The sequence below is a fragment of the Cyprinodon tularosa genome, unplaced genomic scaffold (genome assembly GCF_016077235.1).
Source record: "Cyprinodon tularosa strain WSP-4 unplaced genomic scaffold, ASM1607723v1 ctg684, whole genome shotgun sequence".
Lineage (NCBI taxonomy): Eukaryota > Metazoa > Chordata > Actinopteri > Cyprinodontiformes > Cyprinodontidae > Cyprinodon > Cyprinodon tularosa.
Window position 1 is genome coordinate 279445 of NW_024039434.1, and position 60948 is coordinate 340392.

General features: G+C 39.6%; 5 protein-coding genes and 1 pseudogene across 5 annotated transcripts; all 6 read left to right on the forward strand.

Annotated features, from left to right (window-relative positions):
* Positions 1-364: 364 nt before the first annotated feature.
* LOC119771660 (tripartite motif-containing protein 16-like) lies at positions 365-6840 on the forward strand. The gene is made up of 2 exons (XM_038267775.1): positions 365-414; positions 5143-6840. The coding sequence occupies exon 2, from the start codon at positions 5145-5147 to the stop codon at positions 6774-6776; it is 1632 nt and encodes a 543-aa protein (XP_038123703.1). The 5' UTR covers positions 365-414; positions 5143-5144; the 3' UTR covers positions 6777-6840.
* Positions 6841-14480: 7640 nt separating this feature from the next.
* On the forward strand, positions 14481-16145 carry LOC119771661 (annotated as a pseudogene).
* Positions 16146-25972: 9827 nt separating this feature from the next.
* Positions 25973-27707, forward strand: LOC119771671 (tripartite motif-containing protein 16-like). Its single transcript, XM_038267784.1, has one exon. It carries the CDS (start codon positions 26031-26033, stop codon positions 27690-27692), a length of 1662 nt encoding a protein of 553 aa, XP_038123712.1. The 5' UTR covers positions 25973-26030; the 3' UTR covers positions 27693-27707.
* A 7846-nt stretch (positions 27708-35553) lies between these two features.
* Positions 35554-37161, forward strand: LOC119771672 (tripartite motif-containing protein 16-like). The gene has a single exon (XM_038267785.1). The coding sequence runs from the start codon at positions 35554-35556 to the stop codon at positions 37159-37161; it is 1608 nt and encodes a 535-aa protein (XP_038123713.1).
* A 5396-nt stretch (positions 37162-42557) lies between these two features.
* LOC119771669 (tripartite motif-containing protein 16-like) lies at positions 42558-44273 on the forward strand. The gene has a single exon (XM_038267782.1). It carries the CDS (start codon positions 42558-42560, stop codon positions 44256-44258), a length of 1701 nt encoding a protein of 566 aa, XP_038123710.1. The 3' UTR covers positions 44259-44273.
* A 10330-nt stretch (positions 44274-54603) lies between these two features.
* On the forward strand, positions 54604-57183 carry LOC119771670 (tripartite motif-containing protein 16-like). Its single transcript, XM_038267783.1, has one exon. It carries the CDS (start codon positions 54648-54650, stop codon positions 56316-56318), a length of 1671 nt encoding a protein of 556 aa, XP_038123711.1. The 5' UTR covers positions 54604-54647; the 3' UTR covers positions 56319-57183.
* The last annotated feature ends 3765 nt before the right edge of the window (positions 57184-60948 follow it).

Here is a 60948-nt window from a genome sequence, read left to right on the forward strand (position 1 = left end):
GAACAATGCTATAACTACATATTCTTACTTTTATTGGAAAAATTTTTAACATGCTGATGACTTAACCCTGCAGGAGTAGGAAAAAAACCTTTTCCATCTCCTCCTCATTATTTACCTTCTGAAATGTTTCTGTTTCTTCTCTCAAAGTGAAATGAAATCACTTTGGCCCCTAAATCAGAGTAGTTTAATGAATTATTATGACTTTCTCTCTATAAAACCCAACCATGGTTCATAGCAGCAAGAAAGTCCTTAACATTTAACTGGTATTTTCATATCTTCTGATAAAAGCTTCAAACAACGTGTAAATATTTCTCCAAACAGGATCCTCACCACTTGGTGGCGCTAATCCATCTTGGTCGCCAATCAAAAGAGGAAGAAATTTAGGAAGTTCTGTTGGATAAGCGCTCACCGAGGGTAAATACGACAGTTTTATTGTCTAAAAACGTTTAAAATAGAAAATGTTGCTAGTGCTAAGACCTGGAACCTAAAATGTAGAGGGGGCACTACTTATTTTAAGCAGTTGAGGGTTTGTTCAATTGTTATCTTATAGAATAAAAAGGTTTTTACAACCCGAGGACAGAAATAAACAGACGTTTACCTCTGACTGGACATTCAGATTCCCCTTTTTTTAAACTTACACTTTTTTTTTAAACTCCCTAATTCAGCCTCTTTAATCAGTTGTAGTTTAAAAACAGAAACAGCAGAGAGAGCATAACGTTACAGATTGAACTAACAGATTCTGCAGAGTGGGAGAATAAAGATAGAATGGAGCAGAATGATGAAATGGGGGTCCCTATGTCCTCCAGCAGTCTAAGCCCATAGCAGCATAACTATAGAGATAGCTCAGGATAGTAGTTTAAAAACTAAAGCAGGTATATTTTTAACACCTGGATTATAGTATTTCATAAAAATGGTAGAAACGTTAACATTTGCTTTTGTATTTGTGAAACCTTAATTTGATTTGTAAAATTTTATTAGAAGCCTTTGTTTTTTTCTTTTGCATATGGACCACATTAGAACAGGTCCAGTTCAAAAACTTCCAACGCATTGAACCTTCAAACTTCTGGCTGCACTAAAAGATGAATGGTTTAAACCCATTTTAGTATAGACCTTTATTTATGAGAGTTTAATAAAGGATTATTTCAGAGCCTTTTTTTTTGCATCTGGGCAGCAGGCTTGGTCCAGTTAAAAAACAATAGTTTAATAATATGTTTTAGCACATTTCAACAATATACAACATATAATATTTTTAACACGGATTGTATTATTCCAACCTAGTAGAGTAAACTTACAAACGATATTGGAAGATTAAAAAAGTTACATAATTTTATGGCTGAATTTCTTCCTGGACTAGATCTGATATGTCGAACTTTGTAGTCTGGCTTTCTTTTCATCTTTGGCCCACAATTTCCCCATTATGGGACAAAAAAGGGATTTTCTATTCTATTTGCTAAACCAGAACTAATACCCTGTGTAGGAGACATAAAAACACACACACATTGAAAATATAATAATAAAAGGACAAACATTTAAAGAACACTGAGAAGAGAAAAAAAATACATATTTATGTCAGAAAATGGTAAAAAAAAAAAAGGTAACAAAATGATGGGACAAACTATACAATAAGCATGACTTAAAATATAAAATACACAATTTCCTGTCAGCCAATTGTCAAAAAAAAACAAGCCACTAGTGCTGTAAAAACTTAAAATAAATAAATAAATAAAAATGTGGCCTTTCTCCTCTGAGCTCTTCATGCAGGACATTGAAACCGGCAGCCTAAGGGCACCTACTCAAACTTTGGTAAAAGAGCATATGATAATTAATAAGATAAGATAAGATAATCCTTTATTTGTCCCACAGTGGGGAAATTGCAGCGTTGCATCACAGTGAACAGTACAGTAGGAAAAAAGAAAGAATACAAAATATTAAAAATATATGAAAAATATACATTAAGTATATACAGACAAGTCCATCACACTTGATGTGAACAGTTAAATGGCTAAGGCTAAGGTTACAAACACTGGTATAGAGTGACAACAGTAAAGTTCTGTGCAAATGATTGATTGTATAAATTATTGCAGAGTTAAATGAATATGAGTGAAGTAAACAATAGATGTGCAATAATAACAGCTAAAGTGACGGTGGACATATGGTTGATATGGAGCTAGCATTGTTGGTTGTACAGTCTGACAGCAGCAGGAAGAAAGGATCTGCGGAATCTCTCCTTTATACAGCGAGGGTGTATCAGTCTTTCACTGAAGCTGCTCTCCAGAGCAGAGAGAGTGTCCTTCAAGGAGTGGTCCTCATGGTCCAGCATAGACATGAGTTTGGACAGGGCCCTCCTGTCCCCCACCTGCTGTACAGAGTCCAGAGGACAGCCCAGGACTGTCCTCTGATGCAACCTGATGGACTGACAGATATAGAAACTCAGCAAGGATCTTGGAGCAGTTTCAGTTATTTTGGAGTAAACAGCCCTACAGGTGCTGGTCATAAAATTAGAATATCATGAAAAAGTAGATTGATTTCAGTAATTCCATTTAAAAAGTGAAACTTGTATATTATATTCATACATTACATACAAACTCATATATTTCAGATGTTTATTTTGTTTAATTTTGATGATTACAAATGACAACAAATGAAAATCTCAAATTCATCATATCAGAAAATTAGAATATTGTGAAAAGGTTCAAAATTGATGGCCCCTGGTGCCACACTCTAATCAGCTAATTAACTCAAACCACCTGCAAAAGCCTTTAAATGGTCTTTCAGTCTAGTTCTATAGGCTACACAATCATGGGGAAGACTGCTGACTTGACAGTTGTCCAAAAGACGACCATCGACACCTTGCACAAGGAGGGCAAGACACAAAAGGTCATCGCTAAAGAGGCTGGCTGTTCACAGAGCTCAGTGTCCAAGCACATTAATAGAGAGGCGAAGGGAAGGAAAAGATGTGGTCGAAAAAAGTGTACAAGCAAGAGAGATAACTGCACCCTGGAGAGGATTGTGAAACAAAACCCATTCAAAAATGTGGGGGAGATTCACAAAGAGTGGACTGCAGCTGGAGTGAGTGCTTCAAGAACCACCACACACAGACGTATGAAAGACATGGGTTTCTGCTGTCGCATTCCTTGTGTCAAGCCACTCTTGAACCACAGACAGCGTCAGAAGCGTCTAAAGAGAAACAGGACTGGACTGCTGATGAGTGGTCCAAAGTCATGTTCTCTGATGAAAGTAAATTTTGCATTTCCTTTGGAAATCAAGGTCCCAGAGTCTGGAGGAAAAGAAGAGAGGCACTTCATCCACGTTGCTTGAAGTCCAGTGTAAAGTTTCCACAGTCAGTGATGGTTTGGGGTGCCATGTCATCTGCTGGTGTTGGTCCATTGTGTTTTCTGAGGTCCAGGGTCAACGCAGCCACATACCAGGAAGTTTTAGAGCACTTCATGCTTCCTGCAGCTGACCAACTTTTTGGAGATGCAGATTTCATTTTCCAACAGGACTTGGCACCTGCACACAGTGCCAAAGCTACCAGTACCTGGTTAAAGGACCATGGTATCCCTGTTCTTAATTGGCCAGCAAACTCTCCTGACCTTAACCCCATAGAAAATCTATGGGGTATTTTGAAGAAGAAGATGCAATACACCAGACCCAACAATTCAGAAGAGCTAAAAGCCACTATTAGAGCAACCTGGGCTATCATAACACCTGAGCAGTGCCACAGACTGATCGACTCCATGCCACGCCGCATTGCTGCAGTAATACAGGCCAAAGGAGGCCCAACTAAATACTGAGTGCTGTACATGCTCATACTTTTCATGTTCATACTTTTCAGTTGGCCAACATTTCTATAAATCCTTTGTTTTTATTGGTCTTCAGTAATATTCTAATTTTCTGATATGATGAATTTGAGATTTTCATTTGTTGTCATTTGTAATCATCAAAATTAAACAAAATAAACATCTGAAATATATGTGTTTGTATGTAATGTATGAATATAATATACAAGTTTCACTTTTTAAATGGAATTACTGAAATCAATCTACTTTTTCATGATATTCTAATTTTATGACCAGCACCTGTAGTTTTCTGAAGGCGGTTTCTGTCCTGAAGGCTGATTGTGTGAAATAGCTGGTAATTGAGAAAGTGACAATGTTCTCAATGAAGGGACTTTCAAAGGGACTTCATTGTCTAAGGCAGTATGCAGGGAACTAGTAAACCCATCAACAAAATCATCAATTTGTGAAGGGGAACAAATTAAATGGTTGCCCTCAGCTCCATTGTTCAGTGAAACACTGGACATAAAAATTGGAACAAATTGTTTAAAGTTTATAACATTTATGCATCATCTGATTAAATTTACAGGTCACTAAAAAGTGGTCAGATAGGACAGAGTTGTGAGGAAATGCTGTCATTTTGTCACATTTAATGTTATATGTCAGCACAAGGTCTAAAGTATGAAGATGAGAATGTGTGGGACTATTCACATTTTGAAACAAACCAATATCGTCTAAGATAGCATTAAAGGCTGCATTAAAGGTATTGCCTCTAATGTCGATAAGAAATGCTCCGCTATATTAACTTGGTAATTATTTAATTAGATCCAGATAGGAACTCTGAAAATGTATCTAAACATTCACAATAAGGAAGTGGTGAAAAAGGTTTTGTCACTTTACAATTTTAAATGGTGGAAACTAAGGGTTAAATTTAAAAAAGAATTGTACATACTAACTGGCTTGGACTAATCAGGAAGTCAGACTGAAAGATTGTTGCTACTCCTCCTCCTCGCCCAGAATTTCTGGGTACGTGAAAATGTAAATAATTAGCGAGAGTTGCCTCATTTATGCTTACATAATCCTCTTTCTACAGCCAAGTTTCAGTAAGAGAACATACATTAGTTTGATCATTACAAATCAACTCATTAAAGGAACAGTGTGTCACAAATTTGGGTTTTTATTTACTATATTTTTTGCCTCTCTGCATGAAATTTTCAGTCAACATATCTATTTCATAATCTACTATACTAACATAGAGTAACGTTGTCTAAATTGACTTCAAATGCAGAAATTTTATCCAAAATGTAAATTTAACTGTAATTTTATCATGATACTTTTCATGTTCTTCTTCTTAGATATACAAGCAATATGGAAAAAGAAAAAGTCTCCTGTTCCATCTGTTTGGATCTACTGAAGAATCCAGTGACTATTCCCTGTGGACACAGCTACTGTATGAACTGCATTAAAGCCTCATGGGATACTAATAGTCAAAGGAGGATCTACAAATGCCCTCAGTGCAGGAAGATCTTCATACGAAAGCCTGTGCTGAAAAAAAATATCATGTTAGCAGAGTTAGTGGAGGATCTGAATAAGAGAAATCCCCAAGCTGCTGCAGCTGATCACTGCTATGCTGGACCTGAAGATGTGGCCTGTGATGTCTGCACTGGGAGGAAAAGGAAAGCTGTTAAGTCCTGTTTATACTGTCCTGCTTCCTACTGTGAGAATCACCTCCAACCTCATTATGATGCTCCACCATTGAAGAAGCACAAGCTGGTCAACCCCTCCAAGAATCTCCAGGAGAACTTCTGCTCTCACCATGATGAGGTGATGAAGATCTTCTGTCGTACTGATCAGCAGTGTATCTGTTATCTCTGCACTATGGATGAACATAAAGGCCATGAAACAGTCCCAGCTGCAGCAGAAAGGACTGAGAAGCAGAAGGAGCTCCAGGTGAGACAACAACAAATCCAGCAGAGAATCCAGGACCAGGAGAAAGATGTGAAGATGCTTCAACAGGAGGTGGAGGCCATCAATGGCTCTGCTGATAAAGCAGTGGAGGACAGTGAGAAGATCTACAATGAGCTGATCCGTCTCCTGCAGAAAAGAAGCTCTGATGTGAAGCAGCAGATCAGATCCCAGCAGGAAACTGAAGTGAGTCGAGTCAAAGAGCTTCAGGAGAAGCTGGAGCAGGAGATCACTGAGCTGAAGAGGAAAGATGCTGAGCTGGAGAAGCTCTCAATCACAGAGGATCACACCCAGTTTCTCCAGAACTACCCCTCACTGTCAGCACTCAGTGAGTCTACACACTCATCCAGCATCCATTTATGGCCAATTAAAGATGTTTCACAGCTGAGTGATGAACTACAGGACATGCTGAGAAATGCATGGACAGGTATCTCACTGTCAGCCACTGAAGTGGATGTTTTACTCTCGAAATCAGAACCAAAAACCAGGATGGAATTATTAACCTATTCAAAAAAAATCAAACTGGATCCAAACACAGCAAACAGGTATATCTTGCTATCTAAGAAGAACAGAAAAGTAACATTAATGGAGCAGCTACAGTTGTATCCTGATCATCCAGACAGATTTACTCGATGGTGGGAAATACTGAGCAGAAACAGTCTGACTGGACGTTGTTACTGGGAGGTGGAGTGGATCGGGGAAGCAGTTTATGTTGCAGTTGCATACAAGAACATCAGCAGAAAAGGAACGTCCCAGGATTGTGTTTTTGGATTCAACAACAACTCGTGGGCTTTACAATGTGAGGAAGGATCCTACACCTTTTGGCACAACAGTGTTAAAACTCCAGTATCAGGTCCAGTTTCCTCCAGAATAGGAGTGTATCTGGATGACAGAGCAGGTATTCTGTCTTTCTACAGCATCTCTGGAACCATGACTCTCCTCCATAGAGTCCAGACCACATTCACTCAGCCTCTATATGCTGGAGTTTGGCTTTCTGATGACGGAGACTCTGCTGAGTTTGTTAAACTAAAATAGATTGATCCGAAGTCCAGTTGTTTAAAATGTGGACTGGGTTTCCACTTGCTTTATTCTCCTTCGTTGCTGCAAAGAGATCATTGTTGTTCCAAACTGTTCAGAGATCTGCTGTGTACTTCATCTTTTTTATTGTGTTAAAGTAGTTAAATTTAAAGCATTATAGGAGGGATGTTTATGTCTATGAAGCTATTGTGAATTTTTTTTTTTTTGAATGCCTGTTCATGTTTATGGAAATTCTCTAAGGTTCTGCTTCTTTAGTGGTTATTGAGCTTTGGCCCATTACTAATCAATGATCAGTCATAATAGCATTCAAACTGGCTTACTGAATGAAGCCTTTCTCCACTTTAGTTAGATAGTCTGATCTTTTACGAAACAATAACGGTTTATTAGTCAGTGCATGGATTCTTCAGTATAGAAGGGTGTCTCTGTTTTTGTTTAAATTTAGGACTGGAAAAACACAAAACTGGCATTCAGTGGTTCACTAAGTTGTTAAAATTAGTTTTAGGGGTTTTAAACGTTTTCAGATATATTTTTGTTCACCATTCTGTCCAAAAGGTTTCAGCCAACTTTGTTTGAGCCGTTCAGCCCCTAGAGACCAAAGCTGAGTTCATCCAGGATGACTGCTTTCATTGAGATATTCACTACTGGATTCACACTGAGAGAATGAAAGGTTTTATCCAGTGGAGATCCTCGCCCAGTTTAAGGATGATCAGACCAGTCGGAGATCTGCTGTTTAGATTCACGTTTTGTTTCATTAAATAAACCATTTGAAGTCTGAAACCATGATTACTTATTGGTTAATAAGATTTCACGTGAGTCTTCAATTCCAAAAAACTACTTGACTTTAAGTAAGGTTTGATTTATAATTTGATTTAGGAACTAAACTCTTTGAAGTTTCTTTATCAAATGTTTTGCTGTTAAAATGAAGATGTTTAATCTATGTTAAATTTACCTGGTTTTTCTGAAAATGTTTTGCGTTATCTATAGTTTGTCGTAAGAAGAGCTACATTCTGTCCTTTTAGCATTCTTTTTTTTTCTTCTACTATATATGTCTTAAGATTTGAAGTCAGAAGATTTATAATCTAGATCTGCACCAATGTCGGCTAAGACAGATTGTTAGGATAAATAACCCGAACCAGAATGAGGCGGAGCTCTGGATTTCTGGAAGGCATCTCTCTTTTTTTGTTCCTCAAGTTATTTATAAATGTGTTTGCATTTATAAATAAGGGCTTTTTCCTTTCTAAAACCAAGTGCCTTCAAATCCTTTATGACAGAATAAATTTGCAAAGACAAATATTGATGTTTCTCTGTTTTACTGAGTGGTGTTCTCCCTTTAATAAATCCACAAAACCACATTAATTTTTACATTTAGTGATCCATTGTTTGTGGAACAAGGGTGAAAGGATCTAACTTCCTTTTAATCATATTTATGGAGCTGAACCTGCAAATAATGTGATTGTGAGCAATAATGTAACAGCTTAAGGTAATGAAGATGACCCTGATAATTAATCAGGATACTTTTTTATGTTTGGGGATAAGATTCCATCCATCCATCCTTTTCCTTCCGCTTATCCGCTTGCTTATCCACGGTGGCAGCTTAGACTGCTGCCTCTGCGACCCGGCCCTGGAAAAGTTAATATGTTAATGTACTTTTTCAGATAGAATCAGATCAAAATACTAAACTGTTAGATTTAGTTGATTTTATCTTTTAAACATGAAAAGGAAGAAATATTATGCTAAAAAAAAAACATAGGGAACACTAGATCTGAATGGAGGAAATATTCTCATTAAATGCTTTGTACATATTGGAATGTGCTGACAACAAATCGCACAAAAATCAATGGAAATCCAATTTCTTAACCAACAGAGGCCTGAATTTGGAGTCACACAAAAGTGGAAAAACACACTACAGGCATATCAAACTTTGATGTAATGTCCTTACAATAGGTCACATGAGGCTCAGTATTTTGTGTGGCCTCCACATGTGTATCACCTCCCTACAATGCCTGGACATACTCCTGATGAGGTGACTGATGTTCTCCTGAGGGATCTCCTCCCAGACCTGGACTAAATCCTCCACAAAATCCTGCACAGTCTGTGGTGTAATGTAATGTTGGTGAATGGATGTCCCAGATAGGCTCAATCGTATTCAGGTCTATAAAACGGATGGGTCAGTCCACAGCTTCATTGCCTTCATCTTGCAGGAACTGCTGACTCACTCCAGCCATATGAAGCCTAGCATTGTCCTGCATTAGGATGAATCCAGGGCAAGCTTCAACAGCATATGGTCTCATAAGGGGTCTGAGGACCTCATCTCGGTACCTAATGGTAACTATGTTACCTCTGATAAGCACATGGAGGGCTGTGCGACCCTCCAAAGAAATGCCACCCCCACACCATTACTGACCCACTGCCAAACTGGTCATGCTGAAAGATGTTGCAGGCAGCGGATCTCTCACTACAGTTTCTCCAGACTCTGTCATGTGCTCAGTGAGAACCTGCTGCATCTATGAAGAACACAGTGGCGAATTTACCGAACCTGGTATTCTCTGGCAAATACCAAATGTCGTGCATAGGATGACCATTTTTACAGCTCCATAAAGGAGGACATTATGTGGCATATCAATAAAATGCATCATGTTTTTTTTTCTCCCACACTGTTTATATTTGATCGCTGCTGCACTTTATGGATTGGAAATGTTCATTTACTGTCTGGAAAGCTGTACTAAACAAAATTTTGTTTTGTATATACTCCGTGTCTACAAAATGGCAATAAAAGTTGTCTTAGTCTAAATTAATAAGGTGCACATAAGAATCAATTTATAGAACAATTTTGAGGGGTTTAAAAGGATACTTGTGAGGCTGAGTAGGCAATATTAATGAAAAGACAAAAATAATTTGTATTTATTCAATACATTGTGGTGTGCAAAAAGTGACCACTGAAATTAATCATTTAACATGCAGGATGCCACATTTTTTTATTTTTTTATTTACCAGGTAACATAATAAAAAGAGCCAAACTTTATATGTGTACAACAAAACAGATTGTAAAACCTGTTAGAAATATTCTATTTACACTCTTACTCCGTTTGTGTTTCATGGGTTGTGTACTAATGAACTATCATGATGTATAATGTGTGATTCATCACTTATTAACTCTTGCTAAAGATCGTTCCAGATAAAGGTCATGCAACGGACGGGTTGTGAAAGAAGCTTGGACATCCTCTATCACATGTTGGGTTGTAAAAGAGGCCTGAACATCCTCTATTACATATTTCTTCTACACGTGTTATTGGAACGAATTTAATTGTAAAACAACCACATGCTTTGTTTTAACATATGTGTTGAGGTTTAAAGTAAGAGCATTTTGTTTCCCTTTCCCTTAGTAAAACCTCAGCTTGTGTAATTAGGGACATCCCCTGACTTCAATAAATAGCGAGGAGAAAGCTGAAGACCGGCAGAGTGGGGTGGAGACCTGTACTGTGCAGTCCCTTCCTACTCTCCTCGCGAGTAAAACTAAACTAATTGTCTCTGTGCCTTTTTCTTTCCCTGTATGTATGTATGATGTTTTAGGTGCTTAGACCTGACAAAAACATTCTACTGCTTAAAAGTACAACTTTTTTAAAGTGCTTCAGTATAGTACACATTGCACAGCTACGCAGAAGTTATTTTGACATCCAGGGACGACAAAACTAAATGAAATAAGTCCTCTTTGAAGAGTTACCTGCCACACGTTTATTACTTTTATGTAAATCAGTACTTGCATGCCGTTCATTTGCAATTTTCCCTTGACTGCTTACGTCCACATCACATTGACAGAAGCCATGGAATGCGATCTGACCACCATGCTCTTTTTTCCGTTCAGAGTTAAACGAGGCCTTGTGTCTTGGCATGATGCTTGTGACGATCTTGGCACTGGTGCTGGCTTAATCTCCAACTCTACACACCTGCTCACTCCACCCTGCCTGCGATTATCACTAGTTGGTCCCACCTCTATATATAGCTCATTTGGATCTGTTCCCAGTGCCAGATTGTCTCAAACCAACTATTGAGTACCTTCCAGCATTTTTATATTTTGCCTGCCTACCTGTTACCGGACCTGTTTTTGCCTTTTTTCACCGAGCCTGATCCCTTATCTGATCCTGTCTGCCTGCCCTGAATCCAAACCAGATCTGCCTCTGAACCCTTGCATCAGTTCTGCCTTGGATTGACTGCGTGTGAGCCTGAACCCCCACTCAGTCCATGAGTAACCGAGTCTGCCTAACTCCTCTGCTTCTCTCAACCTGCCAGTTAACGGACCCTCGATCGGACCTGGACCTCTCTTCTGGATTGCCCCTCTGTACCTTTTCTTGGACCCCATCTCTGGAATCTATAAACAAACTGTCACTGGAACTCATCGGCCTCAGTCCTCAGCTAACCATCCGCCGCTCAACGGCCACCACTTCCACAAGCCCCTTCATCGTACGGACTCCTGTCCCGGACCCAAAACGGTGCCAGTCGCCCACTCTGAGACCCAGTTACAGGTTAGTGATCCCGCCTCACTCCCTCTCTAGTTCTCCTATTGCTGATCACTAACCTGTTGTCTCCGCCACAGGGGATTTCCTGACTGAGAGCCGCCTGCATGCTCCCTGTGCCACTCATTATTAATAAAATCTGTTGCATTCCACTGACCTGTCTGAGCTGTTTCCTGGGTCCAATATCCTGTACGTTACATGCTAACTTTCTTTCAATGTACCTTGACGGCACTCTGATCCTTGTTTACTTTTTTAACCAATTACAAGCAGCTATTTGTTGGACACGGCACCGCTCTTAGCTAATTATCTCTTAGACCAGAAAGTCAATAATATTTTTTTACATTCTATGATTGAAAATTGTGTTGCAGCCCAGTAAACAAAAATCAGACACCTTTATTTCCCTGTCCTTTCCTGTAGTTTTTGGCCAAGCATCTCAAGATTCTGGCTCCCAAGTACATAAAAAAGGACATGCTTTCTCTATTTCACTATTAACTTTATTTCATGAGACTGCAATGTAGATTTGCATAAAAAATAATATATTTTGGTGAGGAAAGTGAAATCATCTATGCTCCTTTATTACAAATCAATGCTATTGTGTGACCTGGGGTCTAAATTTGTCATTCAAAGATGAGGATAATAATGACAAAGAGGGTAAAAGCACAGTTTGGATCTAAGTGCAAAAATGTTGGCAGCAGTGAGGGCAGCATCAGACATGGCAGCAGGACCCCCGCAACACCAGTCTGACATAAACCAAACCAGAGAAAGAGACAGGGCAAAAGTTTTATCAACAGCTCTACAAAAGAACCAATCCCATTACCAGCACTTTCCTTATGTGTATGTATGGATGTGTTACTTTAAAGCATAAAACATACTTTAAACTGTGGCTATATTCAGAGGTTGGGAGATTCCACTGCTTGGTGATAAATGAGTAACTGTGATCAAACCAAATATATCATAAATATAGTTTCAGTTTTCTGCATTGTTGGTACATTTTGGGTTGGAGGATGAAAATTAGATTATTTTGGATATATTTATGGGATTTATTTTATTAGTTAATGGTGATTGTTTACCAAGTGTTTCTGTGCTTTGCCAGCTGGGGTCAGTATCACCTGTAGCTTTCAGGGAAATATGTCATTATCTGATGGGATGATGAGGCCTGTCTCAAAGATAGGAGTCCATGAGTGCTCTGTAGAGAGTAATGTTGGATATCCTCTTACCTTTTTCAGTTCTATCAGTTATAGCTCTAAACTGGTTCAGAATGGATTACGCAATTTGTCTGATTCTTACTGCCCTTAAAGATGTGGATTAAAAACATGGATAAAACTTTGAAAGTGAAACAAAAAATTTGACAAATCTTTTCAGCTAAACAAAAGTAAAACACCTTATCTGGTTTAATTATCTCTGCTTGATAACCGCTCGTTTTATCCATACTTTCTTTTTCCTCCTGTAAACCAAAGAAAATGGGTGTGACAGCTGACTGCATTTATTGTAAACTATAGACTTCATATTAGTTTCTTTTCTGAGTAAACTAAACTAAACTCACAAGTACCATTAGTGAGAGGATAAATGCTTCAGAGAAGAGTTCAGCTTTAATGAAGAAAACAAATTTCCTATTCCATCTGTTTGGATTAACTTAAGTATCTGTGACTTTAGAATAGAATTAAACTTTATTGTCACTATATTGTCAAATATAAAGCAACAAAATTCACTCTCTGCATTTAACCCATCCCTTTGGGGAGCAGTGATCTGCTATTTGCGGCGCCCTGGGAGCAATGTGGGGTTAAGGGTCTTGCTCAGGAGCCCAGAGTGCTGGCTGTGGGGATCAAACTGGTGACTTGAACCTTCTTAGAACAAAAGTGCACTGCTCTAACCGCTAGGCCAACACTCCCCCCAATTCCATGTGGACACAGCTAATGAAATAACCTTTAAAGATTAATGCTTTATTCTCACCAATAAATCTCTAAATAACCCAGCTCCATCTTATATCACAGACCAGATTGTTCCCAGTAATATTAACAGAGCTTAGGTTGACTAGTGCACTCTAGAATTTCTTAAGTAGAATTGTAAGGACATTTTTTGGGTTATCAATCGCCCCTCGTGTGAAAGCAACAACCAGTTTTAGGCAGATTTTTCGTCAGACAACTTGTCTACTTTTAAGGCTAGGCTTAAAGCTTTCATTTTTAATAAAGCTTATTGTTACAGTAGAATGGCTCAGGTTTTTCTATGCCATATCTATAGTCATGCTGCTAGAGACTTAGACTGCTGGAGGACATAGGGATCACTTTACATCATTCTGATTTATTTTGTTTCTATTCTTCAACTTTTCATTAATTTTCCGCATCATATTAGCATAATCTGACCTCTAGCTCTGTTTGGCTGTGACACCATCCTGGAGGAAGGCCTCAGCTGGTCTGCTACGAGAAAAAACTTCCATTATAAATGATAGAGTTAGACTTGTTTTCCAATTTATTAGCCCTGTTTCTTTCCTAGATATGACAGCTTTGCAAAATAGAGATCAATAGAGAGTACATGTGTGGCAAAGTCCATTTTCATTTGCCTTTCCTTCTATGTATGCATTGTAACTACTTAGCTTATTTGAGTTTTCATAGGTTTAGTCCACAGTGTTGACTGAAATATGTTTGACTTGATGTTAAATAGTTTTAATTATCATATTTTGAGTGGAACATCTTGTGAATGTATTCCACGTGTGTGCAGAATGCACAGTTTGACCACGATTTGTGCCTGAAATACACATTAAATTGTTCTCCTAACACACAGCTAGCTGGGCATGTTTAGAGTTTTTGTGCCCCAAAACCCAGACTCCTTTCAAAATGACCTCTTGACCACCCTGCTGAACTCTATGGTGTCTGCCCAATTCCCTCCTTTTCTCTACCAAACATTGTTCAGGTTGTTATAATTTTTGTTTTTATCATTTTTTAAAAATCTGCTTAATCATCCTTCAAACCCACACCCTCTCATAAGCTACACAAGCTTTTCAAATCTTCTCAGTTGCGCAATCATGGCTAAGGGTTTACAGGCAGTGTTCAGTTTAAAGCGCTTCCTTGTTCCCGCCCCATCTAGTTTACAAGCATTATGATAGGTGGAACCATTGACACTCCCTGCACAAAATTGGTCAAATTCAGAATATATAATGCAGAGGGAAACACAGCAAGTTTCACCAAGAGCTAAAATGGAGCAGGGAGCAGTTCAATTAAATAAAGTTAACATTTCCTGTTCCATCTGTTTGGATCTACTGAAGAATCCAGTGACTATTCCCTGTGGACACAGCTACTGTATGAACTGCATTAAAGCCTCATGGGATACTAATAGTCAAAGGAGGATCTACAGCTGCCCTCAGTGCAGGAAGATCTTCACACGAAAGCCTGTGCTGAAAAAAAATATCATGTTAGCAGAGTTGGTGGAGGATCTGAAGAAGACAAGACTCCAAGCTGCTCCAGCTGATCACTGCTATGCTGGACCTGCAGATGTGGCCTGTGATGTCTGCACTGGGAGGAAAAGGAAAGCTGTTAAGTCCTGTTTATTCTGCCCTGCCTCATATTGTAGGGATCACCTCCAACCTCACTATGATGCTCCACCATTAAAGAAGCACAAGCTGGTCAGTCCCTCCAAGAATCTCCAGGAGAACTTCTGCTCTGGTCATGATGAGGTGATGAAGATCTTCTGTCGTACTGATCAGCAGTGTATCTGTTATCTCTGCACCATGGATGAACATAAAGGCCATGAAACAGTCCCAGCTGCAGCAGAAAGGACTGAGAAGCAGAAGGAGCTCCAGGAGAGACGACAACAAATCCAGCAGAGAATCCAGGAGCAAGAGGAAGATGTAAAGCTGCTTCAACAGGAGGTGGAGGCCATCAATGGCTCTGCTGATAAAGCAGAGGAGGACAATGAGAAGATCTACAATGAGCTGATCCGCCTCATCCAGAAAAGAAGATCTGATGTGAAGCAACAGATCAGATCGCAGCAGGAAACTGAAGTGAGTCGAGTCAAAGAGCTTCAGGAGAAGCTGGAGCAGGAGATCACTGAGCTGAAGAGGAAAGATGCTGAGCTGGAGAAGCTCTCAATCACAGAGGATCACACCCAGTTTCTCTAGAACTACCCCTCACTGTCAGCACTCAGTGAGTCTACACACTCATCCAGCATCAGTTCATTGCCAATTAAAGATGTATCACAGCTAAGTGATGAACTACGAGACATGCTGAGAAATGCATGGACAGGTATATTGCTGTCAGACACCAAAGTAGATGTTTTACTCTTGAAATCAGAACCAAAAACCGGGATGGAATTATTAACCTATTCAAAGAAAATCCAACTGGATCCAAACACAGCAAACAGGTATATCTTGCTATCTAAGAAGAACAGAAAAGTAACATTAATGGAGCAGCTACAGTTTTATCCTGATCATCCAGACAGATTTATTAGATGGTGGCAAGTACTGAGTAGAAACAGTCTGACTGGACGTTGTTACTGGGAGGTGGACTGGATCGGGGAAACTGTTTATGTTGCAGTTGCATACAAGAACATCAGCAGAAAAGGAACGTCCCAGGATTGTGTTTTTGGATTCAACAACAAGTCGTGGGCTTTACAATGTGAGGAAGGATCCTACACCTTTTGGCACAACAGTGTTAAAACTCCAGTATCAGGTCCAGTTTCCTCCAGAATAGGAGTGTATCTGGATGACAGAGCAGGTATTCTGTCTTTCTACAGCATCTCTGGAACCATGACTCTCCTCCATAGAGTCCAGACCACATTCACTCAGCCTCTATATGCTGGGATTTGGCTTTCTGATGATGGAGACTCTGCTGAGTTTGTTAAACTAAAATAGATTGATCCGAAGTCCAGTGGACTGGGTTCCAGTTCTGACAGACCAAAAACTGGCATTCAGCAATTTCACCAAATTGTTTAAAATTTGAATTCCTACTGAGGAATTGAAAGGCTGGATCCAGGAGAGACCCTTACAGACCAGATTAAGGATGATCTGATCTGCTGTGTGATGAGTTCTGCAGTATAAATTCATGTTTTTTTTTACATTAATTAAACCATTTAAAGTCTGCAGCCATGTTTTTTTATTATTGTTTTTTAATATGTGAATGTAACTAAACTTTAATTAAACTTTAGCTAACATTATTTAGAGCCTAAGGTGTTTTAAATGTATTTTCATGTTATCATCTGTTTTAATTATTACATTTAATCATACTTTTTTTTAATGTAATGGTACAAATTTCATAAATGCAATGTTTACTTCTCCATATTTATTAAGCTGAATCTGCTTTGTCAGACCAAATATAATTGTGAGCAACAATGTGTTTTTCAGATCAAGTCACTTAACAGTCAGATTTTTTTTTTTTTTTGTAACATGAATAAAAATTAAATATGTTGTTCTCTGTTTGCTCTCAAAGTCATCAATTTTATTCTTATGATGAAACAATGTTAACTTCTTCTGCCCTTTTTTAATTGGATGCATTCGTCCTGTATGTTATTGTCCTTGAAATATTTAATGTCTGAAGAATTTTTTGTGATAAGGTCGGAGGAAACATGATATGATGCCCAAAATATCATTAATGAGGAGGCTAATATTACTTCATAGATACAAGTTCAATCATCTGTTAAAAACAAAATCTAAAGATGCCTTTTATCTGCACACCAAAATCCTTAAAGGTATAGAGGACGATCTTTTATTTCTGGGTGGATCATCTAAATAAGTGGTCCTCCTAAATGTCAATCATTCTGGTGATTTGTTTACATAAGGCTGTCCTAAGTGCTAAACCTGTTAGCTATCTTTTTCTGTGCATACGCACTTTCAGGAATATATTTGTGGTAAGCTATTGTTTCAGCCAGTCATTGAAGCTTACCTTTCTCACGGCGGTTCTTTGAAAATGCCCGGGGGTAAGAGGAAAAAGTGTCTACGAAGTGCAGAAGAAAAGAAAGGTCTAGGAAGAGTCAGATATATCCCGGAATGCTTTGCGCGGAGAGCCCTCCTGGCAACGCATTATGGGATTTGCTGTCACAGCAGGCCGCTATCGCCATAGGTGTTACAAATCGACAGTGACAGTGGCAACTAATAACAAAGATGGCTTTGGTCCAGGTTTGGTCAACAGGCAGAGTTCAGCAGGAGTTCGATGACAGGTCAGGCAAACAGATCAGAACAGGGACAGGCAGTCTTAGAGGTCCAAAGACAGAACGGGTCAGGATCAGGCAATTAGTAACACTAAGGTATGCTAGAAAACTCTCTCCACTTGCTCAAGAATAGTTTGGCCCTGATGACTGGAACCAGGCCGGTTAAATAAAGACTGGAGTAGGTGAATCAGATGAATGGTAATGAGAAACTCGGCGGACCTAGGCAGGTGAACAGAATGAACAATCAAGCCAGTCATCAGCTCCAAGATCATGACACTGTATCACAAATTCCAACATTGCGCAGTCTGAGAACTGTGTTTGTCACCTGAAGATGAAGATAGTGATGGCAAGGAGGGTAAAAGTTTCAGGATCCAAGAGTAACACATTTTACATGGCAGTTAGGACCGAATAAAACATGGCAACAGGACCCCAGCACCACCAGTCTCTCCTAAGTAAAAAGCAGAGAAAGAAAGTGGCCTGCAGCTTCACCAACAGCTCTATAAAAAATCCACTCCCATTACTCTTGATGTGTGCATGTATTTGTGTGTTACTCTACACACACAATCGTTGTGTGTAAAGATGTGTGAATAAAAGCAGCTTTAAAGTGTGGCTATATTCAGAGGTTGTCAGATTCCATTGCTTGCTCATTAAATTAAGGTCCTTTTTCTAAATATATCATAAATATTGTTGTTGGACTCTGTATCGTTTGTAAATTTTTAGTAGGAGGATTGAAGTTATATTATTTTGGATATATTTATGGGATGTCTTTTATTAGTTAATTCTGATTGTTTATCAAGTGTTTCTATGCTTCGCCAGCTGGGGTCAGTATCAGCTGTAGCTTTCAGGGAAATATGGCATTATCTGATCTGATGAGGCCTGTCACAAAGTTAGGAGTCCATGAGTGCTCTGTAGAGAGTAACGTTGGATATCCTCTATTATATTTCCAATTCTATCAGCTATAGAGTTCTAAACTGAGCCTGGTTCTGAATTGATTTGGCCATAAAGATGTGAATAAAAACATAGATAAAGTTGTAAAAAGTTAAACAAAAAGGGAGAAAGGCTTCTGAGCTATGGAAAAGTAAAACATCTTATCTTGTTTACTGCTATCTTCTTGATAACATCTCCCTTTTTACATACTTTAATTTCCCGTCTACTAAACCAAAGGAGATGGGTGTGACAAATGACTGCATTTATTGTAAATTATAGACTTTATATTAGTTTCTCTTCTGAGTAAACTAAACTCATGGGTGCCATTATGGATAGGGTTATTGCTCAACTTTCAAGGCTAGGCATAAACCCATCCTCTTGTTAGTTTATAGTTGGAATGGTTAAGGTTTTCCTTATATTTCTCTATACAGTAGTTATGCCTCTATAGGCTTAGGCTGCTGGAGGACATAGGAACCACTTTTCATTATTGTGCTTTATTCTAAATCTATTCTCTAACTCTGAATTACTTTTTAGTTCAAACTTTCATTCTAAACTCTCCTTTTTTTGTCATAGTAGCTTCATCTGGCCTGGTGACTATCTGTGACTCCATCTTGAATCAAAATAACAGCTGGGCTTCTGCAATCAACAAACATTAAAGTTAAGAGTTGGGTCTGTTTTCCAATTTCCACTCATCTAATCCACCTGCTCCTGCTTCTTTACATATGGCTCAGTCCCAGCTATCCGGGCCAAATTATTCTGCCTCACAACCACTGAGCTTGCCTGTTCCCATCTGAATGTTTCCGCCTGAACTCTCTGTGGACTCCTGGATTCCTGAACCAGCCTGTTCCTGTTCTCAGTGGTATCCCTGACTGGGCTTTGGACTCCTGTTTACCCTCTAGGACTGCAGCATCGGGGACATTCTGGGCGGTGCTCGCCACATCTAGTTGGCAGCCCTCCAGCTGAAGCCTACAGCGTTCTATGGAGATGGACGGAATTGACTAACCAGGTAAGTAATTCACAAGGATAATCACCCTCCATCAGTTTATCATGGTCCAACCAGAGTTTCCATTGATGGGCGTCTGCTTGTCTTCTTAGACTCCCTGTCAACCTTGGCAGATGGCCTTTCACACCAAGCTGGTTCTGAATTGATTTGGCCACTTGAACTGACTCTAACCATCCTTAATGCTGTGTATTTGACAACCTCTCCCCTTTCCCCTCCCCCAAACTAAAGGAGATTGGTGTGTCATTTTGTGTACAGGTTTTTGGATGACCCAAATGTAGAGACGGAAGCTGAGGTGGCTTTCTTGTAGTTTAATGTGACCCAAACAAAACACAGAAACAGAAACACCAAAAACCAGGAGACACCAGGGAAAACACACATGAGGAAATAAGAAACAACGAGGAACCAGCCAACAGTGACTGAAGAGGAGGGAGAGTAAATAAGCCAACCTTTCCAAGATGGCGCTGTGCATGCAGCAGCCTGTTACGTCGGATCTGTGTTCTCCTCCCCTGCTTTCTTTATTTTACATTGTTTTTTGGATTGTTTTCTATTAGTGAATGCCCTATCTGATATTCTGAAAGTATGTGCATAGAGGAAGCCACCTTCTGGGTCTATGGTGCTGAGCTTTCTCCTACTTTTAGCACTTTTTGATGCAGCAATGGAAGATCCTTTAGTCTGCGACTCCAAACCCATTGTTCACACACGGGAGCAGCTAATGGGACTACGTGCTGCTCCACAACATGCTGCGGGACTGCAGAAATAAGGAGAAAACGGAGGGGTGCAGAGTTGCTAGGATGAAGCAGAGGAAAAGACATTTCCCATTGGCTATCAATGGAAACGTAAGATCGCCGCGCAACAAGACTGAGGAGATAGCAGCTTTAACCCGCCTCCAAGGGAGATACAGAAAACAAAGTATCATGTGCTTCACTAAGACGTGGTTAGATGGACTTAAAGTGGACAAAGTGGTTTCCCTGGACGGCATTAAACGTATCTGTGCAGACAGGACTTCAGTGGAGAGTGGAAAAAAGCACTTCACATGTTAAACAAGGGACAACAATACCCTGCACCTTTTTTATGCAAACGTTAAAGACGCCTACACACCCCCTCTCCCCACTAGGACGCTCGGATCATAGCCTTGTCTTCCTGACTGGGGTAATGCACAGATTGGGAGCAGGTGTGGACAGAATAATCTAGAAGATAGCTATGGGAAGGAGACTGACACAAGAGGGCAAGAGAGGGTAAACAAGAAGTACATAGAACTCAAATACTTGAAAACACAGTAAAATGGAAATGAAAACTTAAACAGAACCAAAAAGTGCAAAACCATGAAAGTATTGTATAATTCAGACCTCATTTCAGTTTCTCTATCAATTGATCTAATCTCACATGGGTATTGTTACTAAAGGGCTATATAGTTCAGTTTCATCAAGATAAAAAAATCTCTAAATAAACAAGCTCCACCTTATATTAGAGTTTGGAATCTTCCTGAGAATATTAACAGAGCCCTTCACTCTTAATGGGCTACTGCAGTCAACAGCCATCAAAGATTATAGAGCTGGACCTGTTTCCCTCCTAGACACAGCTATGGGCTCAGCATTTACTGTGACTAAATGTATGTGCTCCTTTTGTGCATTTGGTTCTGTGTCCTTGAACCTCCATGCAACCTTGGCAGACAGCTGCTCACACCGAGTCTGGTTCTGCAGGATGTTTCTTTATGTTAAAAAGTATTGCTTTCCTCCCCATTGTTGCAGCACGCATGCTTGGTGTGAGGGATTGTTGGTGTGAGAATTTGCTGTTGCTAGTGGGGTGGGCTGGGGTCGAATTTCAGCCTGGGAGCATTGTTTGGAGAGGCCTTTGAATCAACTGCAGGACGGAAACGTGGAAATTTGATTTTAATATGAACACCTTTTTTGCTGTATAGAAAGGCTTTTCAAACATTTAAAACTATATGTGTGTGTTTATTTAAAGTTTGAAATAAAAAACATTTTCATCTTATTAAATTTTACAAAGCAGCTTGAAGCAAATTAGGCCCCGTCCACACAAAGCCGAACCCTGGCCTAAACGCACAAATTTTTCACCAAACCGGCCTCTCATCCATACGAAGCCGGCGTTTCGGGGGTCTGTAAACGATCTTTTTTTTATTCAGCCTTCAGAGTGGGAAGATTTTGAAACGCCGTTTTCGCGTTTCCATCTTTAAGCTCTAATCGCATTTTTTTTTTTTACATGCATGCGTCATAGCGTCGCCTCTAAACACGCATGCGCGAAACAGTATCACAACAACAACGGCGCCGTACTGTGTTGAATGGTTGCTGCTAATGCTACTCACCCTGCTGTCGGGCTTACAACAGAATCTTCTTCTTCTGGAATATCTCCAGGAAGAACAGAGCAATATCGACGACATAGTTCAGCACCTGAATTTGACTGAACCACGAAAATGGACCCGCAGGGCAACCATGTATAAATATTAGTGCGCATGCCCAACATTTCGTCGCCTATTTTTGCTTTGGTACCACAGCGCCACTTACAGGCCTGGCATACATTTTGCAGCGTTTTCATGCATTCGTGTGGACGATCACATTTATTTTACGTCTCCGTCTTTACGACAAACGTTCTGGAAAATATTAGCGTTTCGTGTTCGTTTTGACTTCGTGTGGACGGGGCCTTAATAAGGAACAACAAGCAATTACATTAACTATAAAAGTAGATTCATTACACACACATGTTGTGTAACATTGCTTAAAGGCTGCCTTTATTGCTCTGTGCCAAGTCTGGAATGTGATGATAGAGCCACCTAGGAACAGACCATAGGTAGTTAAGTAACGCTTCCCGATCTCATTGTGGCTATCCAACCCATGGTCAGTACAGGGCTTATCCTGGAAGAACAAAGTCAGTGGCTTGATGCAAGTAGCCAGGTTTCCATAGAAAACTTTTGTACACTCTGCTGAATGATTTGATTGAGTTTTCTCCGTAAAGTGTCTTGAGATAACATTGTCATGATTCTCCCCTTTTGGGACTTTAGTTTTCAGTTATTACTTATTCTGTTTTGTTGATCTTTGGGTTATTTTCTAATACATTTAAGCAGTCTTTAGTTACTCTATGTTGCCCCCTTGTGCTTGTTTCATTTCCCCTCGGGTTCCTTGTAGTTAGTTCCACTCTCACCTGCTCCTTATTCAGCTCATTAGCCCATTCTTTGTTCTGTTCCCCTTATATACTCCACCTCTGTAGTCACTCAGTGCTGGTTCCTTGTTGTTGTTTTGTTTTTTTCCTCATCTCTGGCTTCCCACGTGAGTTTTCCCTGATGCTTTCAGGGTTTTTGGTTCTTAGTATTTTGGATTTTTGGTTGTCTGTCTTTGTTTTTTATTTTATTTATTAAATCTACAAGATTCATCTCTGCCTCTCGGTCTCTGAATTTGTGTCCTCAACCAACCTCCATACAAATCGTGACAAACATATGTTGTGAACTGGTTTCATGTAAATAAATTGAATGGATGTCAGGTAAACCTTTTTGAGGTTATAGCAATATTTTCTTATGGCGCTTCATTACTTTATAGTGGAATGCTAAAGCATCAATTAAAGTGAGAGTCTGATCTTTGTAAAGCCTAGTTTTTTCTCTTAAAGCTTGGCAAAGAGTCAGAAAACTTCCGTAAATCTCTTGGGGAAGATGTTTAATGAAAACATGGATATCATCAGCTGTTGTTTTCCAATTCACAAAGTAAGGGAGAGGAAAGTGCACTACATTTTGTAGATAATCTTCAATGATTGATTTCTTAATAATCTGGGCTAAAAAGATCTATTTCTAGCAAAGTATTTAAGATGGTGATTACAAAGGCCATACACAGCTATTGGGTCTGACCCACCTGGAAGGTTGATATATTTTATAGGATGGTGGAGACATTTGAACTAGAAGTGAGTTTAGCTGACATTTGAGCACAGATGAAAAATATCTGAACATTGTGTGAACTACAAGCCTGATATCGTTGACGACAGTACTGCTGCTGAAGCTCCTCATAAGGAAATTGGCACACAGAATAGTAGTGAGTTCAGCATCCATTCTTTGCATGCTTTGTGCGTCACCCAACACTGTTGCTATGCGACAGAGCTTATGCTGAGTGAGGTGCGATGACAGAAGAGTTGGAGAAGGCTGCACCTGTTCAAATCTATTACCAAAATCCTCTGGCCTCCTCATTTCCATGATTTTTGAAAGACCTGGTCCCGGTAGACCAGGTTCTTCAGATGAAGCTGGTGGATTTGTATACACTGGTGCATTTGTACATAAAGTCCATTGCTGGAAAGCAGACACTCACAAGACACTCCTACAGGTGTGTTTGACCCTTCCCTTCATGGTCTTGAGGATAAAACCTCCAACTCACAGGCACACGCTGCCTTTGGATTTTCCCTCTAGATACTTGCTGGCTTCTGCTCGTCAGTCTGCTCTGCTTCACTTCTGGAACTCTCTGGAAGGCTCCCACTGCATGCTGTTGAGAAATCATCCTACTAGGTCTCACTTCTTCCTCAGGGTTTGGACTGAACTTATAACCTCTTACACCCTCAGGGGGTATAAATAAATTTCTGCCTGACAAAAACACACAAAAGTAAATCACTTATAGCCTCACAGCTATTAGATTTAAGAAGAAACTTTTGGTACCTCTTTAAAGGTAAGATGTCATAGAATGGTTTTCTGGTGTTAGCACCATTGTAGCTTTGACCCTGCCTGAAATATTATGGACAAAATACAAAATATTTAGCATTTTTTGAACCTCGCCAAAATTTTCTTTTAAATAAATATTGCAAAACACAACCAAAATATTATTTATAGCACAAAAAAGTAGTACAGACTTTTAAATCTAAATGTTGTGTAAAAATATACCAAATTTGGACTCAATCAGATGAATCATATTTATTTTAGAATGGTATTAGTGAGAAATTTCTTAGGCGGAGGGGCCATTTTGGCACATTTATCCAAAAATGTCACCAAACTGTGCCAAATGTGTTTTTTACATCAATACTGGGGGTTTGTTAAAATTAAATAGCTTATTACCATCTAATGACACTTTCTACATATAATATAACCATTGGTCATGACATTTACCCCATTTATATGCAAAATATACCATTGTGCACAGTATATTATGTATAATAATGATGAACTGAAAGCTCTTTCTTTGACTCCAAATAGAAAACTTTTATTGAAACAAGGTAAAACACGATGTTGCATAGCCGACATCTTGTGCCATGCTCTGAGAGTCTTTCCACTGTCTCGTGAAGCCACAAAATGGCCGTGATGATCAGCTGATCGGGTGTTTTCCGGGCAGTTGCGTCATCGCCTGCGGACCTTTATATCTCATCAGCTGTTTTTAAATAGCTCTAAAATCTTAACATTTTGGGCAAAACCTTTATGCTGAATAGTTTTTGAAAAATTAAAGCCTCTTTTAGCGGATAAAAAAAAATAAAAAAATTAAAGGCACGTGGAGCCTTTGTTTACAGAACGCGCCGAGGTCACGTGGCAGCTGGACCCACCGGTGGGTCCGTCGGGTTCTAGGGGATAAACCAGGTTAGTGACTCACATGCTCACTATCGTTCCCCATTAAGGTTTCGTGGTCACTAACCTGAGTTTCCACCTCTACAGAGATTCCAGCTTTCCTGCCCCGTCTGAAGAGCCGCAAAGTTTGTTTTGTTTGAAATCACTCTGATCTGTCTGCTTTAATTCTGGGTCCTTCGTTCTGACAGATTTGCACTGTGAACTGGTTCAGAACGATTCTAAATGCTATCATTTAGTCCAAAAGCTAATTTGACCTTACACAAAACCCTTCAAATCCCTGCTAGCTCGTTTGGGTGGTTGTTTCCTGGGGTCACGGGCGTTTGGTATCAGCCATCAGAAGGGGGTTTTAGTGATGATCCTTGGGTATTTGGGTTTCTTTATTCTTCTTTTTTTCCTTCTTTGTGGTTTGCTTTGAGTAGTTTCTACTTATTTTGGGTGCTGAGATTGTTTGCTTTTGCTTGCAATTTGTTTTCTCTTGCTAATTCTGTTACATTTCTTCCTCATGTTTCTTTGCCTGCTTCTGTTCATTTTGTCTTAGCCCTCAGTTTGCTTTCCCTACAATGGCTTCTCATCTCCTCATTATATTCTCTTGTAGATGTTTGTTTGTCTGCTGCTGCGGCTTTCTCTTTTCCAACTCGAATGTCTTTATATTTGCCTGATTGTCTTTGTGTGTCTTTATTTTTTCGTAATAAATCCACACAATACTCCGCATTCAAGTTATTTACCAAAAAAATGACAGAAAAAGCTCTGATCGAAAATCTGTTGCATCTTGGACAGGATTTGCATGTGTGGCTTATGTAGCCCTGTTTGAATGTCATCAAAATGGACACTACAAAATTATTTTTTTAATAGTCTTCAAAGCAGTAGCCAAATTTATGTTCTTTAATAAATTAATCTTGGAATAAATGATGTAGCACTTCAACATAAAGGGAGCAAGCTTTTTAAATCCACTCAGTTGTGCAAGCACAGTTAAGGGTTAAAAGGCATTGTTCAGCTGAAAGGGCTTCCTTGTTCCCTCCCCTTCTAGTTTACAACATAGTGATAGGTGGAACCACTGATGCTTCCTGCATAAACTAGCGCAAACCAGAATATATTATGTAGAAGTGAAACTAAAACAGTATGTTTCACTGAGAGCTAAAATGGAGCAGGGAGCAGTTCAACTAAACCAAGGTAACATGTCCTGTTCGATCTGTTTGGATCTACTGAATAATCCAGTGACTATTCCCTGTGGACACAGCTACTGTATGAACTGTATTAAAGACTTCTGGGATGGAGAAAATCAAAGGAGGATCCACAGCTGCCCTCAGTGTAGGAGGAAGTTCATACCGAGGCCTGTCCTTGAGAAAAACATAATTTTAGCTGCCTTAGTGGAGGATCTGAAGAAGACCGGACTCCAAGCAGCTCCAGCTGATCACTGCTATGCTGGACCTGATGATGTGGCCTGTGATGTCTGCACTGGTAGGAAGATAAAAGCTGTCAAGTCCTGCTTCACTTGTCCAGCTTCTTACTGTCAGAATCACCTCCAGCCTCACTATGATGTCCCTGGATTGAAGAAGCACAAGCTTAGAGACCCCACCAAGTCACTCCTACTAAACATCTGCTCTCGTCATGATGAGGTGATGAAGATCTTCTGTCGTACTGATCAGCAGTGTATCTGTTATCTCTGCACCATGGATGAACATAAAGGCCATGAAACAGTCCCAGCTGTGGCAGAAAGGACTGAGAAGCAGAAGGAGCTCCAGGAGAGACGACAACAAATCCAGCAGAGAATCCAGGACCAGAAGAAAGATGTGAAACTGCTTCAACAGGAGGTGGAGGCCATCAATGGCTCTGCTGATAAAGCAGTGGAGGACAGTGAGAAGATCTTCACTGATCTGATCCGTCTCATCCAGAAACGAAGCTCTGATGTGACTCAGCAGATCAGATCCCAGCAGGAAACTGAAGTGAGTCGAGTCAAAGAGTTTCAGGAGAAGCTGGAGCAGGAGATCACTGAGCTGAAGAGGAAAGATGCTGAGCTGGAGAAGCTCCTAATCACAGAGGATCACACCCAGTTTCTCCAGAATTACCCCTCACTGTCAGCACTCAGTGAGTCTACACACTCATCCAGCATCAATATTCGTCCTCTGAGATACTTTGAGGATGTAACATCAGCTTTGGTGGGTCTCAGAGAAACACTAAAGAACATCCTGAGAGACACATGGACAAACATCTCACTGTCAATCACTGAAGTGGACGTTCTACTTTCAGAACCAAAGACAAGAGCTCGATTATTAAAGTATTCAAAAGCAATTTCTCTGGATGAAAACACAGCAAACAGAAGGCTTTTATTATCTGAGGGGAACAGAAAAGTCAGAAGAATAAACCAGCAACAGCCTTATCCTGATCATCCAGACAGATTCAGTGATTATAAACAGGTCCTGAGCAGAGAGAGTCTGACTGGCTGTTGTTACTGGGAGGTGGAGTGGAGAGGAGAGGTTGATGTGGCAGTTTCATACAAGAACATCAGCAGAGCAGGAGAGTCAGATGATTGTTTGTTTGGATTCAACAATAAATCTTGGTCTTTATATTGCAACATAAACAGTTATACATTTTGTCACAACAGCATTAAAACTCCAGTATCAGGTCCAGTTTCGTCCAGAATAGGCGTGTATCTGGACCACAGAGCAGGTATTCTGTCTTTCTACAGCGTCTCTGAAACCATGACTCTCCTCCATAGAGTCCAGACTACATTCACTCAGCCTCTATATGCTGGAGTTTATGTCTATTATGGAACCTCTGCTGAAATTGTTAATCTACAGTAAGAATTACTCTGAGGTACAGTTGGTTAAAATGTGTATTTTAGTTACTGTTTTTTTTGTCTCTGTTTGATCATTAATGTTATTATTTTAAATTGTGTCACATGATGAATTTTAATCTCTAAGAGACTGTTAAGAGTATTTTCAAGAATGGTTGCATGCATCCAAAATGGCTTGATAACTATGGCTGCACAGTGAAGGAGTTGGTAGCACTGTTGCCTTGCAGCAAGGAGGTTCTGGGTTAGATACCTGACCTGGGGTCTTTCTGTATGGAGTTTATATGTTCTCCCTTTGCATACATGGGTTCTCTCCAGGTACTCTGGCTTTATCTTAGAGTTGTTCATCTATGTTGCTTTGTCCTAGACTGTTGACCTGTCCAAGGTGTACCTGGCCTTCTGCCCACAGACCGCTGGAGAAAGACACCAGCCCCACTGTGACTCTGACAGACAAGCAGGACAAGATGAACTGTTTGATAAGTGACTGAAACTTTTATGCTTGTTTAGATCTAAATCTGTGAAATGACCAGAGATGGCAAAAGTACTCACTTTCCGTACTTGAGTAAAAGTACAGATACTTGTGTTAAAAAATACTCTGGTAAAAGTGGAAGTACTGATTAAACTTCTTTACTCAAGTAAAAGTAACAAAGTAGAGGCTTATAAATTTACTTAAAGTATAAAAGTAAAAGTAGAAACCACTTTTTTCATGCCGTTGCCTACATTTTAAATGGATGTCTGTCAATAGGACTAGATCTCTGTTGTGTTCATTTTCAATCATCTCGTCGTCCATACTACTATGCTAACGCCACCGCCACCAAGCTGCAATGATTTGCCGCGAATGAATGCCGCCGAATCTGTCGATTCATCTTGTAGTGGTGCGTCAAATGCAATGTAGATTCCCATCCAATTAGATTGAATTTGGTATTGATGACGTGAAAAATAATAACGGTAACTCCATTGAAATGATTCAAAACTAAAGTAACGAGCCAATTTTTTAAAGTGTAAGGAGTAGAAAGTACAGATATTTGTGTAAAAATGTAAGGAGTAGAAGTAAAAAGTCGCCATAAAAATAAGTAGTAAAGTAAAGTAAAAATATCAGAAAAATCTACTTGAGTACAGTAACGAAGTATTTGTACTTCGTTACTTCCCATCTCTGGAAATGACCAAAAATAAATCCATGATCAGTCATAATAACCTCTAACTGTTAAGCTATGTGAATCTGCCTGTTTTTGTTAGGTATGTGTAGCTCCAGTATGTAAGATTATCAATCATGAAAAAAGAAGTGTTTGAAAGGAAGTATTCTCAGTAACCTGCAGAGACCTTGATATGAAGAACTCCTGTATTAGTCAGAGCCTGATGATATCAGAATTAGGTAATTTCTGTTTGCTTCAAGTGCAGAGTCAGAGCACGCTTAAAGAACTAATGACAAGACTGACAGAACCATAAACTTTTCATCCCATAAAACCTTCAAAATTTCAGCAATTTTTGCATTTTTGCTCCAGGTTAATAAGACAGGATCTCAGCTTGTCTTTGATGATTGCTTTCATTGAGTTATTCTTTATTGGATTTACACTAGAGCGTGTAAAACAGACCAGTTTGATGAAAGGCTCCTGGCTAAAGAACAGCTGCATGTTAAGAATACCTACTTGCTATTTTATTTAGAGGTTTATATTTTGGAGCTTTATTACAAAGATCATTTAAGTATTTCAGTAAGGTTGTTTTAATGTAAGCAACTGATTCTGTTTTGATTCAAAAAATAAAATTGTCATATTTATTATCTATGAAGGATGTTTGCTTTATTTCTACAGTTTCATTAAGTTCTCTGAAAGATGTTTCAGAAGGCAGAGTCTGCTCAGAGTTTAGGGAAAAGCTCTGATTATATTCCTATAAATTAGTTCAATTCAATTTCAATTCAGTTTATTTATATAGCGCCAAATTCACAACACGTCATCTCAAGGCACTTTACAGTTCAACCAGATCATACAGTCAAGTTGATACAAAGTTTTCTAATCTAAAGAAAACCAGTTGATTGTATTGACTCATTGACTCAAATACAATCCCTCACACTAAGCATGCTTGTAGCGACAGTGGAGAGGAAAAACTCCCTTTTAACAGGAAGAAACCTCCAGCAGAACCAAGATCAGTGTGAGCGGCCATCTGCTGAGGCCGACTGGGGTTCAAGGAGACAGAAGCAGAGACACAAAAGCAGCTCTAAAAGGCGGCCCCGTCCAGGAAACACAACCAGTCAGGCAGACGAGCTCCGAGCCAGCTCCCATGCCAGAAGATGAAGAGAGCACATGCACTCAGTCACGGTCAGAGAAACAGGACCACACTGGAAAACAGGCCGATCTCCTTCATCAATAATCAAGGATGTTGATGGAAGCAGCACAGCTGATGTTTCTTTCCAGGATGACTTCACAGCCAAACAGGAACAGACGAGGCAAAGCTACTGTGAGGAAAAGCAGAGAGAGCAGAAGGTTAGAGATAGAACTAACAGATTCTGCAGAATAGGAGAACAGAGAGAGAATGGGGCAGAATGATGACACAGGGGTCCCTATGTCCTCCAAAAGTCTAAACCTATAGAAGCATAACTATAGAGATAGCTCAGGATAACCTGAGCCACTCTAACTATAAACTTTATAAAAAAGGAAAGTTTTAAGCCTAGCCTTAAAAGTAGACAGGGTGTCTGCCTCACGGACGAAAACTGGTAGTTGGTTCCACAGGAGAGGAGCCTGATAACTAAAAGATCTGCCTCCCATTCTACTTTTAGAAATTCTAGGAACCACTAGTAAACCTGCAGATTGAGAGCGAAGTGCTCTGTTAGGAACATAAGGAACAATCAGATCTCTGATATAAGATGGAGCTTGGCCATTTAAGGCTTTATATGTGAGAAGGAGGATTTTAAATTCTATTCTTGATTTAACAGGAAGCCAATGAAGAGAAGCCAGGATAGGAGAGATGTGATCTCTCTTTTTAATTTTCATCAGAACTCTGGCTGCAGCATTTTGGATCAGCTGAAGGCTTTTAACTACAGTTTGTGGACTTCCTGATAGTAAAGAATTACAATAGTCCAGCCTTGAAGTAACAAATGCATGGACTAGTTTCTCAGCCTCAACCCTGGACAGGAGATTTCTAATTTTTGCAATGTTCCTCAGATGAAAGAAGGAAATTCTAGAAACCTCTTTGATATGGGATTTAAATGACAGGTCCTGATCAAAAACAACACCAAGATTTTTTACTTTATTATCTGAAATCAGTTTAATCCCATCCAAATGAAGTGACTGGCTAATCAGCTTCTTTTTCAGAGACTCTGGTCCAAAGACTATAACTTCTGTTTTGTCTGCATTCAGAAGCAGAAAGTTAAGAGTCATCCAGGTTTTTATGTCTTAAAGACATGCCTGTAATCTATGTAATGGTTTAGCTTCATCTGGATTTATAGACAGATATAGCTGGGTATCATCAGCATAACAGTGAAAATTAATCCCATGCTGTCTAATAACTCTACCGATTGGGAGCATGTATAAAGTCAAGAGAATTGGTCCTAGCACTGATCCCTGTGGTACTCCACAGGTAACCTTTGAGCGTGTTGAAGATCTATCATTAACATAAACAAACTGAAACCGATCAGATAGATAAGATTTAAACCAGTCTAGTGCTGTTCCTTTAATTCCAACAAAATATTCAAGTCTTTCTAAAAGAATATTATGGTCAACTGTATCAAATGCAGCACTAAGATCCAACAGGACGAGCACAGATACAAGTCCATTATCTGAGGCCATGAGAATATCATTAGTGACTTTCACCAGAGCTGTTTCAGTGCTATGATGAGCTCTAAAGCCAGACTGAAACTCTTAAAAAAGTTCATCATGGTGTAAGTGATCACACACTTGTTTGGCAACTTCTTTCTCAAGAATTTTAGATAAGAAAGGAAGATTAGATATAGGTCTATAATTAACCAAATCATCTGGGTCAACAGACAGTTTCTTAAGCAGAGGTTTAATTAAAGTAACCTTAAAAGCTTTAGGTACATATCCCTGTAACAGAGATAGATTAACCACATCTAAAATGGAGGAGGAGATCAAAGGGAATTCCTCCTTAAATAACCTGGTTGGAACTGGATCTAACATACAAGTTGAAGGATTAGATGAAGAAAATAATTTTGCTAATTCAGAAAGTTCAACTGGATCAAAGCAGTCTAAACCCGGTTCAGATTCCATGACTACCTCAGATATAATTGCGGATAGAGGATTGCTTATGATCTTATTTTTAATAAGATCGATCTTATTTATAAAGAATCCCATAAAATCATTGCTGCTAAGAGCAGGTGGAATGGACGGTTCAACTAAGCTATGGCTCTGGGTGAGTTTGGCAACTGTATTAAAATGAAATCTAGGATTATTCTTATTCTCCTCTATTAATGAGGAGAAGTATGCTGCTCTTGCTTTACAAAGGGTCCTCTTATACAGCAGTAAGCTGTTTTTCCAGACTAGGAAGGACTCCTGCAGGCCTGTGGAGCGATATTTTCTCTCCAGTTTCCTAGCATTTTGCTTCAAAGTACGCAGCTCTGCATTAAACCAAGGAGCCAGCTTTCTATTTTTTACAGTTTTCATTTTCAAAGGAGCTGCGTTGTCTAAGGCAGTACGCAGAGAACTAGCAACCCCATCAACAAAATCATCAACCTGTGAAGGGGAATAAGCTATGCTTTTGCACTCTGCAGCACTGCTCAGCGACACAGAGGAGAGAGAAAGTGAAGCAGATTCTTTAAAACTTATAACTGCACTATCTGATAAAGATCTACTAAAATTGAACCTTCTTTTGGGGGAGGAGAACTCTGTTAAAGTAATCCTGAAGGTTATTAGAAAGTGGTCAGAGAGGACAGGGTTGTGAGGAAATACTGTTATTTCTTCACATTCTATGCCGTATGTCAGCACAAGATCCAAAGTATGAAGATGAGAATGTGTGGGACTATTCACATTTTGAACAAAGCCAATAGTGTCTAAGATAGCATTAAAGGCTGCTCTTAAGCTATCGCCTTCAATGTCAGCATGGATGTTAAAATCTCCCACTATGATGACCCTGTCAGTTTTTAATACCAAATCAGAAAGGAACTCTGAAAACTCATCTAAAAATTCAGAGTAAGGACCTGGCGGACGATACAAAGTTACAAGAAGAAGAGGTTTTCTTGCCTTGAAATTTAGATGAGGGAAATTAAGGGTTAAATGTTCAAAAGAGTTGTAGGTATTAACTGTTTTGGGAGTAATCAGTAAGTCAGACTGGAAGATTGTTGCTACTCCTCCTCCTCACCCAGAACTTCTGGGTATGTGAAAATTTAAATAGCTTGAAGGAGTTGCCTCATTAATGCTCACATAATCCTCTTGCTCCAGCCAGGTTTCTGTAAGGCAACATAAGTCAATGTGATTATCACAAATCAAGTCATTAACTAGCAGACCTTTAGAGGAAAGAGATCTTATGTTAAACAGACCACATTTAATTGTTGTAACTTTTTCCCCAATTGGAGTTATTTTGATTTTAATTAGATTATCATAATTTACTCCTTTGGGAATATTTGCTAATTTATTAGATTTTGGTTGTGGGCAAGACACAGTTGTAGGTTTTATAGAAAGCCTTTATATAGCATGTTTAGATAACAAAAACAAATACATCTAAATTTGTTACTGGTGGAAACTAGGACTTTAAGAGCTGGTTTCCCAATTGCAGTTTCAATTTCTCAGAAATTGCAGACATTAAACACTGTGGACCTGCAGTATTAGCTAATGAGTAATATATTTATCTTTAGCCATGAGGTCAGCTGTGATGTTAAAGTTTAACTTTTGCCTTTATGGTAACAATATATCTGTCAGCCTTTCTACTTTTCATTAAGGAGTGTTTTTGTACCTCATACATGTGCTTCCCCATCTTTCACTCCCAGCTGCTGCTGTTTCATGGCTTTGGTGTTGCATAAGTTTTATATTATCACATTTTTGTGCAGATCCTATGGCAGGATATCTTAACTTCCCTGGACCCACACATATAAACAATTTCCAGGGAAACGGAAACTACTCTTCAGTGAAACAGCAATTGAAATAATTGAAATATTCTTGACATAAAATTCGCAAAATAAAAAAAACTAAAGAATTCAAATAAAAAAAAAATTATGACACTAACTGGATTAAAATGATACAAAACTACACTTAACACATGTTTTACTTTCTGTGTGTTAAATCAGCTTACTGACCATGAAAATGTCTTTTATTTTAGGTCAGACTGCAGGTGACTTTCACCTGTTTTTCTAAGAGGAAAAAAATGAAGTGAAGGTCTTTGGTCCTTGAAACCTTTCTGAATCCCCCCCCATGTTGCCTTTTGATGGGTTTTTTTTCAACCTGTCATCTGAAGTTTAGATTTTAAGATGGACAGTGATTTTAAATTGGTCGGCAAATCAGCTATGTAGTAAAGTTCAGCTCCAACCTTTTCCTGCACAGCAGCAATTTGAAACCGTAATCAATGTCTTTGTAACATCTTGGCTGTTAAATTCAGTTCAATACTCAATTCAGTTTAATTGTATACCACCAATTGACAATATAATCCCTTACACCTACCCATAACATAAGTGGAAAGGAAAAACTCCCTTTTAACAGAAAGAAACCTACCAAGAACCAAGGTTGGTTTGAGCGGCCTTCTTCCAAGGCCTACTCGGGATCAAGGCAATAAAAGCAGATATTCACACCAACCTGCTCGCCTACAGGAGAATCACTCCTCTAAGCCTGGTCAAGGTCGACAACTTTCTTCCTGGTGTCCTTCAACAGCTCTCTGTTCTTGGATGTGGTTGAGTTTGGAAAGTTTTAGGCTGTAGACAGTTATCCATGGGCAGTTCTAGTCAGGGGCCAATGGGGGCCAGAGCCCCTGCAGATCATGTCCTGGCCCCTGTTATCTATTGAAGACATAATACTCAAAGAAATTCTAATGATGATATGCGCTGGAACAGACATGGTTATTGATAGTTCTTTTGGATCTATTTCTTTTTTTTTCTTCTTTACAAATTCAGTTTTATTGATTATTTAAAAAAATAAGATGACGGCTTCAGTGGTATTGAGATAGGATCCCAGTTTTCATCAGCTAAATGTTTTTTTTTTCAAAACAAATAAAAAAAAAATACAGCTGTATTTATCAGTTTTTCTTGATTTCTGAGATAAATGTGATAAATGAGATTTTAAAGAAAACGGTAATTTTCACTTAAAATAAGTCAAACATTTGTAAATTCCTAAATTATGAACATGTATTGACACATAGAATTTTAATGAAACCTGATTGAATAGAAATTTCACCTCATGCAGCTATCGTAATGTATTTGATCCCTTGCCGTTTTTATTTCATGCTTTTTTGTGCCCAATGAAAACCCGGCACTGCGGGTTCAAAGGTTGCTTTTATTGATGTTAATTGTTAAGTTGTTACTCTGGCTTCTGTTTACTTAGTTTTAGAATATCCTTTATGTAGTTGCTGGTCTAACTGTCATATTTGTCATTTTTAGTGACAAGCATGACCTTTTTTATTTGACTATGTTTTAGTTCTTAAAGCTGACTAGCTGATGTCAAAGTGTGAGAAAAAAAAATCTTAAATCCAATCCACTTCAACACAAATCGTAGGAATAAGGCTGCTGCTTTATTCATTCAGTTACTAATTTACACTGCTACTATTCCTGCTGTTGAAGTCATATAACTATAATTGGTAGCCCCACCCAACCTTTCAGATATCACAGGGCAGAACAATAGTAAAATAGATAAAGGTCTGACTGAAAAAAAAAAGTTCAGATTAAAGTTCAATCTCATAAACATGTAAAACAGAGAAACCCGCGTAGCGACTAACTGAGACTGAAAATGGCTCAGAGTGATCGGCTGGAGAAAATCACCTGCTCCATCTGTTTGGATCTACTGAAGGTTCCAGTGACTATTCCCTGTGGACACAGCTACTGTATGAACTGTATTAAAGTCTTCTGGGATGGAGACGATCAGAGGAGGATCAACAGCTGCCCTCAGTGCAGGGAACAATTTATTAGAAGACCTGTCTTAAAAAAAAACACAATGTTAGCAGAGTTAGTGGAGGATCTGAAGACGACTGGACTACAGGCTGCTGCAGCTGATCACTGCTATGCTGGACCTGAAGATGTGGCCTGTGATGTCTGCACTGGGAGGAAAAGGATAGCTGTCAAGTCCTGTTTATCCTGCCCTGCTTCCTACTGTAATGATCACCTTCAGCCTCACTATGATGTCCCTGGACTGAAGAAGCACAAGCTGGTGGACCCCACCATGAAGCTCCAGGAGAACATCTGCTCTCGTCATGATGAGGTGATGAAGATCTTCTGTCGTACTGATCAGCAGTGTATCTGTTATCTCTGCTTAATGGATGAACATAAAGGCCATGAAACAGTCCCAGCTGCAGCAGAAAGGACTGAGAAGCAGAAGGAGCTCCAGCAGAGACGACAACAGATCCAGCAGAGAATCCAGGACCAGGAGAAAGATGTGAAGCTGCTTCAACAGGAGGTGGAGGCCATCAATGGCTCTGCTGATAAAGCAGTGGAGGACAATGAGAAGGTCTTCACTGATCTGATCAATCAGATCCTTAAAAGAAGCTCTGATGTGGAGCAGCAGATCAGATCCCAGCAGGAAACTGAAGTGAGTCGAGTCAAAGAGCTTCAGAAGAAGCTGGAGCAGGAGATCACTGAGCTGAAGAGGAAAGATGCTGAGCTGGAGAAGCTCTCAATCACAGAGGATCACACCCAGTTTCTCCACAACTACCCCTCACTGTCAGCACTCAGTGAGTCTACACACTCATCCAGCATCAATATTCGTCCTCTGAGATACTTTGAGGATGTGACAGCAGCTGTGTCAGAGCTCAGAGAGAAACTAGAGGACATCCTGAGGGACACATGGACAAACATCTCACAAGCAGTCACTGAAGTGGATGTTTTACTGGCAGAACCAGAACCAAAGACCAGAATAACAAGGCTGGAGGAAGAAATAGATGAAGAAGATGAGGAGGTAAAAGAAGAGTTAAATTTCAATCATCCTGACAGATTTACTGATTATAAACAGGTCCTGAGCAGAGAGAGTCTGACTGTACGCTGCTACTGGGAGGTAAAGTGGAGAGGAGAAGGGGGAATCGGAGTAACAGTTTCATACAAAAATATGAGAAAAGCAGGAGAGTTAGATGAATGCGAGTTTGAATCATATGACAAAAATTGGTCTTTAATTTGTGATACAGACAGTTACACATTTTATCACAACAAAGTTGAAACTCTAGTACCAGGTCCAGTTTCCTCCAGAATAGGAGTGTATCTGGATCACAGAGCAGGTATTCTGTGTTTCTACAGCGTCTCTGAAACCATGACTCTCCTCCATAGAGTCCAGACCACATTCACTCAGCCTCTATATGCTGGAGTTTATGTCTATTATGGAACCTCTGCTGAGTTCGTTAAACTGAAATAGTCAGAACGGTTAGTTAAAAGACTAACTGTTTTTGTTCCAATACATGTACAAATAAACTGATAGAAACTGTAATTATCATAATCAATCAGGAAACTTTACACTGGTTACTCCACTACCTTAATAGTTACTAAATTTTCTTAGTTTTTTTAAGTAATGGCAACAGTGGCAGATTTAATTTTGCATAATCTTGAAAAACTTTATTTTGGTATGTGGCGAACAAAAAAGTTGGTGCAGCACTGGGACCAACCACAGAGAAATTAACTGTGTGGATGAAACAAATAATTTAGATGGTTTTTAATATATGATGCCAGTATATTCAGGCGTTAGGCTTTATCTCTCTCTCTCTCTCTCTCTCTCTCTCTCTCTATATATATATATATATATATATATATATATATATATATATATATATATATATATATATATATCTATATATTCTGGTCAATCCTTTCATCATTTATCAATTTCAACTGTTGATGTTGAAATTTTAATGATCATAATCATCATCCTCATTAATCAGATGATCCATTATTTTAGTTTACAAAAATCAGATTCTAAATCAAACTGGTTATAGAGCCAAAAAAGACCGAACAACATTCTTCAACAAAGTCTTTTTTATATTTTGATCATATTTATGGTAACAGTATTTTCATTCAATGTCTATGACTTATAATACTTTGTTCTTTGCATACATTTGAATCTTAGTAATTTGATTTTATGATTTTTGTTTTTTTGCAATTTGTTATATTTGTTATTTCTGCTGTTGGTGATCAGAATTTTTAAATCTCTGGTCTAAATGCTTTTGACGCCCTCTAGTGTCAGATTTTTACCCCAATATATATATATATATATATATATATATATATATATATATATATATATATATATATATATATATATATATATATATATATATATATATATATATATATATATATATATATATAGATATATATATAGATATATATATCTATATATATATATATATATCAGAACAGTTCTTAAGGAATACCAGTTGATTGCAGCGAGTCGTTGACTTGCAAGAGATGTTCATCCTAGATGAGCTTGTGGTGATGATTTTCACTAGCATTTAATCTCTTGAGCAATCCCTCAAACCAAGCATGCATGCAGCCCGGGCTGTAACTACCATTCAGGAAGCCGAGGTCATGTCCTCTGTATTTTTTATTTGTTTATTTAGCCGATTTATAGCTTAAATTGTGATTTCTAAATAAAAAACGAACAACAATGAAACTGCCGATGATCTTGGATGAGTATCTTTGTCTCACATACTACTTTCTCTCTGATAGGCGCGCCACTGCTGCACTGGCAGACTTAAAAAGAAAAGAGATAGAGAAAGAGACAGGGCAGCAGGCCAATCCCAGGCCGGCGCTTCTGGAATATTGTCAGTCCAGGTGACTATGGAACATTTCTGGAGGCGCCACTGGGTGGAGAGCAGTTTAGGTTTTGAATGATAAGTGAATGCATTTTCATTAGGAATGTTTAGATTTCAGCCCAGTGGACTATTTAATTAGCGCCGTCGGTACCGGTCTTTTTTCAATTTCCACCAGTTGAATCAACATTCATAATGACGTTTTCGAATGAAAATAAAAACTTTATTAAGCGCATTGGATGTTGAAACTATTCTAGATTTCTGCCAGATGCTACAGAACCATGCAACAAGAAGGTACAGAGCAAATCATGCAGCACCGGAAGTCATTCACAGAAACTAAATAAAACATCTGGTTAATTTTTAAAATAACAATAAATACTTTCTGTGGTAACTTCAATGATCCTTCAAAAAGCCTCAGAATGCCCATTTTATCTACTACTATTGTAACTCCTACATTTGTTTATTTATTTGCTTGTTTAAATGAGCATATTTATCTTGTTTATTTAATGTTTATACATATAGTTATTAATAGCTAGTTTTATATTTAGGATTGGGCTGCTCTGAGACCAGGGAAACAAATTTTGTTTCATTTCATGTTAACATGTGTGGAAATGGAAAATAAAACTCAAGGGCAGATCTAGAGGGGGGCCACAGCCCCACTGGCCACCCCTAGCCAATCATTGGCCCCCCTTGTGGCCACCCCCACTAGGTGATTTTTTTTGTTCCTCTCATGATGTAATTTTATACTAGTGGAAGAAGCAGTTATCCTCTAAGCCAGAAGGTGGCAACATACAATTAATTGTCCCAAAAAATACAATAAACAAATAAATGCAAGTAGAAATTAAATTATACATTGAGACATAAATGTATATACGTATATCTTTTAATTAGCTTCTTTATTTATTTGCCTTTGTTATCATTACCTTATTTATTTTTAATTGTCAATTTTAATCTTAAACTTTATTTATTTATTACTTATATTTTTAAGTATTTATTCATCTGCATGTGTGTGAGGGATCAAAGGTGTTCAAAATTTGAAAAAGTACTTTCATTTAATTGTGTAAAAATGGTTAACAAAGGCTCAAAAGCAATACAAAATAACGTAAATACAAAATAACATGAATCTGGGCCCAACTTAACTGAGGTCAACTGAGGATCCAACTCAAACAAAAAAACTTACCTGCAAACAAAGAACTAAAGGCTGCTTAAAAAGGGATGGAGTAACCCAAGTCTACCACATGAGGGAGGCACAACATAACAAAAGAACCAATAAATACAAAATTAACCATTCTATGAAACAAATAACGCAAAACTAACTTTTACTTAGCAGAAACAATAAGTGAATATTTAAGTGACAAACTAATTGAAAACTTCTTGAAACAAGTCTTCCCCGTGAGTCTTTCAAAAATGGTACGCTCCAGGTTTCCTCCTCCAGTTGGTTTGCATCAGCAGCACCTCAAGTGTAAATAAACCATTCAGACAGACGTTAACTAAAGTGTGCACCCATTAGAAAATACCTGTCTAAAATAAATAACCAACTTAAACATAAACTGTAACCTAATATAAAGCAAAAAAAAAAAAAATACTAACACGATGTGGCGGTGGGAGGATCATCCACTACAATGTGATAATATTAAATTTCTACCTACATTTATTAGTTGTACATTATTGTATTTTTGGGTGCAATTAATTGTATGCTTATTCATTTATTGAGCATTTATTTATTTATGTATTTATTTTTAAATATGGCAGAGTGGGTCCTCCAAATCAGTGGGGCTTTTATATCTAAGAGGAAAAAACTGAAGTGATGGTCTTCGGTCACGGAAATCTTTCTAAATCCCCCTCTGTTGCTTTTTGACGGGTTTTTTAAAGCCTGTCATTTCAAATTTTGGTTTTAAGATGGTTTAAATTGGTCAGCAAATCAGCTCTGTAGTAAAATCCAGCTTTTATCATATAAGACAGTTGGCCAAGGTCAAACCTTGTCCTGCACAGCAGCAATTTGAAACCGTAATCAATGTCTTTGTTACATCTTGGCTGTTCAATTCAGTTCAATATTCAATTCAGTTCAATTGTATAGCGCCAATTCACAATATAATCCCTTACACCAAGCACGCACGTAACATACAGTAAGTGGAAAGGAAAAACTCCCTTTTGACAGAAAGAAAAGGTTGGTTTGAGCGGCCTTCTTCCAAGAACTACTCGGGATCAAGGCAATAAAAGCAGATATTCACACCAACCTGCTCGCCTACAGGAGAATCACTCCTCTAAGCCTGGTCAAGGTCGACAACTGTCTTCCTGGTGTCCTTTGTGGTTGAGTTTGGACAGTTTAAGGCTGTGGACAGTTATCCATGGGCAGTTCTAGTCAGGGGCCAACGGGGGCCAGAGCCCCTGTAGATCATGTCCTTGCCCCTGTTATGTACTGAGGACATAATACTCAAGTTATTCTAATGATATGCGCTGGAACAGACATGGTAACTGATAGTTCTTTTGGATCTATTTCTTTTTTTTCTTCTTTACAAATTCAGTTTTACTGTTTATTTAAAAACAAAAAGGTGATAGTTTCAGTGGTATTGAGATAGGATCCCAGTTTCATCCGCTAAATCTTTTTTTCAAAACAAATTATAGAAAAATAAAAAGAATTTTACAGCTGAATTTATCAGTTTTTCTTGATTTCTAATTGAGATTTTATAGAAAACAGTAATTTTAACTTAAATTAAGTCAAAATATGTAAAATTCCTTAATTATGGATGTATTGACCTAATAACACATAGAATTTTAATGAAACCTAATTGAATAGAAATTTCACCTCATGCAGCTATCGTAATTTATTTGATCCCTTGCCATTTTTTATTTCATGCTTTTCTGTGCCCCATGAAAACACGTTGGCCCCCTCCTGGCCCCCTGGTACATTTGGTCTAGAACCACCACTGCAGTTATCTTTTATACAAAAAACAGGTTCAAACAGGTGCCACTAATACAGATAATGAGTAAAGGGCAGAAGAGTTTCTTAAAAAAGAAGTTATGGGTCTATTGAGGCCTGTCATGAGGCGGTGTTTGTTTGGAGGACCCAAATGCAGAGACCAGTTGGCAGAGGTGAATTAAAGTCGGTTTATTAAAGTTCTCAGATCCAGGGGCAGGAATCAAAGTCCAACAGAAAAATAACAAACGCACCTGAACCAAGGAGGGGAGAGACGAGGAACACAGACGGAAGTTAGACGAGGATCCAGCAAACAGGAACTGAAGAGGGAGGGCTTTTAAAGGGGACAGAGACAAAGAGAGAGCTGACGAGGTAATTGAAAACAGGTGCAGGCAGAATGGAAAATAGAGAAAGGGAGGACACAAGAGGGCAGCAGAGGACAACAAATGGAAAACCAAGAAAAACAGGAACAAACAGACCAAGACTCTGACAAGGCCTGACATCTTGCTTGCTTGTAAATGTCCTTCCACTTTAAAAGTCCTTAATATTGAACTGAAGAGTAAGGATCCTAAACTTGTAAATGGAGGAGAGTTATGGCTGTTTTAGGTCAGAAGCGGTACTGAGGGTTCAAAGGTTGCTTTCATTGATGTTAATTGTTAAGTTATTACCCTGGCTGCTGTATACTTAGATTTAAAATATCGTTTATGTAGTTGCTGGTCTAACTGTCATATTTGTAATTTCAGTGACAAGCATGACCTTTTTTATTTGAGTATGCTTTAGTTTTTAAAGCTGACAAGCGGATGTCAAAGTGTGAGAAGAAAATCTTAAATCAAATCCACTTCAACACAAATCTAAGGAATAAGGCTGCTGCTTTATTCATTCAGTTACTAATTTACACTGCTACTATTCCTGCTGTTGAAGTCATATAACTATAATTGGTAGCCCCACCCAACCTTTCAGATATCACATGGCAGAACAATAGTGAAATAGATAAAGGTCTGACTGAAAAAAAAAAAGTTCAGATTAAAGTTCAATCTCATAAAACCTGTAAAACAGAGAAACCCGCGTAGCGACTAACTGAGACTGAAAATGGCTCAGAGTGATCGGCTGGAGAAAATCACCTGCTCCATCTGTTTGGATCTACTGAAGGTTCCAGTGACTATTCCCTGTGGACACAGCTACTGTATGAACTGTATTAAAGTCTTCTGGGATGGAGACGATCAGAGGAGGATCAACAGCTGCCCTCAGTGCAGGGAACAATTTATTAGAAGACCTGTCTTAAAAAAAAACACAATGTTAGCAGAGTTAGTGGAGGATCTGAAGACGACTGGACTACAGGCTGCTGCAGCTGATCACTGCTATGCTGGACCTGAAGATGTGGCCTGTGATGTCTGCACTGGAAGGAAAAGGATAGCTGTCAAGTCCTGTTTATCCTGCCCTGCTTCCTACTGTAATGATCACCTTCAGCCTCACTATGATGTCCCTGGACTGAAGAAGCACAAGCTGGTGGACCCCACCATGAAGCTCCAGGAGAACATCTGCTCTCGTCATGATGAGGTGATGAAGATCTTCTGTCGTACTGATCAGCAGTGTATCTGTTATCTCTGCACCATGGATGAACATAAAGGCCATGAAACAGTCCCAGCTGCAGCAGAAAGGACTGAGAAGCAGAAGGAGCTCCAGGAGAGACGACAACAAATCCAGCAGAGAATCCAGGACCAGGAGAAAGATGTGAAGCTGCTTCAACAGGAGGTGGAGGCCATCAATGGCTCTGCTGATAAAGCAGTGGAGGACAATGAGAAGATCTTCACTGATCTGATCCATCACATCCAGAAAAGAAGCTCTGATGTGAAGCAGCAGATCAGATCCCAGCAGGAAACTGAAGTGAGTCGAGTCAAAGAGCTTCAGAAGAAGCTGGAGCAGGAGATCACTGAGCTGAAGAGGAAAGAAGCTGAGCTGGAGAAGCTCTTAAACACTGAGGATCACAACCAGTTTCTCCAGAACTACCCCTCACTGTCAGCACTCAGTGAGTCTACACACTCATCCAGCATCAATATCCGTCCTCTGAGATACTTTGAGGATGTGACAGCAGCTGTGTCAGAGCTCAGAGAGAAACTAGAGGACATCCTGAGAGACACAGGGACAAACATCTCACAAGCAGTCACTGAACTGGACGTTCTACTGTCAGAACCAGAACCAAACCCAGTGACCAGAGCAGAATTTTTAAAATATTTTCGAGAAATCACTTTGGATCCAAATACAGCACACAAATATCTGGCATTATCTGAGACAAACAGAAAAGTAACAAGGCTGGAGGAAGAAGTAGATGAAGAAGATGAAGAGGCAAAGGAAGAGTTCAATTTCAATCATCCTGACAGATTTACTGATTATAAACAGGTCCTGAGCAGAGAGAGTCTGACTGGACGCTGCTACTGGGAGGTAAAGTGGAGAGGAGAAGGGGGAATCGGAGTAACAGTTTCATACAAAAATATGAGAAGAGCAGGAGAGTTAGATGAATGTGAGTTTGAATCATATGACAAAAATTGGTCTTTAATTTGTGATTCAGACAGTTACACATTTTATGACAACAAAGTTGAAACTCTAGTACCAGGTCCAGTTTCGTCTAAAATAGGAGTGTATCTGGATCACAGAGCAGGTATTCTGTCTTTCTACAGCATCTCTGAAACCATGACTCTCCTCCATAGAGTCCAGACCACATTCACTAAGCCTCTATATGCTGGAGTTTATGTCTATTATGGAACCTCTGCTGAGTTCGTTAAACTGAAATAGTCAGAACTGATTTAAGCTCCAGTTGGTTAAAAGACTAAATGTTGTTGTTGTTCCAATCCATGTACAAATAAACTGATATAAACTGTAATTACCATTATCAATCAGGACATCAGTCACCATTTATAAAATAAATCTGATTCTGGATCAAACTGATTGTCTAAATAATTAAAAAGAAAATTACAAAACAAGAGCCTTTATCAGAAATTATTGTTTTATGCTTCAATAAAATATATTAATACAAATATATTCTCAAAAACGTTAACACTTTTTTGATCTTTTAGAGAAAGCTAATCAAATCTAGTTAAACTGTTTTGCCACACATATCCAACCATCTATGGTTGGATATGTTTTGTTAAGTCTGTAGAGATTCTTAATATCAGTTCAGGACTTTATCTAAATATGATGTTAGTTTTCTTTCCTTGATTTAGCAATAATTATAAGCCATTTTTTGTTTCAGTCTTATGTTCTTATTCCTCTTTTTTCTGGTTTTAGTTTTAAGCAAATATCTTAAAATCTGTAGTTTGAATGTCTGTTAGTTTCTAGTCTCTCCTTATTATTTCTATGAACATAACTGGTTACTTAAATCCTAACCGACATCTCCTGTTAACGTCCCATTTTTTTTAATGTTTTTGATTGTATAGTAATAATAGCTTCTTTTTGAATGTTTGTTAAACTTTATTTTTTAAAATAAAGGTTAATTGATTTAACAACTGGGTGTCTCTCTCAAAGCCATTTCCTTTCTCTCTGTTTCAAAATATTCCTGTCGAATGTGTCCAGTCCATGATTGTCCAAAAATTTCTAAAGTTTATTATGAAAAGTTTAGATCTAAATATGTCAGTCTGATAAGGCCTAATCACAAACACAACTCTTTAAATCATAATAAATAAATATCTCCTCTACCACTATACCGATATAGCTAATTTAAGAGGTTATTTTAGAGCAGTGGTGGAAAGTAATATAGGACATTCACTTGATTGCTGTACTTAAGTTCTTTTTTCTTACCTTTTCGTATCTTTACTGTGCTTAAATAATTTTTGTGTGTGGGGGGTGGGGGTACTTCTAACTTTCAATCCACTATAATATGTTTTATTTATCTCCTTCAACACACCTGGGTCAAATGGTAGATCATTAGCAGACATATGCAGAACTTTGAAATGCTAAGGAGGTAGCAGGCACCTCAAGGGAGAAAAAATAAAGACAGCAGCCCTGCAGGACTGAATTCTGACACCACTGTTTTAGAGATTTGCATGAAATTCCAAAAATGTGAAAAAGTCCGGGCAAAAATTGTTTGTAATTTACAAATTTGTAAATTAAAGTTTACAAATTTTATTTAGGCATTAGTGATCTCACGTGGCAGTTCAATGTGATTAGTTGTAGTTTCTTTGTGGTAATAGATTCAACCTTGAGTAAATGTCCGGTATGAGGTAGCTGGGAGCTAACAATGCTAGCCAGTCCACTGTAGTAGGTTTTTCAGACTGACGTTTGTTATTCAGCTGGTTCAGGGAGCATTAGCATTCAGTTAAAACTCTTAAAACCATCAGCAGTTGAAATTAAACAAAAACAAAACGATCTATTCTACCTAGTTCACCCAAACAAAGCACTTATTCCGACTCAGATGGAAAGAGGGAAGGATGGATGTTTTGGTTTTGGCTCGGTGGAATGGAAGGGACTTTCTGGCCCTTGGTTTGTTTCTTTGCAGGCCCCGTCTTTTGTCCAGTCCGTTCGTCCAAAAGCAGCTCTCAAAGAGATTTGGATTAATCCTATCAATAACAAGAGGCCCCTTTGCAGGCTTAATTTTACAACTCACAGTAGCTCGGGGCATCTACTTTTATATACGGCGGTTAGCTGGCGGTGGGACCAGTATGGTATAGGTCAGCGGCTTCTAACGGCTCCTTGGCAAACAGTAATTGGGCCCCACAATTATTCCTTTGGCAGTTATATTTAGGTTGCCAGAGCTGGATTAGCTCTCTTCTGCTGCAGCAGCAGACGATTTCGGGAAGCACTACATTCACCTCGGTTGGAATCACAGGAGAAGAAAGCCATTACATAGGCTGTTGGCAACAGGAATTTGAATGGAAGCCACTTCCTTTATTAAACTCTGTTCCTGTTACATCACTGACCTTTCTGCAGAAGAGTTTGAGGCTAAAAGGGTTAAATGCACCTTTTGAGATACATATCCTCTTCCTGCCATTCAACTGTCATTCCAGTTAATCCACATTTTTGCTGCATCCCCGGACCAAGTAAAACCAACACATGCAAAGTCAGATTTGTATGAACCAGCCTTGCTTTACCAAGAAGGAAAGTTGCATCTTAAAGTCAATAATTTAGCCATGAACTGTATAACATAACCATCTAGTGTCGAATGTGAAACCATCTGTCTAAAATATGAAGTTTGACACAAACTGGATCAATATGGAGGAAAATAGAACCCTATAATGATGTTTGTAAATGGTAAATGGCATGTACTTATATAGCGCCTTTATTCAAGTTAGGAGACTTGACCAAAGCGCTTTACACTACATTCATTCACCCATTCACACACACACTCACACACTGATGGTGGCAAGCTACATTGTAGCCACGGCTGCCCTGGGGCTCACAGACAGAAGCTTTGACTTTTGTCTTAATAAGATGTTCCTTTCTGATGCAGTGCTTAAACAGTGATATTTATTTCCTTACTTAACTTCCTTCATGCTGTATGTGTTAGAAAGATTAAATTAATCATAATCCTGCCTTGGTTGTTTTCTCACAGCTCTGACTGTTTTAATGTTTTTCATTCTAGTACCTAACTGTAGAGAGAGGTAATTTATTAGCTAGTAGCTACTATTTTTAAGCTGTTAAAAATGTTCTAAACTCTATCTCTCTCACTATTTCTTCTTTTCCTGTTTTAAAATGTGGCTAAGAGAAATAAATTAATATTATCTCTGTGATGGCCAAATCCATGGCCACACTCTGAAGTTGACAAAAGATGGGGGGCCAGGGCTCAGCAAATTTGGATGCTGATTGGACTGCACCACTGGTCCTTGCTGGCGGGGGAATGTGTAGTTTCTTTCTTTAGATGAGTTTTTGCATTTAGTGGAATATTGGTATTTGGACTTTAATGGTTTTGATTTTCATTTTGTGAGTCTTTAGTTTAGACAAACTTAGCTGTACTGTTATTTGTTTTGTTTGTAATTGTATTCTGTTTAGTTACCCCTATTGTGTCTAAATTGGTCTGATCAGCCAGTATATATACCCCTATCTGTCATTTCTTTGTAGGTCAGTTATGTTTTTTGTACAGCCAGTTTGTTTACATTTTTGCCTGAGTTCAGTTTTGTTTCTTTGACCTCTTTTATGAGCTCAGTTTATCTTTTGTCATGTATTTTTGGGTTAAAATAAAAAAAAAACAATTTTTCTAATTAATATCCTGCGACTCCTCCTGTTTTTTTTAACTCGGTCCATCACATGTGGTGTCAGAAGTGAGGATTTTGAGTTGAGGAGCCAGGATTTCCTTTTCTTTTCTCTGTTTTTTTTTTTTTTTTTTTGTGTGAGCAATTTTTCCCCCACCAACAATTTTTTTTTGAGCCATGCAGAACGGTCTGCGCCCAAGAAAAGGAAACAAGGTTGAGACCAAAGAGGCTTCCCAGCAATCAGAGAGGGAGGAAATGGAAGGAGGAGCTTCAGAAGCAGCAGCTGAAGCCACTGATGAGGAGGAGCCCAGAGAGCCAACTCTGCATGATATTGCTGGGATTCTTCGGGCGTTCATGGGATAACAGGAAGTTCGGGAGAAAAAGCAGAGAGAAGTTTCTGCACAACAAGAACAGCGCTTTAGGAGCTTGCAACACCAGTTTCGGCTTTTGCAGATGGAAATACAGGCCAGGACAACCCCGCCCCCTGAGCCCACATCAACTGATCCACCACCTGTTACAACTCAAATTGATCAGATTCAAGCAACATCTCAACCTGAGGATTCAGCTTTCAGCTCAACAGGTCAGTCTGTGCACCTTCATCATCCTAAATTGGAAAAATTGACTGCTGAAGATGTTGTTGAGCACTTTCTGACCACGTTTGAGAGAATTGCAGCTGCTTATCGTTGGCCACAATCGGACTGGGTTTTCCATCTCATTCCTCTTCTGACGGGTAAGGCTCGCTGTGCCTATGTTAACATGGATGTGGATGATTCCCTGGAATATGGAAAGGTAAAAGCTGCCATTTTACAAAAATATGATATAAATCCAGAAACTTACCGACAGAGATTTCGCTGCCTTGATGTTCTTGATGAGAGTCCAAAAGAATTATATTCAAGGCTGAAAGAACTTTATGAGAAGTGGGTTCAGCCTAAAGATAAAACTGTGAAACAAGTTGGTGAACTGATTATTCTGGAACAATTTTTGAGAATGTTGTGTCCTGAGCTTCAGGTTTGGATCAAGGAGCACAATCCGAAGTCTGCTGCAGAAGCTGCTACTCTCGCTGACGTGTTTGTGGCCGCCAGAAGTAGGAGTCAGCCATGGAGCAACAGTGCATGGAGAGCTGCCAAAGATTCACGTCGGTTACAACCTTATCAGCCTCATCAAAAGCTAGCAACGGGTGGGGGTAAGCCTTTTTTAAGAGAAAACCAGCCTTCTAAGGCAGGAAAAAGGCCTCCAGTGTGTTACCTCTGTGGACAAGAAGGTCACACCAAACCCATGTGTCCTAAGAATCAAAGTAAGCTAACTCAAGTGTGTTTTGTGCCTCATCAGAATGTGGATGTTAAACTTGAAATAAAGCAGTCAAGTAAAATCATTACAGTGAAGATTGCTGGGCATGAAATAAATGCTTTAATAGATACTGGCAGCACACAGACTCTAGTGCACAAGAACCATGCACCAACTAATTGTATATGCCCTTCTGAAACGATATCAGTTCGCTGTGTACATGGTGATGAGAAATCATATCCCACTGCTGATATGTTTGTTGAGGTGCAGGGAGCTCCCTATCTGTTGAAGGTTGGGGTAGCTGATAACCTACCCTATCCTGCAGTTTTGGGGGAGGATCTGCCTGTCATCTATGACTTGTTGAGGGATGTGCAGAGCTGTAACGTGGCTGTAACCAGAGCCCAAGCTAAAAATCAAGATGAGCATTTTGCAACACTTAGTGCTTTACCTTTTTTCGAGGCTGAGTTGCAGACAGAACCTGGGAAGTCTCGGAAGCCACGCAGTCAAAGAAGGCGTGAGAAATTTCAACATTCACTGGGTGAGACTTCAGTTGAAGTGGCTCCAGATATGCCACTGGGTTTTTCATTACCCACAAACATCAGACAAATGCAGCAGAATGATCCAACTTTGTTTGCCCTGTTGCTGAAGGCTAGGAGGGAGGCCTCTGTACGATCTGACACAAATAAAGAGCAGTATATACTGCAAGATGGCATTTTATATCATCAACATGGCCAGTTTAAGCAGTTAGTTGTCCCTAAGGAGGCTCGTGAAACAGTGCTGACTTTGGGACATTCTATTCCCTGGGCTGGCCACCTTGGGAAGTATAAGACCACTGCTCGCATCAAGCGATATTTTTTCTGGCCTGGTTTAAGATCAGATGTTGCTTTATTTTGCAGAAGCTGCCCTGAGTGTCAGAAAACCTCAATGAGAGTCCCTAGCAAAGCACCACTTCAACCCCTTCCCATTATTGGTACACCTTTTCTACGCCTTGTGATGGATGTAGTGGGCCCGGTGGAAAAAAGTAAATCTGGAAATCGCTTCATGCTTGTCATCACAGACTATGCAACAAGATATCCTGAAGTTTTTCCACTAAAGACTGTTAAAGCAAAACATGTGGCTTCCTCACTGGTTCAATTTTTCTCAAGGGTTGGATTTCCACAGGAGATTTTAACTGATCAGGGCACTAACTTTATGTCCACACTCTTGAAACAGATCTATAAGCTGTTGGGCATCAGGAGCATGAGGACAACACCATACCACCCACAGACGGATGGCCTGACGGAGCGTTTTAACCAAACTCTCAAACAAATGCTACGTAAGTTTGTGAATGATACAGGCTCTGATTGGGACCAGTGGTTGCCATACCTCCTTTTTGCCTACAGGGAGGTTCCTCAGGCTTCCACTGGTTTCTCCCCATTTGAGCTCCTCTATGGCCGTGATGTGAGGGGCCCTCTGACCCTGCTGAGAGATGCATGGGAGGGAGATCAGAGTAAAGAGGATCCAGTCAACATTATTTCATTTGTTCTCCATATGAGGGATAAACTGCAGCAAATGAGTGAGTTGGCTCAGAGTCATATGGCAGCTGCTCAGAAACACCAAAAGGTTTGGTTTGACAAGAAAGCTCGCCACAGAAGTTTTGCTCCTGGCCAGAAGGTTTTGGTAATGTTGCCAACTTCTGACAGCAAGTTGCTAGCAAAATGGCAGGGACCCTTTGAAGTACTGAGGAAAACTGGACCTACTACCTATCAAGTCTCTACACCAGGTCTCCAGCGAGGGAGTCGAGTGCTCCATGTTAACCTTCTCAAGGAGTGGGTTCCACGGAAGGAGAATGAAACTGAGGTGTTGCTTATTCACAGAGTGGAGGAGGAGGAAGAAGTTAATGACTATTTGCCCTCAGTAACATCATCTGTGCTGGACCTAAGCCATCTCACCAGCGAGCAACAGTCTCAGGTAACACCTCTTATTACTTCTGACATATTTCAAGAGTGTCCAGGTCGCACCACTCTGGTGGAGCACAGCATTGTTCTAAAATCAGATGCTGCCATAAAGCGTATGAGTTACAGGATACCCGAACGCTTCCGGGTGGAGCTGAAGGAGGAGATGGACCTCATGCTGTCTCTAGGAATCATCCAACCTTCAACAAGTGAGTGGTGCAACCCTGTTGTGTTGGTTCCGAAAAAGGATGGCAAAATAAGATTTTGCATCGACTTCAGGTACCTCAACTCCATATCAAAATTTGACTCTTACCCAATGCCACGTATTGATGACCTCATTGAGCACCTGGGGAAGCAAGATACTTAACAACTATTGATCTGTCTAAGGGGTACTGGCAGGTGCCTCTCACTAAACAGTCCCAGGAGCTGACAGCGTTTCGCACCCCCTGGGGATTGTTCGAGTTTACAGTCCTGCCATTCGGTCTCCATGGGGCCCCAGCAACATATCAAAAACTAATGGATCAGGTACTCTGTGGGCTCTCAGCATTCACCTGTGCATACCTTGATGATGTTGTGGTTTTCAGTGGGAAGAGCATGTTCACCATCTAAAGGAGGTCCTGGATCGGCTGCGTTTAGCAGGCCTTACCATCAATCCAGCAAAGTGTGCTCTTGCCAGGACAGAAATACAGTACCTGGGGTACACCATTGGAGGTGGTACTCTGAAACCTCAAGTTGATAAAATCAATGCGATAGCATCCTGTCCGCTCCCACAAACCAGGAAACAGCTGTGGTCTTTTCTTGGCATGACTGCATTCTACCACAGATTCATTCCTAATTTTTCAGCTAGAGCAGCATTCCTAATAGACATGACGGGCTCCAGAAGTCCCACTAAAATTCAGTGGACAGCAGAGGCTATTGCAGCATTTAAGGACATTAGCCAATCTCTGAGTAAGAATCCAGTTTTGCACTCACCGGATTTTGCAAAAGACTTTGTGTTGCAGACTGATGCTTCTGAAAGAGGCCTTGGGGCAGTGCTTCTGCAGGGACCACCAGAGGACCAACATCCAGTTGCCTACATCAGCCGCAAGCTGCAGCCAAGAGAGGGGCGCTATGCAACCGTGGAGAAGGAAGCCTTGGCTATTAAATGGGCCCTTGACTCATTCAAATATTATTTGCTAGGAAGAGAATTCACACTTCAGACTGATCAGAGCCCTCCAGTGGCTAGAAAGAATGAAGGACACTAATGGGAGAATCACCAGATGGTACCTTGCTATGCAGCCATTTCGGTTTAAGGTTCACTACATCCCCGGCAAGGACAACACCACTGCTGATTACCTTTCTCGGAGCCAGAGGGAAGATCAGGAAGTGGGGGAGTGTGTGATGACCAAATCCATGGCCACACTCTGAAGTTGACAAAAGATGGGGGGCCAGGGCTCAGCAAATTTGGATGCTGATTGGACTGCACCACTGGTCCTTGCTGGCGGGGGAATGTGTAGTTTCTTTCTTTAGATGAGTTTTTGCATTTAGGTGAATATTGGTATTTGGACTTTAATGGTTTTGATTTTCATTTTGTGAGTCTTTAGTTTAGACAAACTTAGCTGTACTGTTATTTGTTTTGTTTGTAATTGTATTCTGTTTAGTTACCCCTATTGTGTCTAAATTGGTCTGATCAGCCAGTATATATACCCCTATCTGTCATTTCTTTGTAGGTCAGTTATGTTTTTTTGTACAGCCAGTTTGTTTACATTTTTGCCTGAGTTCAGTTTTGTTTCTTTGACCTCTTTTATGAGCTCAGTTTATCTTTTGTCATGTATTTTTGGGTTAAAATAAAAAAAAAACCTATTTTTCTAATTAATATCCTGCGACTCCTCCTGTTTTTTTTAACTCGGTCCATCACAATCTCATTAAAGTTGAAAGCTAAAATCAATTAGCTTTTTTTGACCTATGAGTTGTTAGGAATCCAGTTTGTGTGGTCTGTTTGTGTGTTTCCTTCTCTCCACCACCAGGAGGTGCCCTGTCTTCGTTGGGCCTCCCTGCACACCTGCGGCTCATTGGACCATTATCTGGAGGAGTATTTAAGCAGTGGGCTGTCACTATCTCGACGCCAGAGTGTTCGCCAGTTTTGGGTACTCTAGCCAAGCTGAGATTAGCTGAGTCTAACCTAGCGTTGTTTCTCTGAGACTTATGTATTTTTGTCTTTGCTTCTTCGACAGGAACACTTCCTGTTTAACTGAATACCTGGACCTTATCACCCCTGGAAGGAAAAGCCGAGTTCACACTGAGCAGGGGAAAACCTCCACATGTTCCGTTCAAGTTCCCATCGGAAATCCGAGTGACAGTCCGCTCCATTACTCCCATGGGTCCAACACTTTTCTCTCTGTCCGCCCTCCAACTTGTTCGCAATTCACTGAATTCTCCCACACAGACTGGATTCAAGGACTGACAAGGCCCACTCTAACGTGAGTTCCACACCAGCATTATCTAACAACATCCAAGATTCCTACGGTCCCTGAACTGACCTCTGAACTTCCCCTCTCACTTCCAGTTCCGGATGAGTTCCAGATCCTACCTCTGTACATTTGCACAATAAACCTGTTAAACTTTTCCTGTGTTCTCTGAGTGGTATCTCTGCATGTGGGTCAGATTCGTAAAAGCGATCATGACATGATTTTCCTGAAGCTTCTTTGAAAAAATCATTTCATAGAAGTTTGAACAATACATGAACATGAACTGATACAGATCAACATTGCAGAAGAGTTTGAGGCCAAAAAGCCTTAAATACATTTAAAAGATTAACATTTGCCATTGCAACATGTATTACAATCGAATCATATGCACCCATGTGGCTAGATTTTCTGCTTAAGCCCTCTACTTAGACAAAAAAATCAATTTTGCAGCCCAGTTTACGAGGGAGGAGTTTGCTTTTTCAGATATGGACTAAAAGCTGGTCAAATATTCCAGTGTGGGTCGACTGCAACTGTGAAAGTTGATTTGAATAGCAGTGTCTGTGCAGGTCAAGGTTCAAATGTAAATGTTTGTGACGCAACCCATCCTATAGAACCCTATAGAGTTTTACATCTATAAATAACCCATGGGGAGCAGTGTTCTGTCTCTACATATCTTCTGGTTTTAAGTCTGAGGACCAACATTTGTAATGGATGCTTTTGCATCAGATTTACAGGGTAAAGAAAGAGTGAATACAATGGTTCCTGCAAGACTAGTGTGTGTTGCGCGCTGACCAAGTAGCCAAGGTGCATGATCAAATGGAGGCAAGTGACAGGACCCCACACTGTCACAAATGCATAAAGAAAATCCGTACATTCTGTTAAATCATTTTGAAGTCCCAAACCTGCTTTTGCACTTTAACTGGGCGTTTTTATGTGAGAGACAATAACAAAATGAAACCAAAAACTAAGCCTGATCCATAATCTATTGTCTCCATCTGCAGAATTTGCACATGGGAATTATGCAGATCTCTCTGTGGTTAATAAATACACTAAGATAGAAACAAGTTGCCTTTATTATAGCTTGAAGTACAGCTTTGCAGTTTATGTTCTTTAGGCTGAATCTAAGTGGGAATAATATATGTAGATCCTGTCTTTTTAAATTCAAAACAGATTTAAGATACAAAATGCTTCCTTGTTTCAATCCCCTCTGATTTTAAAGCATGACAATGGGTGGAACCACTGACACTCCCTACATGAACCTGACATACCTGAACTCAAACCAGTTTCTGTTGTACAGGAGAGAAACAAAAACAGTCTTAGTTACTGCAAGCTAAAATGGAGAAGAGAGGGGTTCAGTTAGACCAAGAGAGCTTATCTTGCTCCATTTGCTTGGATCTGCTGAATGATCCAGTGACTATTCCATGTGGACACAGCTACTGTATGGACTGTATCAAAGACCACTGGGATGTAGAGGATCTGAGGAGAATACACAGCTGTCCTCAGTGCAGGAAAGAATTCATTCCGAGGCCTGGACTGGAGAAAAACATCATGTTGGCTGCTTTGGTAGAGGATCTGAAAAAAACAGGAATTCTTGCTGCTGCAGCTGATCACTGCTATGCTGGACCTAAAGATGTTGCCTGTGATGTGTGCACTGGGAGGAAGATGAAAGCTGTTAAGTCCTGTTTATCCTGCCCTGCTTCCTACTGTGAGAATCACCTACAGCCTCACTATGATGTCCCTGGACTGAAGAAGCACAAGCTGGTGGACCCCACAATGAAGCTCCAGGAGAACATCTGCTCCCATCATGATGAGGTGATGAAGATATTCTGTCGTACTGATCAGCAGTGTATCTGTTATCTCTGCTTAATGGATGAACATAAAGGCCATGAAACAGTCCCAGCTGCAGCAGAAAGGACTGAGAAGCAGAAGGAGCTCCAGGAGAGACGACAACAAATCCAGCAGAGAATCCAGGAGCAGGAGAAAGATGTGAAGCTGCTTCAACAGGAGGTGGAGGCCATCAATGGCTCTGCTGATAAAGCAGTGGAGGACAGTGAGAAGATCTTCACTGATCTGATCTGCAAGATCCAGAAAAGAAGCTCTGATGTGAAGCAGCAGATCAGATCCCAGCAGGGAACTGAAGTGAGTCGAGTTAAAAAGCTTCAGGAGAAGCTAGAGCAGGAGATCACTGAGCTGAAGAGAAAGGAAGCTGAGCTGCAGCAGCTCCTAAAAACAGAGGATCACACCCAGTTTCTCAAGAACTACCCCTCATTGTCAGCACTCAGTGAGTCTACACACTCATCCAGCATCAATATCCGTCCTCTGAGATACTTTGAGGATGTGACAGCAGCTGTGTCAGAGCTCAGAGAGAAACTAGAGGACATCCTGAGAGACACAGGGACAAACATCTCACTTACTGTCAGTAAGGTGGATGTTCTGAAGTCAGGACCAGAACGCAATAATAGAGCTGGTTTCCTATTATATTCACAAGAAATCACTCTAGATCCAAACACTGCATACAAATATCTATTAATATCCGAGGGGAACAGAAAGGTAACATCAGTGAAACTGAAACAGTCTTATCCTTATCATCCACACAGGTTTAATGATCACAATCAGGTCCTGAGTAGAGAGAGTCTGACTGGGCGCTGTTACTGGGAGGTAAAGTGGGGAGGAGGAGGAATTGATGTGGCAGTCTTATATAAGAATATCAGCAGAGAAGGAAGATTGGATGAATGTGAATTTGGGGCCAATGACAAATCCTGGTCATTAGATTGTGACACAAACAGTTACACAGTCTGGCACAACAACGTTAAAACTCCAGTATCAGGTCCAGTTTCCTCCAGAATAGGAGTGTATCTGGATCACAGTGCAGGTATTCTGTCTTTCTACAGCGTCTCTGAAACACTGACTCTCCTGCACCGTTTCCAGACCAAATTCACTCAGCCTCTATATGCTGGGATTGGAGTTTATGTTGGATCCTTTGCTGAAGTTGTTGAACTAAATTAGTGTAAATTGAGCTGAGGTCCAGTAGGTTATAATGCATATTTAGTTCCAGTTTTGGACTCCACCATGTCTGGGATTTTATCTTTGCATAACTTCCTGATTGCTCATATATCAACTGTCTTCATAGCTACTCTACTTACTTTGCTGTTTTGGTGATATTACATTTTCTTTGGGTGTTGTCTCTTTCTATTTATAATCATTGCTCTGGAGTATCTCTATTGCCCCAGGGTTTATAAAAGGGGGCAGGAACATTCCCTAGGGTATGTTTAGTGGATAATAGGGAGAGCCGCCAGCAATATTTGCTGAAGGCAGGCAGCAGATACAAAATACATTATGTTGAAAATTTTTTCCAAAGATCATTACAAAAAACATTAAAACATGGATACCCTTGCAACTATGCCAATTTTAACTATTGTTAGTGTTTCTGATAATTTGTTCTGGTGTTACTTGGAGAGCTGTACACAAGGGTGTACACAAGAGCTGTACACAAGGGTGTTATATAATTTAACGAAGAAGTAAAATACAGAATCTATAGTCAACAAATGATCAACAAGAAACTCAGGAACCAAAGAACTAGGAGACACCAGGGAGAAATAAACCTAAGAAAAGATGGGGATCCAGCAATGATTAACTGAAAAGGAGGTGTATATATGGGAAACAGAAACAATGGGAGGACTAATTAGCTGATATGGAGCAGGTGTAGACAGCAGTAATTAGAAGGAGCTAAAGGCAAAGGAAAGGGGAAAGTAAAGGATATGACCTGGAGTACAGTCGGTCATCATGAACTTTGTGGACTGGTGTGAGAAGAACCACCGATGTCTTAACCCCAGTAAGACTAAAGAGATTGTGATCGAGAAGACCTCCACCTCACTCCCCTGTGAACATCGAGGGGTAGGACATAGAAACTATGGAAATTTCAAATACCTGTACCTGGCCGTTCACGTCAATAATAAACTGGACTGGACTCATAACACCAAAGCCATGTATAAGAAGGGCCAGAGCAGCTTCAACTTTCTGAGGAGGCTGAGGTCCTTTGGAGTAAGCAGGCTCCTGCTTAAAACCTTCGACTCTGTGGTGGCACCAGCCCTCCTCTACGCTGTTGTCTGCTGGGCCCCTGGCAGCACAGAAAGACAGCGAACAAACTGGTGAGAAAGGCCACTTCTGTCTTAGGCTGCACTTTGGACTCGGTGGAGGAAGTGTCTGAGAGGAGGGTGCTGTCCAAGCTTACATCCTTCGTGGACAACACCTTCCACCCTAGGCACCAGACTGTAGAGGAGCAGAGCAGCTCCTTTAGTGAAATACTTTTAACCCTGTTAGTAAAAAGGAGCACTACCGCAGGTCATTCATCCCTGCTGCCATTAGACTTTACAATGTGGCAGAAAACTGCAATAACTTTGGCAATGACTAATGTGCAATCAATTATTAATACCCTGTACAATAACTATATATAAATACCTATTTAAATTAATACCTTGTGCAATAATCCTGTTAAATAAGAGACTCCAGCTGTATATATATATAATATAGATATATGTGCGTATATATATGGATGCACTGTATATATTCATTGTACTTTTGGCACCTTCTTTTTGACTATTGAGCCTTTGTCACAAGCAAATTTCTCCAGGGTGAGATCAATAAAGTCTTTAAATCAATCAAGGTACTTCCTGCTGTTTTGTTTTCTGTGGCATCTTTATGCTTGTACTTTTTAGCTTCCTGTTTTTAATGTTTTTATCTGCCTGTACAGTGTCCTTGGGTGTTGTGATAAGGCGCTTTCAAATAAAATGTATTATTATTATTAAGGTATACAGAAAATACAAAAAATACAAATCTAAAGATCACAGAACAAAACAAAGCATACTTGAAAACCAAAAACTAAAAAAACTTCTCAGAAACAAAAGGTCCAGAAAGTAAGATCATTACAAACGTCCTTTGCTCACATGACTGCGATACAGAATTGCCAAAGGCTTTGAAAACAAATGGAAAAATAAAATATAAAGAAAATAGCTTTAATAATTGTAAAAATATCGCTTGTGCGTGGTTTGAATTAATTTCCTTTAAAGGTCAACATCCTGATTTACCAATTCTAAAGTGCAAGTCTGTTTTCCAATGAATGATAGTCTTCCAATTCTGATTGTTTGATATTGAAATAACTTGAGAATGTTAGATTGGCAAATGTTTTTGCCATGTTGAATATTATGGACATTGTTCTCAATATCCAAAATGAAAAAAAATAAATAAATCAAAATAAAAAATAGATAAAAAAGTAAAACATCCAAAATGGATGGAGGCCTTGGCATTGGTCCCAAATTTGGAGGCCTACAAAACAGCACATTGAAAGTGTCATGTAGGGTTTCAAATGTCTTGCCCACAAACAGAAAACTACTCAGAGGCACAGGAAAAGTTAACAATTTATTGAATGTGACAAAACTCAGAGAGAGATAATACAGGAGATTCTCAGCTGGGATGTATCCAGCGGTCTGGTGAACAGGAACCGGAAACTCTAGAGGGAGATCAGAAATGGCGAGTTCATGGTCCATAGGAAAACCAGCCAAGAAGATGAATAGCTTAATTTGACTCACTAAAAATGGTCTTTGGTTGATCCTTGGGTCCAGTTTGTGGGGAGGATGTCCAGTTATGGAGGTTACTTAGTTGGAGGGCGGACAGGCAGACTTTAGGTGGGTCCGGAGGAGCAGCGGAGAGGACTGTCTCAGATTTTCTTGAGGAGGACTTGGACTGATCAGGTGAAGGTTTCCCCTTGCTCAGAGAGACAAATATTTCCTTCCAAGCGGTAGAAGGACCAGGCTTATCCAGTGGATCAGGAAGAGACAAAGGTTAAATCCTTAGACTCAGAGAGACAAAAAACTCAGAGGGTTAGACTCAGCTAATCTCAGAGAGGCTAGAGTACCCAATAGTGGCAAACACTCTGGCGTCGAGGTGATGACGGTCCGCTGCTATATACTCCTCTGGAGGTAATGACCAAACGAGCCGCAGGTGTGGGCGGTCGACACCAGGAAGAAGGCCTCCAGGCCAACAGAGAACTAGGACACCATCTAGTGGATGGACGAAGGTACTAAAAAGAAGAACACAAAGCAACCCCCCACAAACAGGAACCCTAACACAAAGGAGAACCTTCACCCAGATTGCATCAACCGCATAAAGATAAGAAGAGTTGGAGAAATGTTTGTCTGTGTCAAGCCAGTTACCTTGCAAAATTAGTGCCATATCATTGGCAATCATATCAGAATGTAAACAATGATCCAACCCACGTGTCAATTTTGCAAAACATGGAAAGAAATGTCAACGAAGACATGGCTTATCATCTGGACCAACCCAGACACCACTAACATTGCAGTCTGCACCTGCAGCTTCTCCTCAGAGAAAAAAAAGCTTTGCAGGGTTGCAAGCTCATGTAGCGGAGGGCAAGGAGAGAGTGTTTGTCTGTAGAATACAGTGCTGTGAATATACGAGACACAGAACTTATGAGCTTTGAGGTGGCATCTGCTCTTTTGTTTTCGGCAAGACACAATGTCTGTAAGAAGGATGTGCATCATGTTTAAACACAGAAAATGCCTTAGGATACAAAACAGAGAGAGTCTGCAACCTGGACAGAGTTCAAAATAGGTTTCCTATTAGAATTGAGAAACTTTCTGTAGAACCACAAAATACCAAAATCATGCACAACCTTAAACATGTAGTATATTCACAATCTTGCCTTTTGCCAATTTCCAAGCTTCTGTCAAAGCAATAAGATAAGCAGTTTGAGCTGAGAATTGTTTTTTGCAAAGAACCAGAAATAAGAGTTGTATGCAAAGAACAAACAGCAAACCCAACCTAATTTACACCAGCTTTAGGGTTGCAAGAAACTGAACCATAAACCAAAAAACAAACTTCTTCCAACAACTTTGTGCTTAATCATCTTCAGCGATCAGCAAAACAGTGGCTTGGTTAAGCACGGTGTACCTTTTAACTGTGTCTTTTGGCATAGCAAGCAAAACCGAAGAGTACAACTACTTTTAATAAAGAATTAGATTGTAGATTGTGTTGAAATGTTGCAACCCAACAAAAAAACAAAACTTATTTTTCACATTTAGCACTTTTAGAACACCAGTGGCAAGATACACACCTTCTAACAGGCAAGAAAGCGGTACTCAAAACTCATCCAAAATGGTAAGCTCTAGTTGATCACACTGTCCTTATTTTTAAAACCAACAAAAGATTCTGGACCAGTTTTTCACCTTCATATAACCATATTCATATCGTACTCACAAAGAAAAAGGGGAAAAGAAAAGTAAGCAAAATAACAAAGACTGACTTCAAGCTATTGGATAAAATGTGCAGGCCTCTGCAAAGTGGTATGATTGAAGCTGTTCTGACGTAGTGATGAGGTCCCCTCAGAACAGGATAACAAGCTGGTAAGTAAATAAACTTTTCTCTAGAAATCTGTAACGTTAATGCAGAACCAGTAAGCCAGACAAAGTTAGAAAAAGTTCCTTTCACAAAGCAAAAAAGAGGAAACATATTTTGTTTATAAGATTTTTATATAGCATCATTTTGTATAAATATATTTACTTAAGTTTAAAAAATAACTGTGTTTAATAAGTATAACTTAATTGCATGCAATGAATATAAT

Bases quoted from the DNA above. Each gene is read 5' to 3' on its own strand.
- LOC119771669 (XM_038267782.1), top strand. From the start codon at position 42,558: ATGGCTCAGAGTGATCGGCTGGAGAAAATCACCTGCTCCATCTGTTTG.
- LOC119771660 (XM_038267775.1), top strand. From the start codon at position 5,145: ATGGAAAAAGAAAAAGTCTCCTGTTCCATCTGTTTGGATCTACTGAAG.
- LOC119771670 (XM_038267783.1), top strand. From the start codon at position 54,648: ATGGAGAAGAGAGGGGTTCAGTTAGACCAAGAGAGCTTATCTTGCTCC.
- LOC119771671 (XM_038267784.1), top strand. From the start codon at position 26,031: ATGGAGCAGGGAGCAGTTCAACTAAACCAAGGTAACATGTCCTGTTCG.
- LOC119771672 (XM_038267785.1), top strand. From the start codon at position 35,554: ATGGCTCAGAGTGATCGGCTGGAGAAAATCACCTGCTCCATCTGTTTG.